Source organism: Dufourea novaeangliae, unplaced genomic scaffold (assembly GCF_001272555.1).
Source record: "Dufourea novaeangliae isolate 0120121106 unplaced genomic scaffold, ASM127255v1 scaffold53, whole genome shotgun sequence".
NCBI lineage: Eukaryota > Metazoa > Arthropoda > Insecta > Hymenoptera > Halictidae > Dufourea > Dufourea novaeangliae.
The window spans coordinates 48,658-120,746 of NW_015373925.1; the positions used below are offsets into that span (position 1 = coordinate 48,658).

The following is a 72,089-nucleotide window of genomic DNA, read 5'->3' on the forward strand; positions in this document are numbered from 1 at the left end:
CACGTTACTAATTATTATTTATGTAACGGATGTTAACGGTTAATTATTTTACATATCTATGGATCATCGAGGGATTAGATTTTGTGACGTGTAATCAATACTCGTGACGTAACCATGTTACGAAGTTTCGTTGATTAGAAAGAAACTTGACTGAAATACTCCATTTATGTAAAAGTGCGATAGTATTTGTCATACGTAATTTTTTCAACACCGATTGAAGCAATATTTGTATATGAAGACATTATTGGGTCGTTTGAGTTCTTAAAGTGTCTTGAGCAATGAAACATGACTATATTAACAAGAATTTTAGTGACGTGAAAGCAACTCTACAGAAATACTGTGAAATTATGAAAATGAATTAATATTTAGTCTTAGGAAAATTTGATCGAACGATCTTTGTATAGTAAAAAATAAAGAAATAAGTAAGGGTCATTGACCTCACTATGGTGTTGGTGGTTTTTTCCATTCAAGGTGGTTCTCTCAACTTTTAATTTTAAGAAAAATGTAAGGAAATTTAATCAGAAGTTGCAGTAGTGTAACATAACTAAAAGTGCCTGAGGGTTTCTTGAAGCTTTCATTTAATAAGTACTAATTCCACAAGAGTATTTTACTTGTGGTGCTTTTAGATATGTACGCGTGCAATCGAATAGGACTTATCTAACGTGCCTGCTCATTTGATTCTGTTTCTACATTATTCTGTCAACGCAAATACAATGTTCATATGAAGAAACTCGAATCATATGAAAAGAATTTATTCCACATTTTCGATTTATTTCTACATGTAGAATAACTTCCTGTCTGGTTTCGCTTATGTATGCGGTATGGTGACCAAAATATAAATATGGAAACACTTATTCGTAAATTGAACTGATTACATCGTTATAGATTAGGTTTCAATATCTTTGTGTTATTATATGATTTGAAAGTACAGTACTCATAGATTGCGACTTCGAACTGTAAGCTTTACGAACTACTATTTTTCTAAACTTTATTTTCAATATATAATTACATATAGATATGCTATCCCGGTGGGTGAGTTTAATAGGAACAAAAAAATGTCTTATAGTACCTATACTATGTCTGATTTGCGTCAACCTATAAGTAAGAAAGCCTTACAGTTGGAATATATGTATACTTTTAGAACAGGGTGTAGTTTACACATATTGGCGAGAATAATACATTCAGTAAGTCGTTGGCTTATACATATTTTTGATTTGAACTTCCTTATCATCCCTCAGATTATTGAAATGTATATTTGAAACACCCTGTATAAACAGTACTCATTGTGAATAATCGGTTAAATAGGGAACTAATGCACAAATTCGCAGTTTTATACTAAAGTATAATGAAACAATAAACACATATTTAATTGAAATTAATATTCAGTTAGTCCACCTGTCTCGCTGATTACCGCAATATCAGTATACAGGAACTTGTCGAGTAACAATTAAATAAATGAAACTGAACACAAATATTCACATTACATTATTGTTTACAATATATACGATGATTCTACATTTACGTAATACAAATATTTTTAGAGTCTTCATAGTGATATAAAACGAGCTGAATAGTTCACGAGAATTTTTTTATTTCCACTAACGGTAAAAAAATTACCACTTTTCCGATTTGTTTTATTTTTATTATTTTTTAACATCAACTTAAAACATCAGTACATATATGTTTAATATATATTCGGTTAGAGAATTAAGAGCTCTATAAAACCCAATATACGTATTAAGGATTCAAATTAATGTTAAGAAATAATAGAAATATAAAGAATCAGGAAAGTGTTAACTTTTTTGTCCGCTATTGTATCTGTCGAAATCTTAGGGGTTCCATATTATGTGCAGTTATCCTAAACAATTCTGTTTTTTGGTCATTTTTTCCAACAACAGTTCACTATTTACTTCTCATTGATAGAGAATTAAAAGCTGTACAGAACTCAGTATAGTAAGATTTTAAGTTAAGATTAAGAAATAATAGGAATATAAAGAATCAGAAAAGTTGTAACATTTTTTACCGCTACTTGTATATGCTTGCCAGTGCAGGTATACATATATGTATATAATTCTATCTGTTCGCGGCCATTTTGGTCCGTTGCTTGAACAGCGTGGACATAGTCGCCCGTTCGTATAATTCTTCCAGACATAAAATATTCAGAGAATTCGTGAATTCATTTGATAGTCAATACCTGTTTTTATCCTCCATACATTAAATAAGAAAAAAGGTAATCTTAGCTCGCGCCGTGCACAATTGCCACGAAGTCTTGAAAGTGAATTGAAAGTAACGAATAGTACCCTTGGTGGCCATTAAATGTTCGTTACAATATTTAAACCAGAGGCAATACTTCACTTGTAAATGCATCAAGCTTCGTAGACGACAATTTCCTTGGACTCGCCTGGGTCGAGGACTATTTGGTTACCAGAGCAATTTTCTTGCTCCGTGGGAGTAATTTCACTAACTTAATAGCTGGCATCGCTCTGACTTGCTCTTAGTATAATGGAATTCAATTTCAACGAAACTGGCGGGTGAAAAATTTACGCTGTATGGTGAATAAAGTGTTCGTGTTGGTCATTAATTTTTAGTCGGTTCGATACTTGTAGAATATATTGATTATAAAATATGCGTATTCATAATCATTAGAATAAACATACGGAGTTTCATTCATTAAAACGATATCTTACATGAGCCACCAAGTACTTTCTTCCCTACTGAGAAATTCTCATTTATTGCCTGTGGTTTCGATTATACACAATTGCTGTGCTCATCTTTGAAAAAGTGGATACCAATCCAACATCCTTTGTAAACCCTATGACATTCGACACAAAGATATTTCACTTTTTATATGAAATTAGTTTTAGACCCGGTTTCAGGCAAACATCAGCAAGTTATAGCTCTTTATGAGTTTTGTAGGTTGTGGGGGTTGCAAGGTTCTTTCCAGAACACTTCCGGTAATGCTTTCGTCAAACTTTAGGAATTATGGAGTGTCTGAAGTGTGTTTATAAAAATACGGTACACTTTTACAGCGTGGATTATACATGCAAAATTAAGACGAAAATTAAGATGACGAAATTGCGTTCGGAGCTTCCTTTTCGAGTTATTAATTGTTGAACATACACATAAAATATGTGTAAAATACGTCTGACACGGCGAGTTATTCTACTCGAGAGACGCGTGCTTTAATTGTTTAACGAGTTCGTTTCATGCATTTGATTTTATTTCATTCATAAGTTTAACTAGGGCAGATGTTCCAATTACTATCACCAGCAGTTCGTAGCGTAACTTCATGTAATCATTTTACATGTTGTTTAACCTAAAAATCGTCTCAGCGTGGGATATAATATTATTTAACATCTCTTTTAAAATTTTTAAAAGTTTCATACAATAAATATGAAGAATTAATTAATAATTAATTAAAATCTGCGAGCAATCCTAGTGTCCCTGTAACTGCCACCTCAAGAATTTAAGTATATAATTCTTATATTACTATAACAATTAATTTTGTATAATAGTAAAAATACGGTTTTTTCTTTAATATGATTTCGCCATCACTTCTTACTTACGTAGTCGCGTTTTTGACGCTCAAACTGCACTTTCATTTTTCAAAACTAATTTGTAAATATCAGGTATGTACCTTGTATGTTACAAGTACATGTATTTCTTTGTTTTTATGTAAATCAGAGTTGCAATTTATTAATATCATTTTTTGTACACAATTCTTTATACGGTACGTTTGATTAAGTAAAATAAATAAAGTGAAAGTATAAGGAACACGGGCAGTAATTAAGAATTACCGTAGGTCACCGATCGATCCTGTGTATCAGCTCAGAATCGACTGTTGTAAGTAGTACACCTACGAGCAAACTCGGCTTCCACTAAGGGAAAAAATGAGGTAGATGAAGGGCCTCCTACGATTAAGTTTTGGGAGTTACTGAAATTTGTGCCAAATTAACATTCGGTTTAATACTTATTTCGGTCCTTGAAATAAATTTACTAAGTGGTAAGAGACTTCTACGCCACTTCTTCCCCTAGCGGAAGCCGAGTTTGCTCATAAGGGTACATACAACTCATCACTCACGCCAAACGTATTTCACGTCTATTCCGCCCCTATTTTCAACAAACAATAACTCGGAAACAAAGCCTCGAACGCAATTTCATCATTCTTGATTTTCATCTTAATTTAGCATGTTGAATCAAGCCTGTGAAAGTGTCCCACATTTTTATTGACACCCGGTATATCAGGGTGGATCAAAAGAAAGCAACTGAGATTCCCAAGACGTTGTTCAAGTGAGTCTGAAACCATACGGGTCATCAAAGTAACCCCCGACTTGAGGTTCTTGTAATAGGACCAATCGAAAGTTCTATCCATCAGGAGGGCTTCTTACTTCTTAAATAAATACAGGTTTCCGAATCAGTGACCCGTACCTTCTTTGCAGTCAGTATTTTAAATGGTGCCTTCAAAACAATTAATTTAACTTTGGTACACCGTTTAGATCAGTTTGAGCTAAAATTAAACGTTCATTTTTAAGGATGCCTTTTTTAATAGAATTTTAGAGCAACCATGAACGTAACTATTAATTTAATCCTCGATGGGTATGGCAATATTCACTTATATTTTCTGCTATAAATTATTTCTGCTTCGTATCTTTTTAATAATTTGGGACGAACATTTTAGAAATAATATAATATAATAATGTAGCGACAGAGAACGTCTTAAGATTAATATTTATACACTATATTAAAATCTACTTGTGTTTACAAATTCGGTACAATTTAATTTCGAGTGTATAGCAGTAACACTTACCTGAGCAATCCAGGACCATTAACCCTTAACTGCAGACCACTTCTCTCAGAAACGAATTTGAATTTCTCTTTCACTATTACCATCTAGTGCAGAATTTTACAAGATCTAGACGTTTGAGTATCTTTGAATAGAAGTGGTAACAAAAAATAACATTCAGTTTGTCATTAAAACTTTTACAAAGTTCGATGTTGTCGGATTATTAATCTCTGAGACGAGTGGTCTGTAGTCACGGGTTAAATAGAAAATGTTATACATACATATGCGGAACCTTCGATTTTACTAGGTTCATTGGTACCGTGTAAATGAAAAACGTGTAAGTCGAGACTACATATTTATAGAAAATAAAGGACACATAAATATATGACGCGATATTTCTATCCTGGATTGAAGAAAATGCAAAATATAGGTATGCGTATTGAAATTTTGTTGCAGTTTTCCGATTGTGTTAAACAGAATCTAGGCGAATTGAATTACTGAATTTTGTTACTTTTTCGTGAATGATCGCTTCAGTCAGGGCAGACAATCAAGATGAAGGACAGTTTCGTTTTATCTTAAATTATTCTGTCATTTAAAGTTCATCAACAGAGTCAATGTTTTTAAAACAGATGAACCGTGTGCTTTTTGAGGATGAATTGTGGAACAAGTATAAGAGATGTGAATCTAATCTTTATTACAATTAGATAGTAATACCTTATTATACTAATGAAAACAATATCGTTTTTAATACAATACACACACATTAGAAGTTGTGGGTAGCCCAGCAGTTAAGGAAATGTGTAATTATCGCAAATCCAAATTTCACTTTATATTATCACTTCTATTAGTATTTTTTATCGACATAAAATTTTGGTACACATAATACAAGATATTTCTTTTTTTACTAAAAACAGGTCGACAAAATTGTATGACTGTACAATGAAAATTGAACTGAAAAACCAGCCCTTGGACCAATGTTGAAAACATCGTTTCTAGAAAAACAAAACTAAATATTCCATTTGTTTTTATACATTATTCAGTAATAGATTTTTTTACTTCATGTACCGATCCGTGAAGTGTACAAAAATATTTCAAAAATACACAAAAAACACATTTATTTCTAACTATTACCGCGTTGCAGAGATGGGCAAACTCATCATCTAGATAAAAAGTTTCGAATAAGGAATAAAAGATAACAAAAAGTACTTCGTCATTTGTAATCGTGTAAACGTGAAAATTTCAATTTTTATAATAAAATAATACATCTTTACGAATGCGTCGACATTTGTCGAATAATTATTCAATCTCATTCACTGTTTAACGCTCAGGACGACACCTTTACTGTACTGTATACTGCTACTTTTCACTGTGTATTATTCGAATAAAATTCTGCCCAACTCTACCGCGTGGGACTTACTCAAGGATCAAAAATGAAGAAAGTAGCTTCAAGTAATGACCAGTTCTAAACGCACGAAGATAAACATTTTTTATAATCTATTCTAGTATCTAATGAATAAATCATTTAATTTCTAATATCCCCGGTCAGTTTCGTAGAAATTATATTCGTTTATTTGTTGCGATACAAATAATGCGAAATGCGATTTTAAACGTGTCGCGTGATGTCATGTGAAATCGTTTCCCGATAAAAAGCCTCGTCACCAGAACTTCCGAGAAATGCTTCGTAACGCGAGAATCCTGGCGCACTGAGAACGACCGCGACCAAAACGATTTTATACATATGTATGTACGTACAAGCCCGAATGCACAATATGACGACAGAGGTGGGCAACAGGACGAAGGAAGAAATCATTTCCACCGGGACAGATCACGGTTATGGTATTTGTCAGTGGGTGACTAGTACGTCAATTAATCCTTTCAGGGGCACATTTTTCTGTCTAACAAAATATTAAAATCTTAGGTCATCTACGGCTTTTTGGAATCGTTGTTCACGATTTTGTTGTCCGAATTACAACATTCAAAATGGCGGATCCAATATGGCAACTAATTTGGTCTAAATCCACGATTTTTTTATTAATTTGCACAAAACTGCATACAGACTCCTCTCGATTATCGTCTGGCTTGTTTTACGGTATTATTGTTCATACGTTATCCCCACTACTGGGGTTATGATGTGTTGCCCTTCCACATTTGTTGCCGAGGCTCGGGCTTCGGACAAAAAACGATATTACGGGGGTCTTAAGCATTTCTCCCTATAAGATTATTGTCCCGGCGCGAACCCGAGTTCGGGACGATAATCGAGAGGGGTCTGTATATGTGTTTTTTGGGGTCCCTGATTACGATTTTCATGTTAGACTTATAAATTGTAAAATGACAGGTCCAATATGACATCTGTAAAATTATACTTTTTAGAGATTTTGATTATTCTTTAAAAGGAAAAAAGAATATGAGACATAAAACATGCCACAAGCTCTCAGGCTCAGGTGTATGCAAATACATTGTACGTATGTGTAAATAATAGATATATATTTATGCAAATAATAAATAATAAATGAATTAATCTAAAAAAGTTCAATTTACGAACAGTAAAAAGTTTATTTCGGAAAAACTAGCGTGCAGAAAATTCTTAAAAAAATATATTATATTTTTCGATATATAGAACATGCATACAAGTTTCATAGTCTAGCACTTCGCATTTAAGAATAGCTGAATTTAATCTGAAAGAATGAGTTTTCCTCAAAAATAAATAAAATAACGTAATTATTCATAAAACTTGCATAGCCTGGATCCACATGAGGGTTCTCTCTGCAGACTCACTCTCCGAACCCTACATCCTTTGCAACCAGTCACATAATGCCTGGAATAATTTCGCTAATTCAACAGTATTTTTGTCTATCTATAACAGTTTATATTTACATCATCCGTGCCATGTCCGTCACCGTTTGTGGCCCGACAAAGCTCGATCAGACGGAACGGACACACGGCACGTTTCTGTGTAAACGGGGTGTAGAAAGGCAATAATTTAGTTTAAATAGGTTTACAGTAAATCCTCGATGAGTGTTCGAAGGCTCCTCAGCATTGACAAGAAGAGGTTCCCAAGTGTAACGCTGACTTAATGAGGTTTAGCACAGTGATTGAGTTTGGAATTCTGAAGCCAATGATATTCGTTTCAGCCGCATATGGCTATTAGTTTATGTATTATTTAATGTTTAATGTCGAGGAGCCTTCGAACACTCATCGAGGATTTACTGTATATTCCATAAAAGGTAGTATTACCGGTAAAAATATTAAACAAAATTTTTTAAAGGGAAGTAAATACTTCCATAGCCACTACTAAATAGGTTGTTACCACTTCTCATATCATAATCACTTTCAATTAAATCAAGACTTGGCATTGTACCTTTCGTTATTTTAAACATTTATCTCAAAAAACAAAAGGAAGTTTTAATTTTTATATAACTGAATCAAATAAAGTCACGATTGATACGAACACAACCGCTCACAATGAATTTAACAGTTGCACTAACAAGCAGCAGCGTGTTGGCGTCTCTCCGTATTTTTGGCACAACACAAGAGAAGTGCCACCGCGTTTCTCCGCACTCGAACGGTTAAAGTTCGGTGAGGTTTCGGGAGAACTTACGCAAATTGTCGGGACGCTGGCCGTTTGTGATTACGTTCGTGTCGTGGTTACGCGTACGGGGCACGCATAAATCCTGTCGGAACGAGGCGCGTGAACGCTTGTACGTTTACGGTCACGCACACTCGCGGAGAAAGAAGCGGGGGGATCGAACTCCAAGGATAACTGGTGCCGATGCCCGTACGGTTGATAGCCGAGGAGAGAGATCCGGATTTCTACGGGGTGTCTGAAAATTATGGGTACAGGTGTATGTACTTTCTCTTCCCGCGGCCTCAGGATCGGGATAATTTCTGAAGTCGTAATCAGAAATGTAAGGAGTAGGTTTTTCCCAAATATTACTTTGTTAGACGAAGTTCCTCAAGTACACCAACGAATGGCTGTTTTTTTTTAAACTAATAATTGTTTTGACACTTTGTTTAGTTAAAATATGTTTTAAAATTATGGACACAAGTGGACTTTCTCCTCTTGTATCCTCAGGATTGAGACGATTTCTGAAATTGGAACCAGAAATTTAAGGAGTATCATTCCTCGAAAACGGAATCTAAATATCACTTACATGAAGTTCCTCAGGTATACCGATGAATAATTTGCTATTTCTTAAAAAAGAAACAAATGGTGTGATATTTTTAAAGAGCAATTTTGAACGAGTTTGTATAGATTCTTGATTCCGTTAGAAAGTAATACGGAATTTGTTAAGTACCATGAATAATTCATTGGTATTATATATATCTGATATGTTGAAGCAAAATTATTTGTGCTCGAGAATAAACGGACTGGTGATTATAGTTTATTTGAATCGAAAAGTTTCAGATTTAAGTTGAAAATTCACACCTTGAAGATTGGAAATTGTCCTCTAACGCTTTGGCTGCCACTTTAACACGTCACCCATATGGGTGACACATACATTCCGAAGAGGCTGGATTATTTGAATACCGTTACAGAATTTTAGCGTAAAATTAATACCGCAGTATAATTTAAAACAAGACCAACAGCTTGTATTAAGTAAACGTATATATTTTCGACGATTCATGACTTAAAAAACGAAATAAAGTGTGTCTGATTACGTACGGCGTTTTTCACTGTGACAGTGAACGTGATAAAGAGGAAAATATAAATGTCATGTAGGAATATAGTTAGAAGCAGAATTATTTATGGTTGAGAGTGAAAAAAAGCTATCATCGGGTTATTTTAACTCGTAGTAAACATATAGTGGGTGATTGAATTATTAAAGCCACAAAACGAAAAATATGTTTTATTTTTTGTGTTTGTGTAGAAATGAATTCGCAATGTCAAGGTCTCTGCACTAAACATTTTTAATTAACAATTGTCCACTAAACATACACAAAAAAAATTAAACTTAGCTAACATATGTAATTATAAAAAATACAGTTAAAATCGTGAAATCCTCCATTTATGCAGGTGTCTCTATTAATTTGATCACCCGAAGGATACTTTAAAGGACTGTTCCGTATTGAATCTTTGCACTTAACATTTTTTTTTGTAAATATTTAATTCTATGATAATATGGTGTCAGAGGGTCGAATTTTTAATTACTAGACTGAGGATATTTATGAATTTGTAACCGATTTAAAAATATCATATACTGTATAATGAAATGATAATTTCAACAGGAATGAATAAAGTTTACATTTTACTTTCATTCGAACAAATTTTGTAACAGATCCGACAAATTTTCGTTGGACACTGATTTTTGTAAAACAAAACTATCCGTTGAATATTGACAAACAACTCCTTAACAAAAAGAGTACAGAATGTATGGAGATACGTAGCTTAAAACAAAATTTCCTATAGTCGAGTACAAAGATACACTTAATAACTAAACCTATCGAATATATTACTTGTACTGCCTCTAGTATGAAATACTCGATATCGGGCCCAAAATCAAGCTCATCAACAAAACATTTAATGAAATTTGCAAAAATCTAGTTGAATTAACCCAAAATAGGGAATGTGAGTTGTGGACAACCGGAATTTACATTTTTCCGGACTTTCCTCTGAATTTTTATTTTCATTGCAAGAAGTGTGAAACATGGGACTTAACGAAGAATTGTATAATCTAGTAGAGACTTTGATGAGAACCCCAGACTTTTTTCAGATGTTTCAGCAGAATAAAACAGTAAAAAAAAATTATATATGGACATAAACGACTCAATTTGCCTACAGTACACACATGAAAACACATATTTGTTAAGATTCAAATGTAATTTATATAAAAGTGATAAATTAAATGATTTCAGTTCAACGCGTTCACTGTCGCTTTGCTCGTACGAGGTATATTGCCTTGGACTACCATTGCACGCTTGGACGATGTCCTCGTCCCTTTTATTTAACCTTTTTCAACGAAAATGACATTACTGAATTACTTGTAAATTAAGGCAACAACATACATTCTAAATAAAAAAGAATTCCCAATGTGTGACGCCTGCAACACCAGAAACACCATAGATCATTTTATTTTTTACTGGAACCGATTTTAATCGGATAGACGACACTTTAATATTCACCCATCATTCCTAAAGGACAGTTTGAATAATACGAAGAAGATAATACATTTACTAACTTTTTTAAAGCAAACAAAACTTTACCAAAAATATAGTATCGTAGTTTAAATGCAATCATAGTCGCTAATAACCCTGGTGTTAGAGGTTGATGCGTCTATAAAAAATAAATAAACAAAAAACATCTGACAAAAAGAAAGTGTCATTCGATTTACGGTTATTATTAGACTGTGGATGTTTATGCATATATAAAATCTTTTAGGTTGATTTTTCGAAACTGAACTTCAGGACAACTTTGTTTACCTTGTTGTGGGTACTAGTAGGTTCGAAATAGTAAGTGAACCGGAATAAACTTTCTGAAATTTGTTATTATACTGATTTTTTAGACGATCGAATATTCTGTAAACGTATAGAAAACGAAGAGCATCACGTGAGTCGAAATACATCTGAATGGCCTGGCTGAGTTTTCACCGGCGCATCATGGCGGGAAACAAGGGAACATTTGACGTTGTCTGAAACGGCAGCGGGGTCTGGCGCGTTGCAACAAATACATATCTGACTGTGTGTGCACGAGTGCTCAATCCTTTCACCGGGACAGGTGTTGCACGTAGGTAGACGCAGGTAGTACGCGTCACGATGCGCGGCGTTGTGTTCGCGGGACAATAACGAGAACGCCTCGTTGCGTTCGCGTTGGCGACCGCGATTCAGCTCCGTTTCACTGGAACGTACACAACGTGGTTCAACTTCATGACTTCTGTAGCGAAAAATCGGGATATACCACTGATCTGTATACATATATGGATACGGGATGGTGGCTTCTAAGCATGGGTTGCTGTATTTTGAAGGTACGCCTTCTTTGAGAATAAACCACCTTCGCCGCCTACATAAATTAACGGTAACTAATGCTTTCCATTCACATGTATGATTCCTCGTATAATTTTTAGAGTAATACAAAGTATGTACTTATTTGTTCCATATAAAGAACATAAGGCGTAAACAGGCGTGAACGATAAATCAGTCAGAAATTTAGATGAGATAAGTACTGATATTATATAGTATACTATAATATATGTATACATACTATGCGTGTAGATAAGTATATTAAAGAAAAAATAAATTTGTAGTACACATATTATAGATTATAGATGATTTATTGATTAGTACAGTTTACAAACAACATGTATATTTTTAACGCATGCGCATGAATAGATATACATGGGAATAGAAAGCGTTAGTTACCGTTAATCTATGTAGGTGGCGAAGGTGGTTTATTCTCAAAGATGGCGTACCTTCACAATGCAGCAACCCAATATACCCCATCACGTATTCATAGAGATATACAGATCAGTGGGATATACTCACAAGTCGTCGTTGGCCTCTCGAGCCTGGATCCAGTAGATGTCCCAATTACTGCCACCTTAACCATTTAACTCCCGGTGTAGCACTGTTACAACGCTAATTTTAAAAGTGCGTCATGTTTTGTCGCCGGTTAATATATCATTTTTGTCAACAAGGATCCATAGTTCCACTGACATTAGAGTTGATTTTAATGTTTTCGATTGTGACATTCAAGTATTCCCTTTAAAAAATAAAAGAAAAACAAAAAATAGAAGGAGTAGGTCAGTTTGATATCGATATTTTCGAATTAGAAGTAACTAGATACAACATGTATATTAGTATCATCAGAATTTTGAAATAACGATTTAAGGGTCTGGGCGTTAACGGGTTAACATTGTAGCGCAAGGTCATTTAATCATTTTACGTGTTGTTTAATCTAAATATCTTCTCTCAGTTTGGAACGTAATATTATTTAAAATTTCTTTTATTTAAAAAAAATAGTATTATACATTAAATATGAAGAATGAATTAATGATTAATTACAATCTACGAGTAATCCCATTGTCTCTGTAACTGTTACCTAAAAATTGAAGTACATAATTTTTATATTACTTTCACAATTCATTTTGTACAATATGTAGTACAATTATGGTTCTTCTTATAGTATAATTTGGCCAACACTTCCTTCTTACGTAGTCGCGTTTTTGTCGCTCAAATTGCACTTTCATTTTTCAACATTAATTTTTAAATATCAGATACATACAAGTATGTATATGTATTTCTTTGTTTTTATGTAAATCCGACTCATAGTTTAATAATAACAGTTTTTGTGCACAATTCTTTATACGTTACGTTTTTATTATCCTTGCAGTTCTCCTCACTTATTCTTCACGTTTGTAGCCCTTTGAATAAAATAATTTCAAACTTCGAAATAATTTGTTCTTAAGAAATAGGAAACACAGTAATATCTCGACGAGTGCGACGTGCTCGTGTTCGTTTCGGAGCATTTATGGCAAGGCGGAAAGGTTTTCAGCCGTTCATAAATTTGTTTTTTACCCAAAGCCGAGCCTCTGCTTAACTTCTGTTTACTCTGTTTTGATTGATTTCAGAGTGGAACCCCCCCCCCCCCCCCAGTGGTGGGAATAACGCCGTTGTTTGTATCGCATTCATCGAAGAATCTCTGTACACAGAAAGTAGACGTAAAATTTAAGTACGTTGGATACTAAAAACAAGGGTTTAAGAACACAATACTTATTGAAATTTTATCTTCATTTTGGGTCAAATAGATCCTAGAAGAACAGCAGGGTTGTGTAATATAAATAAAGTGGCAGTATTAGGGACATTGGCAGTAATTGGGACATTTATCATATAGCGTTTTTAAAATGCCTTTTGTGATTTTCGTTATCGATTTTATGAACGACGTTTTTGTTATTTCATCGTTGAAAAGTATTTCTTTTTAAATACAGAAGTATCGTGATAGTTTTAACCCTTTCACTGCTGTTGGCCTCTATAGGCGTTTTAAAAATTTGCTCGTGGCGAGCAGTTTAGTGGCTGTAGGTGTCCAATAAGGTTCACTCGTCAGGTACTGTTGGCCGGGACTTAAACCGGTATGATTTTGATACCGGTCTTATGCCATCAAAGCTATACCGAAACCGATATACATATTATCAGAAACCGAAATAAATACCGGTATTTTTTCGGTTTCTATAAGGGTAGGGCTTATATAGGGTTATATAGGGCGAAGGTACAACCGAAAATACTGGTATAATACCGGTATAATACCGGTATTTTACATTTCAGTAGAAGTCTCTGACTGTTGGTGCTATGTCCTCGACAACGATTACTACAATGTGTTTATTGTTTGTATGATTTGCAAGAGCATAGTGTCGCGACCACCGTCACCGTGTAGTTTGACATTTTCTGCAATCATTATCGGTGACGAGCAATTTTTTTTTAAAGCGACGATGTGACGTCTGTTATGCACGTTTTACGTTGGAATCTGCCGTAGCGAAAGGGTTAATAATAAGTCCAGGTCATAAGTTTTCAATAATTTCTGAGTACGAATATATGGATGCAGTTTCTTTACACATTCCTTTGATCTGAGGAAAACAGACTTTTTCGTTATACTTCTTTATTTTTTCCACAGGTTTTTTAGGCATTAAGGAGAATACTTTCATTTCCTTTTAGACTCAAGCTCGTTTGAATATTATTCCATCGAGCCGTTTCCCATCATTTCGTATTACATTATACTGGCGCTCTGATAAATGAGAAGTGAAAAGTACAGAATATTAGAACTATTAACCCTTGTGTGGGCAACCAAAATATTCACAACTATTGAGCAATCGGTATACCCTTATTCTGACAGATTAGATAAACATAGATAATTTTACTTTCATACTTTTCCGAAACTTTTATTTTTCCTTCCTATAATATACCAAGTGCTGTTTTAATCAAGAACATAAAAAATTGTTAAGGGAAACTTTGAAATAGATATCTGGTTACCCGGTTGCCTACACAAAGGTTAAACCAGAACTTTCTCCACTACCTGATAGAACAATGATTACAGTGAGATTAGCGTAACGACTTTATCCCGGATAAAATGGTTTCTACTACAACCGTTATCTTAACGAACATCGAAGTCGGCTAGATACTAGCTCTGAGAAACCGCAATAATACCCTTCCCGGTTAAGCGCATCTCGTTCATTCGGATCCTAACCGAAACGACAATATAAATGCCACAATCGTGTCCGAACGATTTCATGTGAGCTCGCTAAAGTCAGTAACAGAAAAGAACAAAGGAACCATTCCGTTGTCTCGTCAGAAGCTTAGTACGCCTGGAAAGTAATTGTGCTAATCACACGATTGAATGTACCCTCTTAGCTTGCGAGGAACAATGGTCGATCATAAGGAGACATTATTATCCACGCGTGAATGTAATTAGCGTAATTAGCAACGTGTGCTGTGGGAAATTCTTTACGCTGGAAAGTCTGGAATATGGGCCTGTTCGTTCGAGATACATATGCATATCCTCGGCTTGAAAACAAGCCCGATTCTACGGCTTGCCGCTCTCCACTTTAAAGCCTGATTAACACTAGTGGTCAAATGTATGGTCAGATCACGATCAGTCGGGATATATGATTTTACCAAGGCATATTTATACTCAGTGATCAGAAGCAATTAAATCTCGTCGCAGTCTCTTTCATTTTTGTTCGTTCACTCGAGGAAAGGAACAATGTCGTTTATCTAGCATGCTTTAATGAAAATCTCGTTAATTTTTGAAGAGGAGGATATTGCATTACGTCATGAAGCATTCTGGTCTTGTATCGTCATTTGGTTGACGACGATTGAAATTTTTATAAATTTTGTCGGATCTCTCAAAATGAGATTACACGTTTACTGTCATACCTCGAAAGTTACTTCGAAGGTTCTTCGCCATTTCGATCCATAATTTCATTTTGTGGGATGAGTGACAATCTGACAATTCTTTTTGTAACTGAAATCATACTGTTCACTGTAATTTCGCAGAAATTCTGTCAAATGTTCGTCATCCATGCTTCTTTTCGACTGTCAACCGTTGTCAGTAGAGGATCAAGTTATATGAAAATCATGATGATGATATGATCAAGTCAAAAAATTTAAAGCTTGATTCACACTATCAAATGAGAATCGGTTGATCGTGGAGTCGGTTCTGAACGATCCATAGTCGAAAAAAAGCAAAGATGACGAGCATTTGATAGAATCTGTGTGAAATTACAGTGAACTGTATGATTTCAGTCACAAAAAGAATTGTGGCTCATCCCACAAAATGAAATTGTGGATCGAATTGGGGAAGAAACTTCAAAAATATAAGTGAATCACTTATATTCATTGTATTAAACAATGATTATGAAATAGTATCAGGAAATAATATTATGTATTATTTCGAAAAATAGTAGGAAAACATTGAAAATTTAAGAATGTTTGTTACGGTAGAAAATAAAAAATTCTCCTTTCTGGCGATTGTGCAGCATCCGATGTATCCAGAACCGTCGTCCTTTTGCTCGTAATCCTCCTCATTCAAAATTAACGGGATTTTCATTAAAGCATGCTTGGGGACCGACATTATACCTTCCTCTAGTGAACGAACAAAAATGACCAAGACTGCGATGGGATTTGCTTGTTTCTGACCGTAGAATGTCAATATGTCTTGGTAAAATCCTCTAATTCTGGACTGATCGTGATCTGACAGTACCTTTAGGGCTGTTAGTGTGAATCAGGCTTTAACCCATTCAACCCATACGAACTTCGATTCCGGTTTTCGTTTCGCTAATTTCTCCAGGGATTTTCTCTGGTCCGGGGTGTGTTCGTAAATCGTGTAGTTTACGTACACGTTCCTCTGGTGGATATGTTGAGAGTCTCGTACGTCGGAACAGGTTGGGGAATATTGAATCGAGTATGTGTATACACAAAGAGGAGAACGGAGCATATAGCAAGGAGCGTGTAGCATACTCCGAAGCGTTGCCACGAGAAGAGAATCCAGTGTCTCCGGTCGACGAACCGATAGGGCCGGGATGAATGTGTATGTATACATACCGGCTTTCACCAGCGGCTTTCTAGGTCACGACACCTCGTCAGGGGCCAGAAGAGATCCATGCCTTCGATTGGCACGCAGCCTCAAAGGGATAGATGCCAGAGCTGGAGGAGGACCGTGGCAAAACGCCATTCCGTGTTCTTTAGACACTGCCGGTTTCCTTTTTTTTTTTTTCGATACTACTTCCACTCGTATACCAACAACGTCTATCAATCATTTGAAGAGCATCGTTTCCTTATGGGCATGAAATATGTATATGTGTCCGAGCGATGTTACGGAGACCAGAATGCTTCATTGTACGTACCGAAAGTTATGGAGGATATTTAGTTTGCGTTAGATTGGTGGGACATATACAGGCTTTGGTCTATCTTATTTATAATTTTATGACTGAAAGTTGGCAATACAAGTCGGTATGTTCATGATTCATTGATACGTGTTACTCTATTGTTTTCGAGACGCTGTTCGTTTGCCATAAAGAGACCCCCGTTGTTTATGTAAATTTATATGGTCAATGGGTTGGAGTGAAAGTGGACGGATGTACTTGCTTCCATACGGTTGAATTTGAAATTTTTATGTTGAATTTGCGATCAGTTTGGGGTCGAGACTTTAATTATACATGTGTTAACCTTTTCGGTACAGCGACACTAAAGCGCGAAGTTGTTCCCAATTGTCGAGGAGACATTATATGAAAATAGCATTTCGAAGATGACTTCTATACTCGTTCTTCAACCACAGCGAGTATTCTGTGGACCAGTTACATGTATACTTAATCGTTGTCCGTACCGATAAAGTTAAGGAGAATCGCTTGAATAAGAAAGTGAATTTCAATTCCAAACGGTTACTTCCAGTTAGTTAGGGTTTTTATTATAATAGTACCGTAATGTAGTGTGGCGGCACTACCTTCCTACATTCGCCACTAGCGATCCACCGAGTTGACACCTTTCCCACAACTACCTGAATCTTTCCTCGTTTGTATACAGGGTGAACCACGAATCGTGATCAGTAGAGATTACTCTGTTATTAACAGTCCGGTCGTGAATGATTTTATCAGGTATAGCATGGTTTCAAGAGAGTTTTAACGTGATTATAGCAAATTTGTTGTCAACTCTTTTTTTTCATGATTATTCAAAGTCACCATAAATTTTTTGCAAATATACCTATAATTTTTTTACGCCCATCTGTAAGAGGATTTCAAGACGAATTCGGTAAGTATCATAACATAACACGTGTTACCTTTTTTTTCATCTGGGTCGAGAAAAGATTAAAGAAATATTCGAACTGCAATATTACAAAGAGTATGGTATGCTACGCCATTGTACGCGTTCCGATGTTAAAGCTCTCTTGAAACCATGCTACACCTGATAAAAACATTTTCGATCGGACTGCTAATAACAGAGTAATCTCTACTGATCACGATTCGTGGTTCATCCTGTATGTATACGTACTTAATCGACCATCCCTGCGTCTAAGGCAGGGTCTGCTAGGTAGCCTTAACTACTGACGAGTCCACTAGCAGGCCCAGGATGAAACGCTCCTTCTCCTTTCGTTTTCACGCTTCCACTCATCACTGCTGCCAAAGTAGTATTTCCTTCTTATAATAAATCTTTGCCAATGTTTTTATAATACGTCGTAAGACCGGAATTTCTATAAAAGAAAAAAGCTACACTTCGATTTTAATAAGAGAAAAATATCATTCTCTTAGCCAATTAAGTTCAACCAAATTTCACCTTGCATATTGAGTGTATTAATTAGTAATTAACTATTTTCTTAAGAACAGAACAGCATAATTCAAGTTTCACATATTTCTTCGTTCCTTTTTGATAGAAATGGATGTAAAATGCACCTGTTTAAATTTATGACTATTAACAATATAAATACTTACGCATACAGTTGAATATTTAATATTTGGATTATTATCCCGCTACTAATTGTATTTAAACGATATTTAATGTTTCTACATGTAACACCGGACTTAGGCTGAAAAATACAAAAAGTCTTGGAAATCTTTGAGCCTTAAGGCCTGAACAACAACGATCAATAAACATTTCCGGTATTTTCTACCTAAAAAGCAAGCGCCTTTGTCTCAATTAGAAACTTGTACTCGAACAGCGAACATCACTTTTATCTTCTAGATAGAGTTAAAGTTTCGGACATCAATTTGTGTAGGGTAAATTGAGGGGTGACGCAACCCTTTTTGGATAAGAGCCAATATCTTTTCCGGTTTTGAACTAATTAATACGATCTTTTTTTATTACAATAACACAGTCATATATTACGAAAAGGTACAAACAATTCTAAACTTTTCTGATGCACGATCAACAAAAATATTAAAAAAATGACAGGTCGGCAAGGTGGCGTCTCTCCCAAATCTTGTAGGTGAGATGCAACACCCATTGGGTGCGATGTTGCATCATTAATTTAGCTTTCTTATATTTTCTTCTCTTATATTTTCTTTCCCACAGTTGTTGCATTATACGGCATACATTGTGCAAGACTCATGGAATCATTTTTGGTATGAGGAGTGTTTGATCCAATCAATTGTCATTTTAGTAGTAAAATAATTTTCTCAGCACTCTACGCAATATTATATCTATTATTTAATATTATAATTCGATCACTATAAGCCAGCCAGAGTACCTACCTATCACTTTATGTAGCGTCTCTCCTCATTTTGTGGGAGAGATGTAACATGTCCAAGAAACAAACTAAAAACATATAATATCAAAAACTTTGTGTCCATCAATTAATAAGAAACCATATTAAGCAATAAAATAGGTACTAACTTTGTTCTGTTTACGTTACGCTTGTAATAGGCATTATTGTCTCACAGAAATCTAAGTTAATTTTTTATTTTATTTGATCGTTGGCTAATTTTTTATGAAAATATTTTTTGTAGCTGAAAAAGAAGTGATTAACTTCTCAGGATTAACTACAGTTCCATAAGGCTCGTGTTAAAAAGTCATTTTGTAAAGTTTCTTTTTCAATAATTTCATAGTTGACCTTGCAATATTTTAGTAGCAATCGAAAGTTGAAGTTATTAAGAATGTTTTGTTAAATTTTCAACTAAATTTACAATTCTTAAAAATTTTCAGAAGCCACCTTAATGCTTCCTGCATACGACGTGTGCAGCGACAACCGAGGAAACACCCAGATAGCACATGACGCCTTGAAATGCCCATTTTACGGTTATTTTAGATCTAAGGTGCCTTTAAGCCATCTTCAAGGCGTTATTGGGCCTCATGTGCTATCTGGGCACTAAGTTGTTATCTTAGACACACAAATGGGGTTATAAAAAGACGCAACATTTGTATGTAATTATCTTTTTCCAATCGGAAGATACTACAAATGTGGCATCTTTCCCGATGTAGCCTCTTTCCTGAATTTACCTTAGAATCGTTGAAATTCAACAGTGAACATAAACAGCGAATTTGTTCAGGGAGTATGCGTTTCTTTATTTATTTAGAAACAGACATTGAATTTCGTAAAAAAATTACTGGATTACTCATTGTAGGGGAGAGGTGTTTAAAACGATCCCTCGGGGTGAAATGATTCTTGGCTGCTTTGTGGTTATTAGTGGTGCTATATCGTAATGTCATTCTACAATAGTTCTCCCCGCACGTCACTAGTTATTGCTCGAAGTGCCATGTGAATATCAGTGCTCTGTGTGTTGTCCACAAGAAAAATTTAGAATTACTGCAATTTATCTAAGATGAGGTCTTGTTCAATGTTGTGTAACTTTTGTCATAAATGGTTTAATGTGACAGCTGCTTCTTGCGCGGATTCAACCACAATTCAATAATAAGTTAATTAATATTTCGTTACCGCATGTATTAAGTTGATGTTATATTCAACCACTGAATGTGAGTTGGGTGTTTGGGCTCATATGATCCCTCCCTAGTAGGATAAAATGATCCCAGGAAACATTTTACCTATATGCTATATTATTGTTTTTTGTTTTAGTTACAACAATGCTCCGTCAGTATGAAAGAAAAACAACGCGTCAAAGCTGTTTTTATTTAAATAAAATGTAATAACTGAAATGTTTTTTAATGTTCGTCGTATTTACTATCAGTAGGTATAAAATGATCCCCGGGGATCAAAATGATCCTTAAGTATGCCTTCAAAGAAATGCGAATAAAAAATATAATTGATCACGTACCTAAATTTTATTTAAGCCAATGATAAGGAAAGATAGACTAACTTACAAAAACTACTTTACTTTTATTAAAATAATGCGCACTTTTATTTTTTATATAAATTATGCCTTAGAGGGATCGTTTTAGACACCTTTCCCCTAGTGTTGTGTGTGAGTGCCGAAAATTCCCAGAACGCGAACGCCAGGAATTCGCTGGCTGACAGGAAACTGTGGCAATGATCGTTGGTAATGATCTCGCGAAAAGAAGAAAAAATATCCATTAATTGTCGGATAAGTAGGCGAGGTCGTGTATCTGCATTCGCGGCGTTTTATCCGTGTGCCCAGGCACATTCTGTAATCGTTGCCGCGTGTTCGACCTTGAGCCGTGAAAGGGAATATGGCGGCGGAGAATGCATCTGCGGTTATTGTGTGTGCATGCAGACGGCTCGTGCATGTCAAAACGTAGGCAAGTCGATCGAGCGCTGCAATTTCCTGCTGTTACTGAGCCGTTCGAGTTCACGGCACTCCCCGAGTGTCGAACGGGTGATATTAAAAACACCCTTAGGGAGCAGAAAGCTTTTCACGGCGCGCTCGGAACACCCGTGTTAACCGCTGGAACGTACGCTTTGGGGTGGCCGGCGACCCCAAGAAATTTTAACCCGCAGACACCACACTTTAATGTGAATTTGTACCAGCGAAACATTGTTTCGTCTGTAACATTCTATCTGGCTAGCATAATGTTTTCGTTTAACCACGATAAAAATTTATTTCTCATTTTTGCAATTATTACTATTGAATTTCTGAGGAATCAAAAGCCTTGTTGCTATTCTCGATATTCAGGTTGTAGAATTAATGTGACATCTTAAAAAAATTCGAGCTTAAAATTTAACTAACTGTTATGTTTGTAAAATGAATGTACCACCTATGCAATTGAAAAAAAAAATGTAACCAAAAAATGTATCTAGTAAAATCATGTACAGTTATATAAATCTCATAGAGGTTTGGGTAAGCTTAAATAAAAAAAAATTTCTGAGGACATTTTACCGTAAAAAAGATATTATGAATTTGATTTCCTTTTATTCTCTTGGAGTTCTTAATCATCAAAAATTCAAAATCCCAATTCGCCATTACATAGTGTGGTGTTTACTTGTTACTCCGGGGTAGGATTAATCGTGTCCACGAAGGTATAAATAATACATTAGAATATTGAGATTCTGTTTAACCTTCTAATTTCTGCTATGGTTTATAAAGTATCAGAGAAAAAAGAATTTTGCATGCATTCTCGTTAGGTTTATAAGCATTAGGATTGCCGGCAACTCCACGGCGTCATTAACACAACGCAACTGTATCTTACAAGTCGGTTAAAAAGCACTTAAAAGCAAATCATGGATTATTTTTTTCAAAATTTCTGAACAGTTATTTTGAAAGTGTAAAACTGTTATAACATTACAATTTTGAAGAGTGAAAATGTTTTTTTTCAGTTATTCAAGCTTTTGTTAACTTTTTCCAGTCAAATTCGAGGAATGTGAACAATTCAATAGGTCTGTTGAAATCACGTATTTTTGAAAGTGCTCCATTTGAAGTGGTCAGTTGTTAAAAATTATATTTCATAAATTCATTTAAAATCTGTAACTTTACACGTACAAATATCCCTGAAACGCCACGATTACGTAAAAAATGATAGAGAATCATTAATTGAATCTTTTCATAATTATGAAATTAATAACTTAATTCGGAACGGAAATCGGAGACCCATACACTGGGACACGTTTTTATTTTTCTTTGGTATGAAAAATTCAGTTTTTTGATCGATTTCGAGATTTCTAATTCTCTTAAATTATGTACGAGCATTCAGTTAATTTAAATTGCAGAAGAAATAGTCATTGCTGTGTAAACGAATCGATTCTAGAATCTTTTATTTTATAATCAGGTTACTGGGTTCAGTAGTCGCGGAACGCATGTTTACTTAGATTTGGCCTTTCCTTCTGGGAACGTTGCAACAATAGGACGCAAAGGAATGGTGTTCAACCTACAATCAAATCGCATGACTAGCATGGTTCTTGCGAAGAAACGCAATTGAACGACGATTTTAAAGGGAACGTGGCTGCGAAGGCTTAGCTTCATCTCCTTGAAAATGTAATTTTATTCACTTATGGTAGGAATGTACAACGAATGTTGTACTGTGAACGAACGTTCTATGAAAAACCGAGAATAAAAAGTATTTTAAATTCTGAAACTAATTTTGCTCGTTTTGTATTGATTACAGAAGAATTTTAATAATTCATTGGGTTACGATATAGAATTTACTAGACGATTTAATACATTGAATAATTTATTAGATCATCATCTTGTATAATCTATTTCAATTTAAGTTCTACTTCAGTTTATGCTTATACCTCCCGCACTGCAAATCAAATCTATTGTATTATGTTTATGTAGATATGTTCTGTTTAATACATAAAAAAGGTGGAATAATAGTAATACCATCATTGTTAATATGACATAAAAATTAACTGTCTGAACGTGTGAGACACGTTTCGTAAGCTTTGAAAATTTTCCGGATGCTTGGGAGCTTTTTCATCGCATGACTCGAGTCAGAAGGTGAGGCAAAAGAAAGTCATCAGTCTTGTCGAAGACATCGAACAAAGCAAGCCATGCGAGTCCGTTCAGTGACTCACTTAACTTTCCTTTCTTTTCCCTCTGCTTACTCATCCTACATCTCATATTTTCGAATTGTTTGACACTGAAATGACAAATACTCCAATTACTAATGGAATAAATATTTTTCAATACAGTTAAGAAAATAATGAAAATAAGTATCGAAAGAATATAATCATAAAATATTAAATTGGTTTGTTATACTTTCTTTCGTCCTCATCTGGAGTACGTTTCTATAATTTGGTCACCTTATCCTCAAAAATACCTGTGAGACTTCCTGAAAACGACCAGCATAAATTGAAGTCCATATATTGCACCTAAGATGGGACGTTCTTTATACATATAAATACAATTGAAGTTATTCGTATTTACTATGATTGTTCAATATGTTATCTGTCATGTATTTAAAAAAGTATTACTAATAGTGTCGTGAACTCTTCATAAATCTTAGGATTTATCCGCTCACACACACCTTTAAAAGCGCTGATGAGTTCAACATCTTTTTATACTACAATTAATAAATCCAATTACCATTATAGGGACTGAATTAATAGATCGTAATATGATAAAGCGAACAGACCATGAGATAAAAGTGAAGTAACTGTTTTAATTCTACCCATCTACTTCATTCTTCTCTTTTAAACAATTTTTCAAATAAGAATTGAGTAATAAGCAACTTGTCATGTGAATTATTGAAAAGTAATTACGAAAGTTTAAAAGGACATTCTAGCAAAAAATACGTATATTCCAATGAAAAAGAAATAGATTTTTCAATGAACGATCTTATACATTGAAGATGATATGATGAAATCGTACCTACTTCTAGGCGAGAAATAATTTTCGGTAGCACGTGTAGAAAACTTGAGTAAATATGTGATTTTACTATTCAGACTAAAGGCCGTCTGGTGTTCAATAGAGACGTTGTTGTTTGCTTATACTCTAAGATGCTTGTATTAATTTATGGTTTGCAGCTATATGTAGATATTACAATTTTTATATGCGGCAGTGGAGTCTTCATTCACGCAACTTTAACAAGCCATATCTCTTTTTTGGTTAATGTCATAAAGAAATGTTAGAGTGGACTACATATTCACGATCATATGTTTTTCGCAAGTGCGTCGACACACATTTTCGAAAAAATGTCTTTATTAAAGAAGATGCTCAAAAGGCCTTTCCAATACATTCTAAACATTTCGTACAATGCTTTTTAATCGTATTCAAAACCAAATTAAGTTCATTTCTGATTATTGCTTTGCAATTTACTCATTCACGTATCCTAATCCATTAATGCACCGGAGCAACATTTATTGTAGAAGTGCGTCAAATTCTGTCGCCGGTTAATATCTAACTTTTCTCTGCAAGAATCCGTAATTTCACTAATAGTAAAGTAGATCTCAGCCTTTTCGATTGGGAAATTCAAATATTCTCACCGAAAGTAAATAAAAAATACAAAAAATAAAACAATTAGGTCGGTTTAATATCGAGTTTTTCGACTTCCAAATAACAAAATACAACATATATATCAGTCTCATAATTTTGAAATAACGATTTAAAGGTCTGGGCGTTAAAGGGTTAAGTAACTACATTTTTTAAGTTTTCAAAATACCTTGCGAACTGATCATTTTTCGACAATGTTACATTAATATCTTTTTACATACAACAAGAGAATTCCATGTATGCAAAAAAAGGAACATTTCCGTTTAAAAAATAGTGCAACTGCAAAATGCATGAAAAAAATATGATCCCGAGTATCTAGTCCACTTTGAACCACTCATCTTCTTCCTCTAACATTTTCTTTTAATTGCAACCGCAAAAATGGATACGAGTTGTAACAGTTGCACGAATCACCCCCAACATTTTTTTGTATTTTGCTTCTCGATTTGCACCGATGCACGTTGATCAATTAAGAAACTAACAATAACGATATACAAAATCAATAATAGTAACGATATTTTTAGTTCGGTGGCGCGTAACAGCTGTGATGCAACAGCGTGCCACGACCACTTATCGAGACTCCTCGGAATGAGATTATCTCTTTCGGGGCGGAGATAAAACGTGTGCGAGCGGCGTCGCTCTCCACGTCGTTGAATTGAATCAGGATCACCTCGCGACAACAGACTGCGTGAACGTATTGTTAAGCCTATTACCACTCTAAGCAAATGCTCCGAGTAATCCGATTGCGTGAAGAGCTCGCTTACTTTCGCACGTTTTAACCATTAGCCGGTCTCTATGCGATCTCGACCTCTTCAAAAAAAAAAAAAAAAAAAAAAAAAAAAAAAAAAAAAAAAAGAAATAAAAAAGAAGAGGAATCATGCACGATCAGCACGATCCTATTATTTATTTTCATAGCGCCGTATCGTTTCACGATCGTCGTCGTCGTCGACGGTGGATACAGCTGCGTGTGCCTATTGTTCAGCGAGCGAACGAGCTCCCGTACGTTCTCCTCGAGGGAAACCGGAGCAGTTACAACGCGTGTACATTGTACATACGTGACAATATTTGCTTGGTCTTCGTAGATGCGGTTCGCTGAAACGCGCGTCAGATGGGATCGAATAACGCTGAGTGGTCTTGGGAACGTTTACAGGAGGATTGATGCTGTTTACAGCCGACGATTTCGTCGACGACGATTTCCGTCTTGTTGTGTACAGGCAATCGAAACGTGAAACGAGTCAGGGGCGGTCTTGTGCATGGTGGATCGTGGTGTAATCGCGGACTGAGAGAAAGACAGATAAAGAGTACACGAATACAGAATAGAAGATAACAAAAAATGTACTTTGCCATTTCGAATTGCCTTTGCGAATAGATTAAACGTGGAGATTACAATTTTTGTAATGAAAATAATATTTCTTTTTGAGTGAGTCGAGTGTTGGCAGACAATTGTTTAATTCTATTCACCGTTTAATCATTGACGACCACGTTATCCGAATATGGGGAATATGTATATTGCAAAGAGGACTGGATTATTTGAATATCGTTACAAAATTATTGAGTAAAATTAATACCGCAATGTCATTTAAAACAAGATGAACAGCTTCTATTAAAGTAAACACATATTTTCGACGGTTTGTGAATTAAAAAACGAATAAAGTGTGTCTGGATACGCACGACCTTTTCCACTGACTCTGGCGTTCATCAGATTTACATACATATCGTAGGTGAAAAAGACCCACAGCAGATTCCACAGTATAAAACAAATTTTTGTATTCACAAATTAGCACTATTATAAAAATATAAATAACGCCAGTATGAAATCTTACTAACTACATTTTCTACACGTATAAATTGTATGTTATTTATATATCGGATTTTTACAGTTGACACAAATTTTATCGCATTTTCTGTCTTTCTTGGTTGGTCACACAAAGCAACGTTTTTTTGTCTGAATTTGATCGATATATCTTCTTTTCTGGTACATCGATAAATTTTCGAATATCTTCCACAACAATAATTAATATTTAACACGGTTTTAATTTTTCACATTTTAACATGTTAATTACTATTTCTCGATATATTAATCTCCTTTCCATATGGAAGGTAAGGGCAAAAAACTTGGAATGTCACAAAACAACCTTTATTAGGAAAAGTACGTTATAACAATTTAATTCACAAATAATAAAGAAGGTTTAATGTGTTTTATCGTTCATAAAATGAAATTTAGACCTTAATTGGGCATCATAAAATGAACGATCAATGAAATAATTATTATTTTATAGTAATTTTAATTTCTTCTAAACTTTTCCACTAAGTTTCTTCTAAGTCTTCATGTTATTATTAAAAGAAAGGAAAACCACAATTTCACGACATTAATAGTCAAATACTTTGTTTCTTACCTACTTATTATACATACATGAGGCAACGTTTCATAAAATTGCTTAGCTTGAAAATGAAAAATTTTTTTCAGGACTATGAGGTCTTCATATTTTGCATGTGAAATAATTAACATTTCTTTACATGCTTTATTCGGAAGTTCGAATTTCTCTTTTTTTCTATTACTGCTTTTTTTTTTTTTACGGTAACAGGTTTGCTCAACCAATAACCATTGTAGGTCATTCGATAAAAAATAAACGCAGGTTTATCACGTAACATTTGCAATTCGTAATATTTTCACTTGTTGAATAGGAAATAAGCATATCTTTACAAACTTTTTCGCAGGAAAGATGTCCATTCTTTTATTTAGTTCTTTTTTGTTTTTAGTACACAGTGGACATTCCCTGTTTTCAAACAATACATCAAACCTTTAACTATATTTTATGAAGAGTTTAAATTTTATAATCTTTATGATTTGATAAATGCACATTCCTCGTTTCTTCCCCTTACCCTACATATGTGGCTGCGTAGGCAACTCTTTCAAAAATAGTCTGCTTCGGTCACTTCTCTCTTTCTTATAATCAAAATTTTTGTTCATAAATATAATAAAAACATTTAATGCAGCTACATCCATTATGTTACTCCAAATACTCATATACTCGTTGACAACGGTGCAGCTAACGCACGAAGTACTCTGTAACGCGGGCAGATCAAATGATAACTATTCTGGATATGTTCCGTCTACTTGGAATCTCATCATTATAAATTAAGTTAGAATATATCGAAGAATGTCATATAATAAACATTAGAGTCCATTGGATGTGTAAACCGAATTTGTACAGGACTAAGGGAAAGGTGTCTAAAACGTTCCCTCGGGGTAAAATGATTCCTGGCTGCCCTGTGGTTATTAATGGTGCTATATCGCAATGTCGTTCTACAATAGTTCTCCCCGTACGTCACTAGTCGTTGCTCGAAGTGCCATGTCAATATCAGTGCTCTGTGTGTTGTCTACAAGAAAACTTTACCAAAAATTATGGTATCGTAATTTGAATATAATTGTAGTCGCTAGTAACCTTGCTATTAGAGGTTAATGCGACTATAAAGAATAAATAAAAAAAAACAAAAATACATTTATAGATTTTATTGTAATATTGGAAACTAATAAATTTGTTGAAAATTTCCTGAAAGTATTCGTGGTAATAATATACATATTTGAGAGGTTACGATAACAAATTCAGAAATTACATAAGAAGTTGCATCTAGACATTTGTTTGGTGAATTTATTGTATTTCGCGTGTTAATTGTTATCGTGAATAAATAAACCCGATATTTCGTTATTATTACGTACTATTTTTAGTGCTCACATTATTTCTTGGAGTTTATATTATATATTTACAATTAATTTTGATTGTCACAACAAAATCTGTTTCGTCTTTGTTAACTTATATTTGTTTTCGTTAGCATGTCGGAGCTTTTAAATTTACTTATGACCATAACTGTACATTCATGATTAGGATATAGTAAAACGGACAGAAAATTTTAAACGAACGGAAACTCCACTTTTGTCGTAAGTCTTAAACATTCTTCGATATTATCAACGGTTTCGAAGATATTCGGGGGGATCGATTTTAATGGCTCACCCTGTATATGGACACCATGAAAAGGTATCTGTTATTTGTTTGAATGCTAAATAAATTCAAGTAAAAGTTAAATAGATTGTCGTATCGTATAATGTCATGTAAGATAAAATCAAGTTAGTGACTGAATTATGCATTGTACAGATAATGTCAGATAATTGATACTTCTATACAGTACGTGATACGTAAAAAAGATTATTCAGTGTTCACGCGTAGGTGCCTTATCCTTTGAGTGTCGTTCCTGATAGTACAAGGAAGGTTATTAAAGAGTAAACTGTTACTAGAGAGCAAATTTCGAGAGTGAAACGTAAGTACACAGGTGGCATTCGTATATGCTAATCAACAGGCGACAGTAAATGTTGGTATTAATTCAAATTTGTACAAAACGTTAATGTACACATACAGTAGTCGGAGCTTATATGTTCCTCATTGAGTGTCTCTTTAACTGAGAATGGTGCACATTTTTATCAAGCTATATTAGCACGTTTATTTTATCGTATTTCGCACATTTATGCAAGTATATAAGCTTCTGCAATTTAGTCGTCATTAAATCGCAGGTTTTATGTGTCTAAAAAAATCACAAGTACGCGGAACACCACGAAACAAAAAAGATTAAACCTAGAAAGTAAGACTAATTAAAATTTTATTTTACTTTTAATTTGACACACCTGTTAACCAATGAAATTAATTTTTCCTCGATACGAATTATCGTGTAACAGCAACAGCCTAATAAAATTGAACTTTCCATAAACATCCGTACTCCAGCTATCATTAATTTTCGAAACTCTGTTGTACGTAACAAGAAATACTTTGCTGTCGTATTATGGAAATCTGTAAAATCATTTTGATAATTTATGACAGGCAAATAAAAAATATTGTAGATCGCTTTGATCAACCATATGACTTCGTGCTCCTTAAGAGTTCTGGTCCCAGAGATGAATATATTTATTTTCGATCATGGATTTACGATTGCACGCCTGCGATATATAATATTTCCGAAGTAAACAAAGGGGGGAGGGTTAAACTGTTAATCAGTTTCGATTTAAATTTCTTCGGAGCGGTTCGTAATTTAAAGGATTTATCGTTCTCGAAGGATGGCCAGAAATCGCAGTGATGCTTATTCCGTTCAGTGGGGCGAATAAAATACCGCGATGAAAAGGTCGGATTAAAATGAATGCTCCCTTGGGAATCGGTCCTCCCCATATGTGATACGCATACACTCGGGAACGAAATATGTATTTATGGGGCGTCCACCGTGCTGTGGAAATGTTGAGATGATCTCGTTGATATTCCTTATCTGGCTCAATGGGGACCGTGTAAGCCTAGGTTCACGTGTTTCCGTATATTAAGGGTGAGATAGGCCCGTTCTCTTATCTTTTACGGCGACGGTGTTTCGCTTCTGCGACCATTATCTTCAGGAAATTTTATGATGTTAATGTGAACGGATCACCGCCGTCATTACTGGTGCATTTCCACGAAAATTGCACCACTTTAAAACAGAAATTCGTCATAAGTTCTACGTCTCTTAAACCTTTCCTTTCCACTGCTGGCATATGGCTATGTATTCTAAATCACGAAATAAAATATTAGTATAATATACTTCTTCATATCTGTGAGTATACATATGTATAATACTTTATTCTGGTCTTGTATAGATAGAATGACAGAAATTGTTATATGCTCGTAAAAGCTTATCATTATTATCCTTTGTTTCTTTCATTTACTGGAACTCAAGTGTTCAGTATTGTTAGCAATACAGTAAGATCTTAGAAAACTCTAATTTGTTTTGAATAATTCAAGAATGTCCACTAATAAAAGGCAACAAAAATGCGTTTGATTACGTATAGTAACTTTGTAGTATTAATTATTATTATACATAACTGAGATATACTTAAGTACAAGATGTTGCCAAATGGCAATGAATGAGAATTGGCACTGAATGCCTTCAAAATGTTAAAAATTGTCTTGGAATTATTTATATCACGCAATACAGATAAAACTACAAAAATAAATATTTTTTCGTAATTGATAAATGATTTGGGAATGAAAGGGTTAACACGTTCAGTGCGAAGTCGATATACATATAGACAGTCAAAAAAGTGTCCATACCCACTTTAAAACGGTACTACTTTTTTTAAATTGGACATAAAATTGGATTACACCTTCGTTAAAATTTTTTTTTATTTATTATTTCGTCAACCTGTGTTTGGAGACCTTTTTGACTGACTATATTTTTCGTGGAGAATGTGCTTTTGAGTGACGAAGTTCACACGTATATCGAGTGTATAATATAAAAAAAAATATAAAGTATATCATACTTTTTGAATAAATTAATAATTTATGTATTAAATTGTGAATTTACGACAGTTTCAAAATAAAACTAAGCAAACAAAATTGAAAAGTTTACCTCGCTAGGATTGGAATTGTCGTAATTCGAGATTACTTTTTGGCCAATCCAATAGATAGACCTAAAAGTAGCAAGATTAATAATGACAACAACCAAAATAATAATTTTCGCGTGATTCTCGTGAGAACACCCGGTATAATCGAATATTTAATGCACGTGAGAACAGCTAGTGCGCCCCTAGAAAGGTGTCGCGTTAGCGCACGGATAGGTGATCGGCCGATTATTGCAAACAACTTGTAATCATCAATAATAGAGATTGAATGAAAAAAGAAGAAAAGAAGGCAGAGGGACCAGGAGGGGTTTTCTCAACGGGTCCTCGGTTCTTGATCCGTCTGGTCGGTTCTTAGGGGCTCGCGCTGCGATTTAGGAGGGTAGACGGCCGCGCTAGGGGAGAAAGAGCTCGACCGGGAGGGTTCTGATATAAAAGATTCTTTGGGAACCGAGGCAAAGATTCGATCACAGGGCATTGTAAAAGACCTCGACTCGACGCTCGACTGTTGCCAGACACTGCCCTCCAGCCTGCTTTCCACCAGCTATTTTCTCAAGGCCGACTGTTAAACGACTCATCGGGGAAACCTGAACGCGGAGACCGTTCCTCCTTGTCCTCTGGGAATATTCGCAGGTTTCTCGTACACACGAGGGGGACATTTAACGGGCGAAGAGAATCGAGGATCGTCGGAAGATGATAGTGGCGCGACGTAATGTCTTTGTTCTCGACGACCGACCGCCGTTTCGTGAAATTGTCACCAGGAGGCGACTCGTCTGCGGACCATCAAAAGTTTCGAGGATGCGTTCGGTGATGAGCTCGGAATCATATGAAATATTCCCTGGCAGAAAAGTTCGGTTGAAAAGATCGAACTTTAACCACTTTTGAGGCGAATAAATTTCTCTGATTGTACGATAAAAGTATACTTCCAGCTTGAGCGAGCAGAGAGACATGTTTCGTTAATCGTTTAACTCTAAATGACAACGGGGGCGTATTCCGTACGAAGTCTTCTGTTTATCTAAATTCTTTTGTCAGAAAAATGTTTTTTCTTTTCATCCTAATTATCTAGCATGAATAATAGTAAATTGTTAAATTAAAAGAGAACCAAAAAACCCGCTGCTGCCTTCTAAAATTACGAAGAAAGGGAATGGCGTGTGCAGCACGCCGCCCGTGTCTTAGGGCAACTATTCACGGTCCGTGTCCTTGAGGATTAATCGAGCGAATGTGAAATTGCGACCTTCGTATGTGGCTTTCTTCACCTTCGATAACTAGACATTATGTTTCACTCAATTTATGGAGAATGCGTATTTAGATCGAAATAAAATTAAAATTTCAACAAATTATGCTGATTTCTATTTTTATTTCAACAAAAACTTAACTTCTACTTCCTTGTGTCCGAGTTACTAAACGTTACTGTATAGATCATTCGTAGGAAAATGGCGCACGTTGCAAGTCGTGAATTTCTTTGAACGAATAATTAAAAACAGATTCGGATGATTTATGTTGCATCATTAAAGTTATTGCAGTCATTTAAATTTCATTGGATAAGGTAATAATTCATTCTTGTTTGTGTTTTTTTTGCAGAAGCGAGAGAGGTCACCTGGGAAAAGAATGGACCGACTTCGGCGGAGCTTCCGTGACAGCTTCCGGCGGCGGAAAGATCCCCATGTCCCGGAATCGAGTAAACCCCATCAATGGCAAGCAGACGAGACGGCTGTTCGCTCGGCTACTTGCGCCTTCCATGTTAAGGTATCGTCTTACACATTAACCCTTTCGTTACGGCAGCGTGAACCGAGTTGCAATTATGCAGTAAGGCAATGTTTCCTGGCCGGAATCACGGATACGCCTCTTTAGTTACTTTTCAATCGTTGCATTGGAGATATAATTTTTCATAAAGAAAAACAGAACAGGATTCATATAAAAACAATGTTTATCTAAAATTATAGTTTATCGTCGTTTAAAAACTTGTATTTAATGACTTACGGATGACGGATAAGAGACGTCATTGGTATTCACGGATCACTTAACAGGTGACGGCGTTAGGGGCGAAAGGGTTAATACAGTTAAGCTGCGTCTACACTATGTAGCAAAACAGTGTTATATAACTTTGCTATACAACATGTTTTGATAACTTGTTACAAGATTATTTGGACAAGTCTGTAACATGTTCGTATAACATTTCGCATCTCATTATTAATAATGGCGTAACACTTGATGGATAACATATAACTTGCTATATAACACGAAAAATGTTATGCAACAGCATGTTGTATAACTTTTTTTTTTATGTTTCTCTAACATGTTTTATAAGTTCACATATAACGTGTTATTCTATATAGTGTAGACGCAGCTTAACGCCTCGAACAGTGACTCACAATTTTGGACCATTGATGATCTTTGAGATTGGCCGACCAACTAATATAATATTCCACATCTAGATATCAACATACAGCATACAGATTACGAGATGTACCAGGTTTAGCAAATTCAATGTCGAGGTCGGGTCACGGGATGTCTTCTTAGTATCAATAAAATAAATAGATATATAAAGGCTATAGTAGCGACAGGTGAATTTAAACACAGACGTTTTTCTTTTTGTTTGTTGTTATGACGATGATGCAAAACTTTTGCCGTGTGGAGTGTTTACTATTACCTGGACGCTAGCTTTTATAAAAATTACACAGAGATACTTACATATTGAACAATATAAAATAAGTTTCATCTAACACAATTCTGTCATACTTGATTTTCGTCTTACAGTTTGGCACTTAGAATCCATCCTGTGTGAAAGTGTTATACTTTTTATTAACTTTTATTTAATTTTAATTTAACACTTTTTAATCATTTTTATTAACACCCTGTATATTTAGCTGGATTAGTTTTCGTATGTTGCATTTACGAGCATAAATTGTAATCTGAAATATGAGTTTCAGGAGAACATCGTACTGTGTCTATCCATTCTAGGATCCTAGACGGCTTTAATGGAGCGTCAGTATTCTGAATTTCTCGATTATGTATATCCTGAAGTAGACGGTATATTTAATAAAAAAGAAAACAATTTGTTCAACGAAATCGCGTAGAAAATATATCGAAGTGTGGTGGGTCTATGAAAAGAATAATTTGGCAAGACAGATATACTATAGCAAATGGTGTTTGTTCAAAAACATTCCGTTCAGTATTGTAGGTAAAACGTTACAGTGGTTATGAATGTAGATAGAAATGGCGTTTGCAGGGCGGTGAAGGTCGCGAGCAGGGGTTCGTAAACAATGTATTAGAGAAATTTGACAAAATGGTTGTACCAGCAACAAAATGGTACCATATTCCTCTACTACTCAAATGTTTCGAGCGTCTCTCGAGTCTTCGAAGCACATTCTGTGAAAAGAATATTAACAATATGACCATAATTTGCATTCGTAATGCTAGACACCTGACTAATTCCTTTCAAATATCTAATCCTTTTATAGGCGAATGGTTGTTCGTTTGATTCTTTTTTTATGAGTCGATAGCTTTCTCTACATTACGTGTATGCATTTCGCTATATGATTTTTATATCATGTTGATTGTAAATCTTTTTATGCCTTGCATTAATTAGGTATTTATTATATAAAGATGCCTCTACTTGTGAATTTTTCATATTCTATTTTATGTATATATTTAAATATTGCAGAAAGGAATCTAAAGTATCTATATAGTTGATTAGTTTTCACTATGCATGACACTCGTATTCATTTGTTCTATTACTTTATGTGAAATATACTGTATCTCCTGGGTTTCTAATTTGAAATGAAAACACTATGTTGATATAGATATGATTCGAGAAACTTTGTCATTTATTGTATTTCAGCAGCTATCATATCAGCGACTAGGACTTATTTTCTAAGAGTGATAGATATAAATATCTCAATATTTAACGTCTTTAAGAAGTAATAATACATGGCAGGCGGCATGAAAAAAAGTACAACTATAAACGCGCAAAAACACTGAACAAAATTGATATTTTATTAAACGTAAATAGGCGTACACGCATTATTTAATACACGTATTTATTAAACGTAAATACGCGGGCAAGCATTAGTTATTTAAAGAATGAAGAGGGTGCTCCAAACTTTTGAGTGATGCTGTATATTGTCACTATTGATTTTATTAACGGCTCGGGACCCATTGTAAGCATACAACTAATGAACAATATATACTTGATACGAAATTATGTAATAAAAGGGATCTGACAATGCACGGAGAAGCACTAACACGTTGTTCACAACGGTGGTCATCGATGACGAGTGTTAAATTACACGACAAAACATTCAATTTCTAATAATAACATTTATAACTTCCTACATATCCATAAACAAAGAGCGGACAATTAAACGGAGATAAATGTGTATTCTTAATAAGAGAAACTGATATACATATACTACATGTGTCAAAAGTTTGGAAGCAGTTAAATAAAATCTTAAAAAATCAAGTTATAGATTCTGTATTACAATCATAGCTTATTCATTGTAAAGGCTTATATTACATGTATTATATATTATTATGTTATATACAAAACCAACTTAAAGACAACAGAAAAACATCCTTATCTAATTTGTGTCTCATAAAAATCATCATATTTATTTTTAATAACTTTCGAAACAATTTTAGGCATACTATTTATTAATTTCTTAAAATATTCTTTCAAATATGCTTTAAAAGTGACTGAATATATGTTGACTGCACTTCGATATATTCTGTAAGTGATTTCGTCGAACAAATTGTTTTTTTATGGTACGAACCATCTATTTTAAGATGTCCATGCATCGAAAAGCTATGGGTAGGTATTGAAGCTCCATTAAAGCCGTCTAGAATTTTTTGTTTAAAATTTCTTTGCAAACATTTGGGGTGTACGATTCTAGAATGGACTAAATAAAGATATGATACGACGTGTTCATGAAACTCATATTCCAGATTAGAATTTATGCTTTTAAATGAAACGTCCGAATACTTTTGTTCGGCTAAATACAGGATGTTCCAAAAAAGAATCCAAAACTCCAGGAGCTTCTAGTACTCACTGAGAGGAGTAAAAACGTCTTATCAGCATAAGTCCTAAAATCAAACATTTCGGTGCAAAATTAACTTTTATGTTTACGAGCGTTCGATATCGTGAGTTTCTTTACGACATATTGAATCCAAACAGAAAAATTGGTGGAGAAGTAGAGTAAAGTAGCCGAATATGAGACCCATTTGTTTAAGTACGTATAATTCTCGATTAAAAATATTTTTATTGAAATACGATACACGTTTTAAATGTAAGGTGTGTACACTTTTACAACATATTAGAAATTTTAACAAAACAGATAGAGTTCCGTCATAATAAAATAAAAATGAAAAGTATGCAAAAACATGAATTCAAAAGCTGGTCGCCTAACATGAGACCCGAGTTTCATCTTGTCAAAAATTATTTTTTCTGTCTTTTTTCACACATTGGCCATATAAAATTAATTGCGTCTGCACTTCAGTCTTCAATGGGCCCACCGGTAACATTTGATACACTGAACCCATTGTTTACCATGTACATCTGAAGAATAAAGTCCTGTACAAAACTAGCATTCTGCATCATAATTTTCTTTGTCATTACTTTCATCGTTCAGACAAATCTCTTCTTCACACTCATCGGTTGTTTAACTGTCACTACTACTATCACTGTCAAAACTATCACTGTTTACGCGGTTCCTTGTAGTGCATTCTTTTAAATTGTTTGCGACGTTCAAAACTTCTCCGTAACGGAGATAGGCTGAGGTCTCATATTAGGCTACTTTACCCCACTTACATTAATTTAAAGCACTGATGGGTAACTGCGCCCGCTCGGGCACGCTGCCCCTATAGGCAAGTGGTGGGCAGCCGCGGGCAGGACACATCACGACATATTTATGAGTGAAGCGAGTGATAGATACGCGCTCTCTCTCTCTCACACATTTCCACCACCACTGCTATATGCTCGCACGCTGCACGTCGTTGCCCGCCAGTGAATTTGTCGGGAACTGAGTTGCCGATCACTGGTTTGAAGTTTTATGACAATTGGTAATACGAGCTAAGAGAAGAATATTTGAAAATGTTTGACGATGTATGATCCGCAGATATGAGTTTTGTAGTGAAATAGAAGGGAAGGCATGCCGAACATCTGTAACAAATGTGAAAATAATCTTTTGTATTTTTTATCGGTGAGATTGATTTTTGGACCTATGTTGATTAGACATTTTTTACTCCACTCGGTGAGTCGTATAGTAGTGCTATAAGCATCTAAAGTTTTAAACCCTTTTTTTTTTAACACCCTGTATAGATAAAACTTACGTCATCTTTTGTAATATGTAGGTATCTCTGTGTGCCTTCTATGAAACATAGCGTCGGCCTTATAAAATGAACATTCCGCAGGTCAGAACTTTTGTAACGCCGTCATAACAACGAACAAAAAGAAAAACGTCTGTACAGGGATATAATAAATAAGTATAACGCACTGGTACTGTACACTGAGTGTAAACTCTGCTTCCGTTAGGAGAAAAAGTGGCGTAGGAGCAGGGCCTCCTACCATTTAGTATCGGGAATCACTGAAACTTATATCAAATTAACATTCGATTTAACCGTTATTTCAGTACTTGAAATAAATTTACCAAGTGTGGGAGGCCCTTCCCGTAAGCCAGTTTTTCCCCTAGCGGAAACCAAGCTTTTACACCCACGAGCAAACTCGCTTTCCGCTAGGGGAAAAAGTGACGTAGAAGAATGGTCTCCAACCACTTAGTAAATTTATTTCAAGTACTGAAATAAATGTTATGATGCATGTTAATTTGCCATAAATTTCAGAAACTTCCGAAATCGAATGGTAGAAGGCCCTATCCCTATGTCACTTTTTACCCTAGCGGAAGCAGAGTTTGCTCGAGGGTGTACGTCAGTGTACATGTTATATTTCGTGTTGTGTTCAATATTTCCTTGTAACTTCGTAATAAAACATTTACAGCTGAACTGCATACGACATACCAGTTTCTTTTTACATATTTTCACTCGTAGAATACACTCCTGCAATTTGTCGGGTCAAAACTGGAATCATTCTGTACACTATAATATAATATAAGAAAAATTACAATGTATAAGTTTCAATAATAAATTAAAGGTCAACGTAAATTTCGAGAAAACACGCGTCTTTGTAATTTCAGTGATTGTAAACTAAAAGAATCACTCGTCTCGATGGGTTTGGTCAGTTTTAGCGTAAAAATATTTTTCCTTTGAAAAAAATTCTTGGTCCCAATCGATGTGAACCGAAATCGATGTTTCCGTTGCAGTACCTGGGATGTGTCGAGGTGTTCGAGTCAAGGGGCATGCAGGTGTGCGAGGAAGCATTGAAAGTACTTAGAGTAAGTTAACAGCTACGTGAATAAAGAAAGAACCTTGTACGTTTTCACGTGGAAGGCTTGCGATTTAATCTTCTTTCCCCATTAATAAATCGACAGAACTCGAGACGGCGGCCCGTTCGCGCAGTGCTACACGTGTCCGGGGACGGTTTGAGGGTGGTCGAGGACGAGACGAAAGGGCTGATCGTCGATCAGACGATAGAGAAGGTTTCGTTTTGTGCGCCGGACCGAAACCACGAGAAAGGATTCAGTTACATTTGCAGAGACGGTACGACCAGACGGTGGATGTGCCACGGTTTCTTGGCGCTGAAAGAGTCGGTGGGTAGAAAAGCTTTTTATTATTGATGAGAAGCTTCAGAGGGTACGCAGTTTCACGCGAACATTTTTCCTCGTCGACTGCTTCAGGGAGAACGTTTGAGTCACGCGGTGGGCTGCGCCTTCGCCGCCTGTTTGGAAAGAAAGCAGAGAAGGGACAAGGAATGCGGCGTCACGATGACATTTGATTCGAAGACCTCAACCTTCACAAGAAGTGGCAGTTTCAGGCAACCGAGTCTTACCGAACGACTGCAAGATTCGCGTGAAAGGGCTGTCGGTTAGTATTAGTTAATAGGAGCTGAATAATTAATTCTACGACAATGAGCTTCGTTAACCTTTCGTTGGTAATGGTGACTATGGTCACCAAACCTCGAGCGCTGACTGTATAAAGTGCTTTGCTCAGAAGAAGTTCAGCTAAAGGGCACAGGGGCAAATGGCACTTTGTTTGCACTGCCTGAAGTCGTTCATCGCGCTGACCAATAAAGAAAATATATGTGCTCAATATCCTACGGTTGAATTAAAGACGGGGTGGGCTTAGAGAGATATAACCAATCGAACTAGCATACTCTTCACTGGACTTCTTCTGAGTAACGCACTTTACTACAGGTGACTGTAATCACCCACCTCTGAGCGGTTCTTGTAGCTTATAGGCATAGGTGACCATAGCCAACCGTCAAACTTTCGCGTTAGTTAGGAATTACCGTATCTGTTACCGCAGATGTTATACTGTTTGCGGAAAAGTGTAGTCTTGTGACTCAACTGTTCCGTACAGTGGCAGTATACTGGCGGCCAACTCCACCGTAACGAAAAGATTAAGAGAGTTTCGGTTTTGATGGGTTTGCAAAAATCGAAAAATCTTTTTCCCATAGTTCGCTGTCAAAAATGATTTGTGCGAAGAAGAAGATGAGGGTTTACTGTATGGAGTTGGAACTTAGATTACAACTTTAACTTCGTTTTTCTGAGAATCTTATTTTTCGACCTGGCGGTGTGGATAACTGGAAAAGTCATGAATGCATTCACTTGAAATATGGTATACACCTGTCAAAGAAGTGTCTCTGTAGCATCAACTATGATAGTAATTGTAGCCTCATTACTTTTTCTTTGGTGTTCGAAAAAATGTCCGATTTTTATCAATTTTAAATGACGCCGTTTCCATAACTATTAAGAGTTTTCAATTTCCATGGTTTGCTCTGTGAAGGGCCATGTATAGTATATACGATGTCTCATAACTACACTTCAATTTTTGTTTCGTATCTTCTTTAGGAGGAGTAATCTACAGCATCACCAAACTACAGCATTTCTGAATTCTTGTGTGGATTTGCAGTTACATATATTTTTGAATTGATGTTTGTTTTGCAATACTAAAATATGAATTTTATCTCAAAACATTGCTTAATTGACCCCAGAAACTCCTATTAATATATTTCTTACCAGTTCTGTAAAAAAAGACTCTAAGAAGGATCTACATTTAAATATTCAGTCAGAGTAACCTCCTTCGGGGTGTCCATGCCTCCGGGAGGTTCAAAATATTGATTTTTTATTTGCTTATTTACCTGCATATAGAATGAAGAATATTCTGTATAAGTTTTATGAGAAAATTCCGAAAATCAATGAGGTTAAAGTTGAAATTGTAAGAGTGTACTATGGCAAACAATAGGGCAAGAGAAACATTACACGCGTTTTATTCGAAATACACATTTTGGAGACTGTCTGCACGATAACCCTGTATCATATTTTTTCACGAAATTTGGCGTCTCGTATACATATAGCCGGTAAATTATCTTTGGCTTACGAGCTGTTCTTTTGATTTTCTATTTTATAGATGTGTATTCATTAATAAAGGGGAAAATTTCTACATAAAATGTCATTTTTTCTCGTTTAGAATGGCGTAATTCAGTTTAAACATCAATTCAAATTTAAAAATCGGCCCTCGATAAGTCATGGCTGATATAATAAACTTTAATTCTCCATCCATTCTCAAATCAAACTACTACTATGACACCCAATACATATAATTTCTTTATATACAACTTCGACATTTTTTTAAATAATCTACAATGTATCCCCTTTTTAATAAAAATAAAAGTAATTTCATCGAGTAGCTTTTCCGGTATGAATTCTTGAAAAGCGTCCTGTTCTTCACTGGTGCAAAGATATGGCGTGTAAGAGATGAATTACACCAACGGCAGCTGAATGTAAAAAAATACATCATTTTTGTGCAGTGTCTAACAGCCCGGAGTAAACATGTTTCAGAATATGCGATGCCATGTTTTATGATACCATTTCTGTTATCATTATTTATTTCTTTATAGGGCAAACTCCCCATTGATGTACAATCGCATTCAGGATAGTATTTAAGAATAGAAACACGATGTAGGTACAGTGTATACATGACTCAAACGCATAAATAATGAAAGTAAATTAAACTTTAAACAGCTTACGTCCCAAAGCAGTCCCAAGAGTTATCCACAGTTTACATCCATAATTTCGTAAGTTCAGATATGCAAATGAAACGGTATTAAGTTTGACTGTTGGGTCTTTGCAGATGTGCCACCGGTGAAGCAAGTCTACAACCCCTTCGCCATCGAGAGACCTCACGCGACCCCGTCGATGCTCGAACGGCAAGGTTCCTTCCGTGGTTTCACGCAACTGAATCAAGCGTCTCCGTTCAAGAGGCAGCTCAGTTTGCGTGTGAACGATCTTCCTAGCAACCTTGAACGCACACGTAGTCACAGTCTCGAGCCGACGGATTTATCGCGAATGCCGTCTAACATGTCCCACATCGTACCCCTGAAGCCACCGGGTAAGCATTCGTCAAATCGTATCGTTTCGAGATCATTGGAATACCTACACTATCGACTAAAAGTTTGGAATCACTACTTGAATTAAAGAGGAACATTATTTTCTTACGAAAATATGAACGTCTTTAAAGTGACTAAGAAAACTTTATTTGCTAAAAAATTAAAAAGCAACATATTTTACATTTTGTATGATTGTTTGCGAAGACATAGGTATTCTTTGTTATATTGCTTTTCGTCGAAGAAACCACCCCTAGTTTTAATAGTTCTCTGAGCTGTTCTAGGCATTAGGAACTAATATGGTACCACTGGACTATCATTGGATAAACAAAAGAATCGTGTGTTCCTGCATATTGCGAAAACAGAATGTCTCTTCGTGTAGTAGGAAAGATCAGGCCAAGTGTGGCCTCAATTTGGGATTATGACTTGTACAGGGTGTTCCAAAAAGATGGGACAATCCGTAACAAGCATATTCCTCATGCAAATACAAATCGAAAAGTGTTTTACCGTTTTGTAAGCTGAAGTTCCATTTTCGAGATATTAGCAGTTAAATGAACTCACACGTACGTGCAGACGCAGTCAAGAAGCGCAGGACCCAAGTCGCTGACCTCTGTTTCTTGACTATGCTGCGCGTACGTGTGGCTCACCGCTCAGCTGATTGGAGTTCGTTTAAGTGCTAATATTTCGAAAACGGAACTTTAGATTACAAAACAGTAATGGAGTTTTCGATTTGAATTTGCATGAGGAATATGCATATTGAGGATTGTCCTATTTTTTGGGACATCCTGTATAAAAGTACATACTTTGGATATAAGAAAATGTTGAAATCTTTTGAGATAGGATGCACTCTTGTTACCATGTGGTATATTAACAATGGGTCTGTACAAAATTCACCAGGAAATTCGATTTTATTAGAAATCAGCAAATGATTCCGAACTTTTGGCCGGTAGTGTATGTCACTTCACCGCTACCGTGGGCGACACCGAAATAATCTGCTTCTTCGTTTTTACAACAGAATTCGAAGGATATGACGAAGGTCATTATTTCCCTATTCTGTTAAATATCCGTGTTGCCTGACCCTCCTTCAATGTTCTTGGATCGTGCTCGTTTTATGTTCCGAATTACGCTTTGCGACGAGAAAACATCGAGAATTTAGATTTGTTATTCATGACTCAACGGAGAAACTTAGAAGATAATTACAAGAAGCTTGAAGAGTTCATTCTCAGTTTTAATAATTTCTCGTTGCATCGTGTTCACCTGAACAGGTGTATAAAATTAACCACACTTGGGTTGGAGTTCAATCAACGACTACTTACGTGGGCCGTATGCGTTTATTCAATTTTTCAATAATTAATCGAGGCAAATCTTCAATGAAATAATGTAATGAAATGTTTATTATTTTTGTGATTACAGCAGTATAAAAACACAATTTTACTATTTAGAATTGACCGTTTACACAATCGTTACAAAAAAATTATTTAAATAAATTGAAGGAAATGCAAAATAAAAAAGAGTATTATTTAAGTAACAATAAACTTCGTTATTTCTACTGTTAACTAAATTTATAGAATTGCCAATTTATAAAGTATATTGCTGCGCAATATGTATATTACCTTCAAAATCATGGTTCCTACAGGTCACAAAAATCACGATTACTACTATTTCTTTTGCGCGAAATTATTCTAAGGTGATTTAGTTACAAGTAAAATAATCCTATATTTCAATGGCAACTGATAATAATAACAGGAAATACGTTGAACCGTTATCAAAGTGAAAAAGTCAGACCACGAGTGAGACACGTGCAATTCACTTTAAGCCCAAACGTAGTTATTAGGTGTATACGAAAGTAATGGCCGATACATTTAGGTTGGTAGCATGCATGCGTTTTCAACTGAATTTATAGAACCAGCGCAAATGTAAGAAGAACTGGTCGACTATTTAGAAGTTACACAAGTAACAGTTTGTACACGAATACAAGAAATGGGAAAAATTCGGAAAGAGGGAAAGTGGATGCCGCACTGCTGCATGACAATGCCAGACCATATATTGCTTGTCATACTGGACAGACAATATTGGCACTTGGATGAGAAATACTACCGCATCTGGCCTATTCCCCTGATATTTCACCGTCGAATTTTCATTTATTTAGAACATTGCAACATAACCTTTCTGAAAAAAAGTTTCGAAAGAAGGAAAAAGTATCCAAAAATGGATGCATAATTTGATCAACAGAAAAAACGAATCATTTTATCGTCACGAAATTCAACTTCTGCCAAAAACATGGCAGAAGATTATTGAAGGAAATTATTTTCGATTAACGACGTAAAAACGATCATTATTTTGGTATCCACCTAATATCACGTGTGAGAGACGTTATTCTAACCCAAGTGCTTAAAGGTATAGAAGGAACAGCAAGAGAAGGATAATGTTCATTACGATAACGTAGTTACATAGTTTTTTCATGTAGTTTTACAATATACTCCTGTTTCAAGAGATTCCAGAGCGTCTCTGCAAGGTACTGTTGCTTCCTTCAGAGTTTTTGTTTAGAGGCCTCCCACATATACAGTTTTTTCACGTTAGATATCTCCTATACGCGTTCACGTGACCGTGAAGCATGTAGTTCGTAGTGTCGAGCACCAGTTCAAAGCACAATATTTAGTTGGTAATTAAGTTAATGTTCGTAACCTGTCGGTGTGTCACGGGACTGATAAGGAAATTTCGCAATTCGTTCCCACAGTCAGCCCAATACCTGAGATATCACCCAGTGGCCAGGACAGCGTTTCAGCAATGTGTCAGCAGATTTCACGAGGTCTCTCGCTTTTGTCGAGTAACGACGACTTTGGGCCGCTACCTACTCAGAGCACCACAAGCTCCGTTGCGAAACAGCTTTTCATCAGCACTAGTACCAGTAACAATCCGTCAGGTGCGTATCATTGAGTCTTCAAAAAGACCATTCAAATAACCGTGAAAATTGTCACAGATTTTTCGAATTATAATTCAAAAACAAAGTTGGTATCACAGTTGGAAACTTCGATTGTAGAAGCTCTTGTATGCTACCGCTGAGAATGGTTGGGATCATTGATCGCATTCGTAACGCTTAAAAGAACATAATGTAATCTAGTTCAGTGTACCATTTTCTCAGCAACACCATATTTCTGTGGTTTTACAGGGTAATTCGTTATAAATGAAGAACTGTGTTGTGTTCCTTTGGATTGTTAAGATAAAAATTGTACAGGGTGGTCCGTTTAAGTAAGGCCACCTAAATATCTCTGCAGGTTATTGTGATGCAGAAAATATTTCTTACGTAATGTGCATCATTTCAAGGTCATATTATTATACATATCTGAATGTATTTGTCGATCAACTACACGATGCGATAAAAAAAAGTAGTTATGTGTCAAAAAACACCGATGACCTTGATAACTCCGGAAAAAATGACCTTGGGAAAAAATATTCTTGCCAGATATTGGTCCATTGACACCATGCACATTACGTAACAAATATTTTTTGCATCTCAAGAACTTGAAGAGATATTTGGGTGGCCTTACTTAAACGGACGACCTTGTATTCGCGGAATTTGGACCACAATTAGTATATATTTAAATGCAAGAACAATCTATTACTACTACGATGTGAAAAAGTATAAAGTTCTATTTAATAAAGTACGAATGATCTTTACAGCATCGAAAGAAAAAAAAGATGTTACGGTGTACGTTCTGTTACGTTGCATTTTGTTTATAATCATACATTATGATTAATACACATTTTATTGGAACAGCAGAAACTATCAAGACACAGTTTTCTTTCTGGAAAAGTCAGCTATTTGGTTTATGTATTTTTCCTTAAAAAGACCCAGTTTGACTACTTGTGCCGGTAAGCGATCCCAATCTCTCGAGCGGTACATCCAGTCTGCACGAAACAATAATATCAATTTCAATAATATTCCGTAAAAAGAGGTCGTGCTAATCTTAAACTGTTGCACCTTGGTTGGTCATTAATAGATCGCAGATTTTTATGCGAAATTACTACTTATAAAGAAATTATTAGAGACAGAAACAAAAGAAAGAATTTCTTTCATTCAATAAGTATCTTATTGGGACAAGAATAAGACAGAAAACACGTTGCATCTGACGAATGTTACGTCTTTCATTCCACTTAAGAGCGCCCTACAAGCCTGTACATAACCATAAATGCATGAAATCCGCAGTCTAATCATTAGGTACTCCGCAATAATTAATCAGCCAATATAAATTAACACAATAAGAAATGATGGAACGACAGAAAACACAAAAAAGACTGATAATTAAACATTCCTACAGTGACGAACAGTAACTCCCTGGACGAGATCAAGTTACAAAACGGGTCAAGTTTAAACAATAATAACAACAACAACAACAACGATGACGAGAAGAATGGGGATCTTGGTACATTGAACCACGTCGGGTCCACCTGGCAAGAATCATCTCCGTCGCCGGTTCTGGCCTCAAACCACAGGCTCACGCCAATTCTGAATAAAACCTCGAACATCAGTCCCATTCTTCCAAGAACAAGCACAGGAACGCCCATCGTGATGAGCACCCCGGCGCCGTCCAGCACCGTCGGTGTGTTCGGCACACCGCCGTCGGCGAGTCCAGCGTTCAGCACAGCGTCCACATCCTCTTTAGGGAACCAATCAACGCCGGCCGTGAACAGATCACCGATACCGGCGATCACCCCGAAGACAACGTCTCCGAGCAACAGCGTCACTTCTGCCTCTCCGGCCCTGTCCGGCAGGCTGGCTAACGAAGTTAGCCAAATTAATCAGTCACCGGTGGGAAACGCGGCTTCCACAACTGCGGTAAGTGCAAGCCAGCTACTACCAAATGTTTAGTCTAAGGCCTACTGTCCACTAAGGCGTCTCGTTATAGACGCTTCATAGACATTTGACGCTTGCAGGACGGTTCCATGTAGCGACCCATGTAAAACAATGGACGTGTGTCCACATACGCTTCAGCGTCGCATTTTCGTCGCTGCATGCGTTCGGCATGAAGCACGTAGTCAACGATGTCTGCCGCTAGGCGTATAGAAGGATGCAAAATTTTCATTTGTATTTGAGTGTGAAATATGTCGGCCGTGAAATTCGTACAGATTGTTGAAAAGTTACCAATAAAATATTAAAAAAATTGGAAAATTACCCATGTTCGTACATGGCTAACACAACATCGCATTTTAGTGTCTTGTTTTTGGATTAACGGAGCTACCAAACGCACTAAATTCCTGCACGTATTTTTATTCGTTCTATAGAAAGAATGAAATACATGATTATTTATGTTCTATTCTATGTGAGGATGTAACCAATATCTTTTCCGATTTTTACGCCGTCGAATATAATTACAATATAATTACAATATATCTTTGCGAATGAGGAAAATTAAGCTTTCTGTACGCTTCCTGTATGCTTCCAATACGTTCGAATAGACAGAAACTCAAGCGTAGCGTAATCGTCATGTTGTATGCTATGCTGATGTGTCTATGACGAAACGCCTTAGTGGACAGTAGGCCTGAATGTCCCGAGAGCACGACGAGAAAAACATCTAACCCTTTCGGTAGGGACAACGAATATATAAGGGGAGTTGAGGCATTTTGATGCAACGGGGCACAATACAACATCAATACCTAGATTCTCAATATCCTTAAAACATTTAAAGTTCAAAACATGACCACAGGATAACATATAAGCGATCTCATCTTGTGGTCATGTTTTGAACTTTTGAATGTTTATGGATATGGAGATACTAGGTATTGATGTTCCCTTGTGCCCTGTTGCATCAAAATGCCTAACTCCCCCTATGTCTACAAGTTGTCCACAAGTTGAACAAATATACTAGTCGACTTCGGAATAGTTGGTGTCGCCGAATGCTTTTTGCGTTGCTAGGATAAACAAACGTGAATATATGATTATTAATTTTAAGCACCGTTATAGACCCACTTCCTGATCACTTAGGCCAGTGCTGTCCAACCTGGCTTTTTAGAATCAACAGCTGTCCCCACCCATCGTCCGCCATTACTGTCGAGTAACAGAGACAATAGTCTGAGTTTTTTTGTTTCTACGGAGATACACGGCACGAATGAAAAATTGGATGGGAAAGCAGGCGTGTGAGTAGCCTTTCCCGAGAGCAAAGTTGGACAGCACTAACTTAGGCTGTTGTTACAGTGGTACCGGCATTGGTCGTCAGATTGTTTTCGTCAGACGTCAGATGATTTCATTGGTCACTGAGACCACGTAGTGCTTACCAAAAGGTTGAATTGAGCCGACATCGGGTGTCGGGCGAATCGTCCGATATCGGTGCCACTGTGTCCACAGCCTTATTGAGTAACTATCGCTGTTTTTTAACATATTAGTAGAAAAATTAACCAAATCCAAAATAATTGTTGTTGTTCGAATAAATCTATGTTTTATCTTTAATTTGGTATTAACAAAATTACAGAAATAGTTATACTAAATTTTATAGTAAGAAGTGTATACGGAGCAATTTCTGATCACCTGAATCATATGTCTGTATTTCACTCCGAGCTATCGAATTTTATATATAGATTTTAAAACAGTTAACAATTATTCAGTAATTTTTTGGAAAATAACCTTTATTATAATGAATAACGTCGCACTCTGGTTTCGCCGCACCGAAAAGGTTAATCGATAAACGACGAAGCCTCGATGATGCTGTAAAGTTGTCAAGGTTACAAAAGTAGAGGGTTGAGAGGCTGATGTGGCGCCAGAGCTCGAGAAGCAACTGCAATTCAAGAGAAATAGAGTAAATCTGGGACAATTGGTCCACTTTAAAGGGAATAGATGTTGAGAAATGTTACCGGTATTATTTATCGCATCACAGTAAAAGTGATATTTTTAAAATTTTATGCTGATTCGGAAAAAGTGGTTAGTTTCCTTTAAAAGAATATTTGTTGAAATAATTAAGATTAATATGTCATGAAGAATAAGTCAAGCAAGAACAGAATAGAAAACGATAAAAAACTTAATTAAACTAAATTAATTAGTGATCAAATTTTTTTTGTTCTTCTTTATACGTATCATAAGGACCTTAAGCTACATTTTTATTCAAGTTCACAAATGTCTTTAAAATCATTTCTAAAATTATCCTGTCAAGTTTGGCATACAATCGTGGTCGTTACACCTTCAATTGAAGGAACGATTTGGATTATATAGTACGCGTTACGTATATTTTCTGAAATGCAGCAACTCGGGCATCTCACCTCAGATTTACCCTGATAAGACAAAAATAAATATTTTCTTTGTTTCCGTTCATTCTCTGTATTACCATTTTAAATACTTTTTACTTATGATGTACCTACACCAATTCATTTCTCTTTTCTCTTTGGTGTCATTTTCGTTATTTTGAAGCATTTTGCTTTTTCTTCTCGTAAAATTGTCTATCGATCAACTGTGTTGTTGTCTAAGTGTTTTTGTTTTTAATTAAAATTGCGAGTGTGATATAACCCTGTTTTAAATGGTTTCGATTGTACTTTTATATAATTTAAAGATGGTAGTAAGAAGGGCAAGGGGTTCCAAAATTATATTTATTTTGTATTTATTATGCATTCAATTAAAATCTGTGAAAAATATACCACTCGACCCAGTTGTAAACAAAACATCGTAAAATCCATTTACAGCACATGTCACATGAAGACCTACTTTTGAAAAATGAATTATATTTACAATCTGTACTTATTATTCATTAATATTTAATATGTTTGCATCTGTTGAGCTAGTATGATTATTTAGTATTCATCTATGCTAATTTGACGGTATTAATAATGTTGGAGTGATTTTCATATTTTTGTTCACTACACGGTAAATTTGGCTGGAAACCCAGTCACACATGTATATGTACGCTCTGTAGAATATCTAAATTAGGAGATAATGTTACTCATGAACGAACTTCAATATTCTTATCGCAAAACCATTCATTGACTACACTTGTTGAGTATGTTATGGAAAAATTCAGTTCTGTTGACCTGTATCACATTCAATTTTACTGACGCGTTGCTAATTATATTTTTGAATATCTTCCAGAATCTTGTTTCGTTTTTATAATTACTGAAATTAATTACTGAAATATAAATCGCGCCCTATCAGTCGTCCTTTTTCTTTAAAAAAATCAAGAGTATAACATCTATCGTGTTCAACGAAATGAAACTTTTCTTTTTCATCCAAAAAAATTACAGTATACCACTAATCCAATTAAACTGTACGTATTATGGACATTAATATAGTTTTATCTGGGGCAATTCAAGTAAACAGTATCGTACATTTAAGATCATCGTTTGTGGCATCATTGATCCACTTACATCCTCATCTAAAAGTATTAGGACACTTACGGAAAAGTAAGTAAACCTAAGAAATCATTGGGAAATAGTTAAAACTTTTAACAATCATTATCTGGTTGGGATCCTTGGACTATAAAGAATTATATATTCAACGTAACTATAAAAATCTCACCAATTATGTGTAATAATATTAAATTTCTTTCTCGTTTATACATCTGCCGTTAATTTCTCGATAGTAGGATTAATCAATTTTTATATTTGTTTTATAAGTTTGTGTATTACTGTATTCTTCTAGTCGTCATTTGGTTCCATGCGTGCTGTAAATGTGTTTTTTTATTTCCACAGGTCAGATTCAGATTATGAATATACATTTCGGATTTTCCAATCTAATTTATTCCAAGTTTGTGCAATGAAGCTTAGATTAGGGATTAACACATAATATTTAATTCATCAGTTTCTAATAACTCTTGCAAATCGTTAATGATATAAATAGCAAATACATGTACCTTAATGTATAATTTTGTAACAGGATGTCATAAAATTAGTAAATTATATTAAATTAATCTGGATCAACTATCACGTTTTATATGAGACCGCATCAACAGGTGTCCTAATACATATGAACGGGGGTGTATGTATAGTATGTATCTAGCAAACTTTCATGTGATCCTACATCTATGGACAACTCCATACATATTTCCTACCAAATTAAAGAACGAGCCACACCGTTGCCATGAAAAGAAGACACGTGACTCGTGTTGTACCCATCCGTCTCTATAAATTAACACCTTGTCGACGGATGACATATGTTATCGAAGTGATTAACACCATCGGTTCGACGCAGAATTGGGTCAAATGAATATCAGTGTTTCTAAAAAATCTCGTTTGTAAGTTATCGGTGCAACGGTTTCGTCGATAAGGCATTAAAACATTACCAACCGACTCCTATTTAACCCTCTGTTGTCACATTGGGTTAGGTTGACACAAAATTTGAATGTGAAGTAAAATACCTTTGAAACATCATTGAAAATGGCACTACTGGCGCCGTGTAATAGTAATTTGAAGTATCCGAAATAACTTTCTTTCAGAATTTTGTTTTTTTTTAAAGAATTTTTTATACATGATTAACCTTTTAATGTTAACACTTTGCTGGCGGAAGGGTTATACTCAAGATTGTACGCTCAGAGGGTGCTGTATTTACAGCACGCACAAAACTACGATAAAAATATTTACAAACTATTATTTAATTTTTATTTGTCAAACTTTGCATTTAGGGAAAGCAAGTTTTCCCTACTTTTTACTATTCGAGTTCTCATTTAAGAAATACGTACTACTACGTCACCTGCTATTAGCTTTTGGATTGAAAAGACGTACTAGTATGTCATCCGACATCCAAGTGTTAATTTTTAACCATGAAAATATAATCTAGTGTTCAAACTTCATCTCAAAATTGCTTGCGACATAATTTAACAAATAGCTTTTAAACAACAGCTGATTGAATATTGGTTGGGATCAAATTGATCCAGTGCGACAACGATGTTTGAAGAAGGAGGTGTGACAATACAGGGTTAATAGGTTTAGTAAATCCAACGATCAACAGCCAAGCAAATATTATTAAACAGTTCAATCACAGTAATAAATTACAATTTATGAAAAGCAGCATTAAGCAGATTTAAGAGTAGATTAACAGGCTTCTAATTTATAAGCACTGCAATTTAAAAGTCTGTTACTAAACTACCGAGCAGTAAAATGTTAAGAGTCAACAGAACGCGTGTTTTAATATGTTAAATATACGACCTGATAAGTTTTCTGTTTTTCTACCACCGAGTGAATTTACATTCAAGGAACGTATGTTATCCTTAGACCCTTTAAACAAGATCGTTCACTATGGTCCATCGTTTCAGGTCCAACCAGTCTCGACGACATCTGCATTACCGAAACCGGAACAATGGCTGGGCAGCATAACCGGCACGGTGCCGTCGTCAGTGCAATCCCCTTCGCAAGTAGGGCAAACGAGTCCCCGACGAGCGCCGCCGTTGCATGCGAGGGCGCTATCGCTTGGATCAGCCGCGATGGGTCAGCAACCGCCGTCCAGGAGCGGCGGTCCCACCGATCCTTTCGACGCCGAGTGGGCGGAAATCGCGGCTAGGAATCTCCGACAGTCGAGCACCACGAATCCCTTCATAATGCCGAACGCGACGCAGGCGTTCCAGGTGCAATTATAGCGTCAGGAGTTCATCAACAGCGTCGCCAAGTACTTCCGTTCGAGCAGATCGTAGTGTAATAATCGAAAAGCGCGCGTGCGTGCGTCCGTTCGTTCGTTCGTTCGGGCGTATCGATCTATCTCGCGTATTACATCGACCTCTCGCGTGACCAGGAATATTATATGTGCGAGAGTTGTATATCATCATTCGGATCGCGATGGATTCCTTGGTTGTCGAATCCCGGATCCGGGTGATATGGTCGTGTCGAGACGAAGGAAGGACGCGTCGCATCTCGTTGAGATGTCCAGTAGCAATGAAGATGCCGAATTAGCACAAAAAAAAAAAGAACAAACAAACACGTACCCCTGTAAACATCCTTTAGACGAGTAGATTTACGCACAGAAGCATCAATTGACCTCGGATTTCAATGTAAAATCCGCGAAGCGAATTTAGAAAAAGAGTGAATTTGGAGGGAGGGACCATGCTCCGTTGGTCAACGTTATACGGACACGACGACGCACGACGACAATGTTCGGTCGAATCGGTGAACGGTTTTAAAGTTATCCGTAACGCTCTGGTATAACATAACCTTAAATGTCTGTCACGAGATACATACATACGTATAAACGAGGTGTACAATAATCTCTGCTAGTTTAGGCGCTGTCAAAACGGTTACTATCCCGTCGTTCTGCATGATGAAGAAAAATTAAACACACACGCGCACCCAAAGGATTATGCTGCACCACAGTGTTTCGTCGAACATATGAAAAAATCCACAAAAATGACAAAAACATGAAAAAAAAAATATTGAAGTAAAAGTAAGAGACGTAAGTAGTTTAGTTTCCGGCTACGTGGCGAGATATTTTCTTTTTATCGTTTTTTTTTTTTCGATCGGCAACAGCCGTGACGAAGGGGCCGTGAATGAGAATATTCTGTCGATCTTCCTAGAGTATTAGGAATTGATGAGACGGAGGGAGGGATAGCTAGAGATTCGGACATATAGTTAGCGACGCTGATGAGCTCGCCTAGATGGGGTCGCGGAAGGACTGTGATAGACATCGAGTCGTGGCTAGTACTTAAAACATGGCATCGGGAATTGAACGGCTGTTGTGTGGGACGTTTTGTTTCGGATGGACCACGCCTAGAAAACAGGAGGCGTTTAACTGTAACGGTAACGATTCTATTGTTTCCTAGCTGACAGAATAACGACACTATACCTACCCAAGTTACTTAAGCAAATTAGATATCAAAGTTTTTAGAGCCAGTACCGTTCCACGCTATTGTTGTCTAGTATCGAAACTGCGAGTCAGAGACGCGTTTTATCGCCGAGACACAATCGACGCGTAGGCGAGCATTTCGCTGAACGATTCGATTCCGCGCAACTAGGACACAAAAGAAAAAGACGAAAGGTGCTTCCGCTGAGGATTAGATGATATTCACGAGAGTCGTTTCGCGAGACTTAATCGAGAGAGAAAGAGAGAGCAACGATGTACGTGGAATCGCGTTCTTGCGTGTATTTGTTCGAAGGAATATATGGAGGTTCTGAGAACCCTCGAGAACTACAAGAGGCCCTAAAAAATATGCTTGAACAAGAGACCGTGTACGCGATCCGCGCTATGTACCTCTCGAAGACTATGCGACACTTGCCTAGAATAGGAGCTTTGGATACTCTGAAATCTTGCGAGATGATCGAAATGTATGATTCGATGAATCAACGTACGAAACTTCTTGGTTTATTTCAGTATTGCTGCCGAAGAATAAAGCTTCTTGCAGTTTTATTTCCTACGTGATTCACGTCGAGCCCATTACCTGTATTTACGGAACTTGATGTTCGAGCGATCTGCTTGTCTCCCTGACCAAAATGCATATCAGATAAAATATTATACGTCTCCGTAGCACTTTGCGATCAAGGGCGCTGTTTGTGCTCTGTGTCTTAAATATTACCAGGATCTGTTCCACTGTTGTGTGCCTCGAGTACCTCACTACATTCCTTCCATCAAGTACAAACTATGTTACTGATTGTTATAGCATATATATATCACTTGTTAAAATCCCTACGAATGAGAGCAGTTCGACGTGTCTCACGGTCTTGCTTTCATTCGAGGATAGCGGGGCTTCTACGGTGTGTGGAGTTCGATGAAAGAATGTTTTCTCGGAGGTCACTTTCATTCTATGGGACTCGAACGAATGCAGGGACTCGAGTCTACCATCAGGGATCTATCACGTCCCGCGTAGCACTCGACCAGGGATTAATGTCGCGTCAAAAAGCTTTTGTCGTTCAGTTAGGCGGCTGCACTTCTGAGTTTCTTGAAACGAATCGGCGCGGTTGAGCTCCTACTGTGTGCTTCTCAGAAGGTCGGGTGAGTTTTGCAAGTGGTCCAAGGAGTTTTTGGGGAACTTTTGGGAAAAAGGGTATCGTTCGATCGGAACACATCCATTTTAGTTTAATACACGTGGAACATGCCAGAATGAACGCATACGTGTATTTACAATCCACTTTGCTCATGTTCTTTGATATTACGCCAACGGTCAGTTTGTAAACACGTTTATACTGTCTACGGTGCACTGAATATTTCCGTTCGATTACTGCCAGACAATGGATTGCATTCCTTTGTGTTCATTATGTCCATACGTATTTGTTTACGGTCGCTCGGTTTTGTTCCTTCAAGTGTAGACGCGACTTAATGAGGGAATTCTTGTACAGGAAGCAACGCAGTACGTGGAACCCATTTCATGTATGGATTCGATAATCAGAAACAGTTTAAAATGATCTACATGGAACATAATGTCTGTGTGGTATTTGTCCATTACAAGCCTTATCGTTTGTAACAAATTTAAATGGAATCGGCTATTTTATCGTGAAAAGTTTTCGATAACACGTGGCGACTCTGATTCAGAGCAACGTGTCTCTTGTACATATAGCTCGATACATTCTCTACCATATCCGACCCAAGTCGGATAACAAACTTAAAAACTAAAATACAGAACGCCGTATTCGACATTTGCTTCGAGGACCGTTATTAAATGTAAATTTTAGTGATAACCAATTACAGGTAACTTATTCAACTTCACAGAACAGAATATTAACATGTTAAGTGCCGAGTTGATTTTGATGATCTTTCTGTTTACGCCACACAATGCGATAATTGTTTTAAAATGTTCGAAAATTTTGCAATAAATGTTCTGGAGGAGATGCAAAAAGCTCTGGTATGGAGAGCGCTAGATATATGACCCCCACTTAATTTTGATAAAATAAGGTATCGTTCCTCATATTTCATATCGATTCGTCTGACTGTATCGATCACCGATGATCGACACGGCACTTAACATGTTACCCAATAACAGGCTGACAGTGAATTAAATTGCAAATCAACTTGAATCATCCATGAGACTAGCCGGCACCGATTATGTCAAACTCCAAAGCTCCTGGTACAACGAATATCGTTTAACCTTTGACTGGTTACGTGCCTTAGAATTACATGATCGGCCATATTATTATTACTATTATTATTATTATTATTATTATTATTATTATTATTAATACGTTAAAAAAAACATAATATATTAATTTTATTTTTAAACTCTGCAAACAAAAAAGAACATAAACAAGGGTTTATTTAGGTTAATTAGAAAAAAGGAGCACTTTCTAATGAATAGAAATTAGAATCATCTCAGTTCTTATAGTTTAATAACATAAATTCAATTATATGAAAACACAACCTTCGCACGATTGAGATAACAATGTTATGAACGTTTAAAGCTGGCTGGGATCTTAAGCCCCAAGTGACCAGTCGAAGGTTAAATCACCTTATTTCACCGTGTCTACACGGAACATTTTCTCGTGAATTAGGTTCTACAGATTTTGTTCACGTTCCATGAAAATTACGTCGCAACATCGCATTTATTCCAATCACATCGAGTTCAACGATGGATCAATAAGATCGATGAAACGAGTGTCAGCGTGCGGTAAGGGTTAATTTCGGAGGGGTCGGTGTCGACAGTACCAAGACAGAACGATTTCGTCGTGGAGATAGGGAAGAGGGTACGTGTTCGATCGTCGTTTCGACGACTCGTGTGTGTGTGCATTGTACATAACTTAGTTATTTAAATTGTAATGCAAGAATCGGAGGGAGCTAGAATAAATTACGGGGAGAGAAATAGAGAAGGATGGTGAGAAAGGAAGAGACGAACGAATGTACGAGAGTGTGCGAGCGCGAAGTTACCCGCCGGAGTCGACGGTATTCGTTAACGCAAAAGGGAGGGGTGAAAAATGGGTGTTGTTCGTTGCCGAGGTTTTATTTTTTAAGTTCTGCATTATAAGTTGTAAATAGTTCGGTAGACCTTTACTCAGCACAAAAAGGAAACGTTTGCTTCTACGTTCGACGATGCTCACTACTTCGTGGGGGATCTGTTGTTCGATGGAGAGAGAGAATAGGAGGGGGATCGACAAACATCACGCAGGAATATCGCGGACAGATCGCCTATTCGTTGTGATAACGACATAACTAAAAAATTATGATATTAGGGAAACCGTGTTTGAATGTTTCGATCGCTACAATTTTGAACGAACATCATATTAATGTAACTGTCCTGACGTGGTACGTTTTGGAAACTCACTCATAGGATTTAACTGGCAAAAAGAACAGACAACGACCCTTTCTTTTTACGGTAGTAACTAAAAAACTGCAAATTTTGAGTTATGTCATTGTTGCAGCAAATTAGCGACATGTCACGTCGTTCTCGATCGTTCGGCGAGACTGCACTCGATCGGTTTCGAGTCACACCTGTCTGTCCCGTAAACCAAAACGAAATACCGTCGTGATGGGACATTCTGTCGAAGCAGCAGAAAACCGCGATTTGTCATTTACCGCGCGGAAACCGTGAAGAACTTTTAGTTGATCAATGTGTACTTAAAGCATTAACGAACGTATTATTTGGCCGACTGTGTCTGGGATTATTCGGGCGAGGCGTGAGTAAAGAGCAGGCTGAAAATGAAAGAATCTCGGGGGACGACACAATACGTCCTCTCGAATCGGTACAGCTTCCGTTCAACGCTACGCCATTTTAGCCATTAGATTGGGGTCACACGAGCGTTGAAATGACGGACGTTGCGACGGATGTCAATTTTGACGTAAGTACGTTACAATAAATGTTTGCAGTCACACGAGCGTTGGGTATTGTCCTCCGTAACTTTCTCACATCAATACATGGTAGGTATCCATACGAACAAGTTCGATGATATGCCGAATGTTCGACAAACGTCTTAAGGTGTGTATCCATTTGTTGCGTATCATCGTTACGTATCAATGGGGACAGGCAAGCGTTGCATCGCTGCATATGAAAATGTATCGTATGGTGATCGATACAATGATACGTTACGTAACGGTGATACGATACGAGGATACGCAACAAATTGATACGCGCCTGTAACGATCGCCAATGTTACTAATGTTATACATGCACGTAAAGTTTGACGGACGTAGGTCGTGTAACTGATTTCATGCGAAATAATGTAAATGTAACGCTACGACGGACTTTGCAACGCGCGTCGCAGCGTCCGTCGTTTCAACGCTCGTGCGATCTCAACCTTACAGGCCATATGCAAAGGACGCCTTTATGGTGGAGGTTCTTGTGGGCATCTGTGATTAACACATTGTTGACCGGGGAATTTATGCAGAAACTAACGTCTGTGACCAGCTGTTTTTCATATAAATCAAATATGGCAATAATATTGCGGTTTCTAATGTATAAAAGATCAGGGAAGAAATCATAGTAGTAATAATAGACATAGTCATAAATTCTATAATGAACACTTTATCAATTTTCAGCTCTAACAACTTCACATGGTGATTGTAACTGTATTGTAAGCTGGGGTAACTTTGTCCCAAGGTTAGAAAATAATTATTTTCGATTTTGCAGCTGTTTTGCAGGTGTTTTTGCGTGAAACACATTTTCACGTAACTATCAACTTAATTTAACAATTTTCAGAGCTGCAAAATCGAAAATGATAATTTTCTGATTTTCGGATAAAGTAACCCCTGACTGTGAGTCAAAGTTACCCACATTTACAGTATCTCTCCCTAAACACGTCAGCTTTGCAAATTGTTAAATTACATTGACTTTTACGTGAAAAGATATTGGGTGTAAAAATATCCGCAAAAGTGCTGCAAAATATGATTATTTTCTGTCTTTGGAACAAAGTAACCCCTGATTGCATCAAAGTTATCCCAACTCACGGCACGTCCGCAGTCAACAACATTTGGACAACAAAAGACATATTGATACGTCCCCGGTTGACAATGTGTTAATATTGTGTCCTCCTGCGCCTCCGTGAGTTTTGACCCCGGCGTTGGTCGGCCAAAGTATAACTTGTTTTACATTCTTCTTTGGTGTACTAATGGATGTCGTGGACAACGCGAAGCCTCGCTCTCTTATTAAGAACTCAGAGAAAGAGTAGCCGAGAGGTGGGAGGAAGGGGGGAGGGGACAAGCGCATAAAATACACGGTACAGTGATTCGTTATTATAACACTATCGCCTAAGTACTTACTGTTTTTCTTCTTTCGTCTTTTTTTTATACATTCTTTTTTTTTATATCGATGTACTTTAATTGTTTGTTCAGGTTCACATTTGGTTAGGATCGAAATCAAAGGAAAGAATGGAAATAGAGAGAAAGAGAGGGAGAGAGAGAGAGAGAGAGAGAGAAAGACAGAGAGAGAGAGTGTGTGAGAGGCATATTTTGATTGGTTTCCGTTTCACGTGGAGCTCAAAATAATCAAAAGGATCAGTCGGTTTCGAGATGGGGAGAAAATTTCAGTTCCAACGTGAGCAGGATTGGTGTCCGTGAAAGAGACATTCCAGTGTCTCGATCGAACGAAGGAGACCACAGAGCATTTTTGTAGGGGGGTGGGGGGTCGCTTCATCCACTTGGATGTTACATGCAGGGACACTGGAATAGGGAGATGAGAGGAGGGGTGCACCGCGTGCCAAAATTGAAACGTTGCGACGTTGCGACCGCCGTTGCTCGCGAGTTTCGACAATGTACATCGTGCACGCTTCCGTGATTATGTTGTACATAGTGTCGCCGATCGATTCCTGGATCAATGTACGACTGCGTGTATATTACATGAAAGTATCCTTGTTCGTTTTACAATGTATCTGCCTCTGTAAAGATACGATTTATTATAATATCTGTTGTGATTACCAAACTGTTTTCCTCGTTTTTTCTGCCTTTCCCTGTTTGTGATAATTCGCGTCCGATACAAAGTTTCGTTTTGTAATCGTATCCTTTCTTTTTGTACAAATTAAAAATTAATTTTACGTGAATTATGTTTATATAAAGAAGGATAATGGTAGTACGGTACAATCGGGTGAGGAATGTTTCTTCGTGGAAGAATAAGTTGATAGATTGGAATAAAGTTTTCGCCAATTCGGTTATTTGATTGGTTGCTCGTGCCACGAGACAGAATTAAAACTGCATTGTCGATTTATTTCTTCATGAGAAATCATCGAACCGATCCTGTTATACTACAAATTTGTTCTCATTTAATATGTTATACATCTTTTTTGGTTCGACTAAATACATTTTTTTAATTCGAGTTTCTACTCTGCCCTGATTTAATTCAAAGACTGGTACTGTAATAACTAGGGCACAGTCGTGTAGTATCGACCACTCTACATTTTTTTACATATTAATTTATAAACGTTAATTTCATTAATATCTTTTAATGAGATAGGTATTTAGAGCATGTAACGTTAAATTGTCGTGTTCCGTTACGAAACGCTTAGTTCTTAAAAAATAAATAATTGAGCCATATTTAAAAAGTTACGAACAATATGTTTATATATGTCAATGAAAGTATGATTTATTGTAAGCTATTTTAATTTTGTAAAACCCAACTATAACAGAGAATGGAAGTAACAACATCTTCCTGATACAATTCTAATTGTAAGTGATCATTTGTTTCTCATTACTCTAATGTAATATGAAAATCGGAAAAGAATTATTTATACATATTTCTAAATGCATTACAGTAGTATATTTTCTTCAACTCCACACCATAAATTCCTATTCTGTTCCGTTAAATATACAGTTTATCATTCATGACTTATGTCTATCTTCCGTTTGATAATAATAATCGTTAAGACTTTCGAAACAATATTACAGCGGCAAATAGACTATAATTTATTATGTAGGACAAAGTATCGAAATATCAACTAATCAAAATATAAATAATCTTGTTTTGAACTGCATTCACATCTCAGGTGAATTATTATTAACGTCATGTCAATTTATACCCGAACTCTCCTCGTGCATGGAATCAAAACCAAAGACGCATTTATAATTCAACCAAAAAAATTCATGACAAATTTCTCCCACGAAAATTCAATTGACGACATAATTATCGTGATTCAAGTTAACAGTTATCAGTATTAAATAAATCAATACGATCTGATCTCTCTTTTACAATGTATACATAAGCAAATTCACATTATTCCCGATAACCTAAAATTAATAACCTCCCTCAAACTCCATTCGATCCTCCAACAAATTTTTTAGTACAAAAACGTAATCAACTAACCTGAAAACTTTGGTTGAAATTAAACAAAACAAAAGAAAAGTAAGAAGGAACCGGAGAAATGGCATTTTCAGAGACTTTTGCAGATGCATTGGCCAAATACCCGCCAAGCGTGCCTTCTCGTTGTTCCTCGCGAGTCACTTGCGATCCAGGATGCCCGAAGTGTTTGAATATCCGGCCGCCTGCTACCGGCACTTCCTCCGTTCGCTATCAGCTCACCTATACATGCGACAGGTAGACTAATCATAGCCAAACATCGAGAAAAAAAGAGAATATTTACACGTTGTTTGTAACAGTGCGACGTATGCACCGTGTTATTATCCACGCCCGATAAATTGTCCTCCTCCCGAATGTCCACCGGTGAAAAAAGTTGATTGTTGTCTGAAGTGGATCGATTGTTGTGGCAGACCTGTACCAGAATGTTTCTATTAATGTGGTAAATATTTTTATTTCCATTACGGAATAATTACAGTAAATTCTCGATGAGTATTCGACGGCTTCTCGGTACTGACAAGGAGAGGTGCCCAGGTGTAACGCTAACTTTTTAATGAAGTTTATCATAGCGACAGAGCTTGGAATTCTGAAGCCAATGGTATTTGTTTTAGTCGCATATGGCCATTAGTTTATGAAATATTTAATGTTCAGTGCCGGGGAGCTTTCGAACACTCATCAAAGATTTACTGTACTTTTGGTAAAATTCGGCACCGAATGAGCCACAGATTTAACCCATTAGGACACAATGTTGCGTTAACGCAACATTCACTGGTAATATTTTTTTCAAGGAATCTACATTATTGAATTCTGTTTTTCATGTTGCAGGTATGAAAGAGGATTTCAAAGATTTGCTTAATACTTTTTTTCGTTAATATTCCTTTTTTCTCTTAGTCCTACGACATTTTGAAATTTGAAGAAAGTGACGTATTTATAGCACTGTGAAAATCAATTATTTCTTAAATCATGGAAATCTTTTGGTATATCTTTCTCGTATAGTGGGTTTTTATAATATGGTGTACTAGTATCATAATATATTTTATATTTCAGCAAAATAATATATAAGTTATTTTATTTACATTTTTCATTACAAAAAATGGTCATAGTTTCATAAATGCGACATTTTGTTACACAGAAAGTATCGATCCAAGCATTTTTGGATAACATTTATATTCTTTCCCATACACTTTAATTAGTAATAAATAATTATGTATGTAAAAATCGCCTTATTCCATTATTTGGAACTTAATGGGTTAATGATGTAGCTTTATTTTTTTGCAGAAAATGTTAATAACCTTGAAATCTTGGAAAAAATGAAGTGAAATACAAAGTGAGCGCTGCGCAATGCTCGCGTCCAGGTGGTGACTATGAATTCGCTCATTAAATCATAGAACTCTGAAACATTTTATTAAACATTTTTTAAATAATTATTTCAGGAAAAATTTATAGCGTTGATATTTGTTGTACAATTTCAGGAATTCTTATTTTTCTTCAATAAAGTTCCAACTTGCAGATTTTGAGTTAGAGAATACTCATTTATAACGATTTTGTTTTCATACGAGTCATTTCAATTGAAATTATGTTCATCATCTGGACATGTGGAAAAAATACATTTACACAAATTACATATTTTCGTAGTGTTTTTAAGAAATATATCTTTTTTAAAAGAACTTATCGGTTTTTCCAACTTTTCAATAAACATCCTTTGCCATTTATGATATGCTTAACAGTACTCCATTACTTGAGACAAGTAGTTCTATAAAAAATTCAGTATGTCTTTTTCCGGAGAATTCCAAACCTTTTCTGTTGCTATGAAGAAACTTTTAATACATGTAATACATAATTAACAAGAACAAAATTATTAATAAAAACTGTGATAACGATTCCCAGTGTTTTCTGTTCAGTGACACGTAAGCAACGAACGGAGAGATGTTGAGTTTTCTTCTTATAATTAATAAGAACACCGTACAAGTGGGAACATGAGATGTTCATGTCTATGAATCCGTGAAATTTGAAAAACACATGAAATCTATTCGATTCAATGTGAATTTAAAGGTATATTCATTGCATAACTTCAGTATAATGAAATTGGTAAATTTTACGTGACGTTTTCAGGATTATTCTTTCAGGCAATGATTCACGGAGAAAGTTGCTTTTGTTCCCGTTATACAATTTGCCATCGTGTCGAATGCGCGTAAAGTTGTATTAGAGGAATGTTTTGTTGCCCTTCAGAGGAGATAAGACGGAATAGAATCATACCACCGCCATGTTGCTACGGTCCTAAACCTGGCCCGTATTTTTGGCCAAAATGCGGCTGTCCGCCTCCACAGGAATGTCCACCTCCAAAGTGTCGCTGTCGTTCTCCGTGTCCGCCTCTGGTACGTGTTTCATTTATTAAATTCAATTACTTATTTCATGCATTATTTAACTTATAAATCCACGTTCTTGTGAATATTTATGACATCATTGAGAAAGATACTGGTAGCAGGTAATTTTCTAGAAATAATCAACTAGGAATATATTTGAAGTATTTTTGAAATAAAGTAAATCATTGTCTAGCTTGATAAACAGAATTTTCATCTTTATTATCTTTCTTGGATAAAAATAAACAAATAACAGAGTCGCTCATTCGTGGTGTCAATAACCATAATTTTCATAGTCTAAACGTTTCAATTAAATTTCTTTCTCTACTTTACATTCGGCACAATCGACGAGCTATTTCGATTTTTGTATCTACCAAAGAAAGTGTTGTGTTTAAATATTATTTAAATCTTCACCGAACTATTTCAGTGACTTCACAAACTAAAATGAAAGAAAATATTCAGTGGTCACAAATGATAAAACAAATTTGTATTCGTATTAAATAATTACCAATATAATATGTATATTTTAAAAAATCCACTTACATGGTGTAAATCAGAAATGCAGTTTCTTCATCGAGAAATTCATTAAGGTTCCCAATAAAGTATGGAGTTTATTAAGATTTATGTAATGTAATTATTTTTTTCAAACAAAATGGCGGTGGTGATTGTCTTCTAATGTTGCAGCTTTTGAACGAACCCTCTCCATGGCTTGCAGTAGAAATCTCGTATGCTCTGACGTAGGACAAAAAACCGAAAATTTTTTGTGACATTTAATACTGAAGTACATATTATGTACTACATAGGTATTTGTCAAAGTATTGATTTTTTTTTTTTAAATAATGGATATTTGAAGATAGTTTACCAGTTCCAGCTGATAAATTTTTTCTAAAATTGTCTGCATCGAAAAAAGTTTCGACCGCAGTCTCGTCATAACCGTAAAAGTTACAGTTTACTGTCACGTGAAACCGTACCTTTAGTGCCGAGAAAACAGTCGCGACGAAAAGTCACTCATAGGTACTAAATATCGACGTGCGTTACGAAAAGTAGCATGTTTCATTTGTCTTACGAAGACCAGCATATTTCAATCTATCCCGAAAATAAGCACGTTTCATCGTTTCCCACGATCACTAGCATGTTTGACATTCACTACGATAACAAGCATGTTTGACATTCACTACGATAACAAGCATGTTTCACAGTTCGCCACGAACAGTAGCGTATTTCGAACACTGCGGCGAAAAGTAGCACGTTGCATATGTCCTACGAAGGCTAGCACATTTTTTTTTTATTAACCCTTTGAATCCGGAGAATTTTGAACAAAATATACGGAACATGCATATACGTCGTCCAAATTCAAAGGATGAAAAACGTTTATTTCATTAAAAAGAAATGTTTACCTTTTTATTTTTGCAGTAGAATGCTAGGTAACCTATTTAATGTGATGGTTTTCGTAGCTAGAATTGAAACGTGCTACTTTTTGCGACTAGAAGCAAACCGTGCTACTTTTCGCGATAGACTCCCGTAAATGTGCTAGTTTTCGTAGCGAAAAAGCACAACATCCTAGTCTTCGTCGCAATAAGTGAAACACGCTACTTTTCGAGACCACAATCGAAACGTGCTGCTTTTCGTGGTCAGAAAGTCCGAAGTGCTAGTCTTCGTAAGACAAATGAATCGTGCTAATTTTCGTAACGCACGTCGATATGTAGTGCGTGGAACAAGTGAATATCACTTGCGTCCAGGATTACCCCGTGTCCGTACTTCCCTCGTCGTCCCCTATTAATGAAAACCATTGTTGTAGAGATGCAGGCTGCCACCAGAACCACCTCCCCGACCACCCACCATCTGTATCCCAGGTCCTTGTCCGTCGCCTCCTCCACCAGTGCCGAAACCATGCCCACCTTCTCCTAAAATAAAACCGCCACCCTCCTGTGTACAATTTTGTATTCGTAACGTGTGTGGATACTGCACTTACGCTCCTTGCTACTTTTCCGAACAGCCAAGGTGTCCTTGTTCGGATTGCTGTTAACCCTTGAACGCAATTATATTTCGTGAAACTATTCCTGTAGCTGGTCTATTATAACTCTCGATGAATTGTTGTCAGTATCTGTGTCTTCTATTATTACTAGACTGCGGATTTTATGCATTTATAGACGTCAGAGCTCTGTGAAATACAGTAAAAAAAAAAACTATCGTCGGATACAACGAGTTTTTTGTTTTATTCTTAACTCAATAAGATACTTAAGAGAAGAAAGAAATTCCTACTTTTGTTCTTGTCTATAAAAGTTACTTTATAAAATTTTATTTTACATACAAATCCGTCGTCTAATTATTACACACTTCCGTAGACAAGAGCTTCCCTTGACACTTTGACTGCCACGTCACCCCAAATATAGATGACACGTACACTGCAAAGAGGTGCGATTATTTAACACTAAAACTACCGACGAAAAACGCATATTTGCTTCGATCGGTGGATAAACGTGAAAAACTTTTGAAAATTTAGAAATTTAGGAATTGACTAATTTTTTCACTTTTATATCGTAATAAAGAGTAGAAAAGATCTGAGAAAATGTATTGTTATAACATTTTAATCGTCGTTGTAAGAGTGTATTGACAAGTCATTTTGATGACTTGCTTGGTAGTTCTAGTGTTAAGTACTGTTACCAAATTTTTACGTACAATTAATATCACCGTTTAATTTAAAACAAAATCAATAGCTTTTATTAACTAAATGCATATATCTTCGGCGATTTATGACTTAAAAAATGAAATAAAATGTGTCCGGATATCTACGACCTTTTTCACCGTGGCAGTCAACGTGTTAAGGGGCTACACCCTGACGATTACGCAAAAATCAACACTTTTTTTCTCTTAATTTTTTTACAGTTCCAATTGTATAAAATATTGTGTCAAAGTCGTGCTTCGAAATTCGAACAATTGGCGAAGTTGCAGCTATGGTTACGGGGATGGGTCGTGACATGCAAAATGGGGTCACGGACCGAATGAAACGGAGATATTATAACGTCCAGGGAATTTTCTGTTGGTTAGAAGAAAAAATGATTTTCTCGAATATAATTTAAATTATCTATATCGTATATAGTATACGATAAAGTATGATTATGGGTTAGAATAAGTCGATGATTGTGGCCGGGTAACTGACCTATGAATTGGATGTGAATAGTAAGTGTTTGGGATCGAGTGTTATTAGGAATTTATATAGTTTTTAATTTTTTAAATATTGGAGAATAGAGCTGGGAAGGTACATTTATATGCTCCGAACATATGAAGCTTTTCTTTTAGTTATTACCCATGAAAAAAAATTCCCAATCTTGACCTATTTATTGACGTCTCCGAATGGTGTACTCTATTAATATCGTACAATATTGATCAGAGGTCATAAAATAGCTGGTAGCATTTATAACGTATGCAAGTTTTATGAGAATCTTTATATGTAGTCTGAGAGTTTAAGCTTCTACTCTTAGAAATGTATAAAATGTTATATTCGCTGTCTGGGAATCCAGAGTGTAATCCAAGTAAAACTCTGTACTATACATAAAATGTGAATGGTTTATGAGTACTATCATTACGTGGTTCAAAATTCTCAAGTCTTTAATATTAGATGTTCGTTATATTCGTCGTTTGAAAGTCCAAATGTATCGTGGAAACAATAGAACATGAATATTCCCAGACGCACAGATATTCAATCCAAATTTTTTGAATCTGTAGGGAGTCGTGGATACATGGGTGAGATGCATATCCTTCAAACGATTAAATATATACGTCGCCAAGGGAAAAATAAAATTTAATTTCAGGCACTCACGTTTCTTTTATGTATGTTTGTGCGCTGGTACAATTGCAAAATGTTATTGTGATTTGTCGTTAAATGAAGCTATACAATTTTCTACATACATAAATCTATGCTTTAGATTATTTTGCGTATAAAAGTATTAGGATCACGTTGTCAAAAAGTAAATAGTTTACCATATATTTTATGTTTATTACAAAATGATACCTTTGACCATTCTCCTATCCGTGTGTTCCTGTTCACACTTCCTAATAACTTTTGTATTTAAGAAACTTCTATTTCCCTTTTTTATTTAAGAAATATCTGGTAAATTTACCTTTATCCAATTCTTTCATACGCAAAATTAGAAATGGATTGGAACCTAATTTGTAAATTCTCGAAACTCGAATCCGAAATTTTGTAAGATTTTGAAACACTCGAAACTTCAAGCGCTGATTTTGTTTTGTAAGAAGAATATTTTGTTTTAAAAACTGAAGTCTTAACAACATTTTTGTATAAATGTTTATTGACCGTAGTTAAACAGAACAATATATTCAGTTATCCTTTTTTTAGCATTATCATTCTATAGTTTAGCAGTTCCTACTTTTCACTACCACCAAATAATACTACAATAAGTAATTGAAAAATAAAATTTGGAAAAATTGAGTCAAACTTTTACGAATCACATGTTCTTGAGTCTTGACCTGCACTTCTACGATCACGATCGATCGCCAATCTGCTTTTATTTTATATCCTTAGAAACAAACACAGATCATTGAGCATTTACGAAGCATCTCGCAACAAATATTCGAGATTTATTTATCAATTTTATATTTTTTCTTACCTAGGTTTCGAGAATTGCGAAGTGCAAAGTTTCGAATTCTCAAAATTTGAAATTTGTTTGGGTTTCGAGGGGTTTTGAGGTTTCAACGTTTCGATAAACACATGCCTACGCACAATAATCTGAAGAATCGATTTGTATAAAAATATTGCACCGTTTAACGATAAAAAAATACAAGTAAATTTTACATTTATATCAATGCACGTATAAAAGCTATACAAAAATATAGGTTTAGAATCATTTAACATTTGGCAACAACTATTAAAATAATTTTAAAGATCAAGCTTTAGCCAATAACTAAAAAAAAAGAGACTTTGTTATAGGTTTTATTAAATGGGAAAGAATATCGATACCTCGTTGTATATTATTCTACATATAAATATATGAAGCCATGGTATAATAACGTGAAATTCTTTAAAATATTTCTTCGCCAATTGAGAATGACAATCCAGAAATCGGATGGATAGTTATATTTTCTTTGAAACGTGCACGAGACAGCGTTACCATTGTTCACCATTATAATAAGCAATACATTCAGGGCGGTTGTAACGACGATGTCGACGAACACCGAGGACTGCAGATTACGTAACAGTCGCTGACTCGGTTTGCTGCCTTTTGTGGCCGGATTATTGCAGGCTATATCCTTGTAGAGCTGGCTCGTTGTTCGTCGAATCGTTCGAGTCACTGAAAATACGGGGCAATAAAGTCTTTCCCCGTTATCACGACAGCGTTGTGATTAAAAACCCGCCTTTATCGTTTATTCTGTCGGGTATGGTACATTCGATCAGAATACCCCTTCGCCTCTCGCTTTATTAGGTTGGTGTACACGAAAAATTTTCTTGTTCGACAAGGAAACTGTAAAATCATTGAATTCTAAGCGCAACTTATGCATTTTATTTTCTGTTTACTGATAACGGTTTAGTAAATACGATGAATATTGAATTAAATTAGTTTTTTGAAATTACATACAAATTTTTTAGTCAATCAATGGGTTAAGTTAACGTTTACCTCCGGTCAAAATGTTGGGAAAAATCGATTTTTCTTATTGTGTATTTTCATCGTATAACATCTCAAGAATGCTATTTTAAAGTTTCAGTCAAAAATTCGCAGAAGTATAGATTCTAAAAGCATGTAAATTACCCTAAAGCGCTGACTGCATACATCACTCGAAAGATTGCATCTAGAAGAATAAGGAGTGGTAAATCCAGTATATGAAAACTTGACTTCTGATGAACTTTTACCACGTTGCATAGAAACAAATATTTAAAATTATAACGAAATTTTCAATAAATATAGATATATGACAGCTCGTTTCGAAATCCATATTTTATCGAAGAAACGTTCTTAAAATTTCGGTCTGGGTTTCGGCATGTGTGCTTAACTAAGGATGCAAGCCTGTATTAATAATTATGGATTTATTGGGCATTAATATACGTAACGCTGAAAATTTTGTCATCAAGAGACATTTAAAGCGCATCGCGGAAGTCAACCGTGATAGAAAATTACACAACCGCGTACACAAACGCGTCAAAAGAAGTTAAAGTTGTTTGAAAACAAGAAAATGTGTGTTGGAACAGGAATATGAAGTCACGGAAAGGTAAAAAGCTTTAACATTACTCTCTATACATATGATTAACTCCAGAACAGAAACAAAAAATTAAATGCGTTTTTTTCGAAACGCGATTTTTTCACACGGGCGCCACGACAAGAAGTTTTATTATAGACCGATTTCAAAAATTCTTGCACCATTTGATTCATAATTCACTTCGCCGTCGCGTTACTTATGGAGATTAACTTTGGATTACTCTTTTTTTTTTTATTATGGACAAATCTATGCATGAAAGTATCCGTTTTTTGCAACTTTCAGTTTAAACATTTGTCAAAGAACGCCACGCCGGTTTGTTGTTTTTTGGATCAAGGATAAAAACACTTTCGATCGGACTGCTAACAGAGTAATCTCTACTGATCACGATTGGTGGTTCACCCTGTATATTTTAAGAATATTCTAGGCTTAAGACAATCCTGTCATGACTTCTGATCACGCCTGTCACGACTTCCAATTTCTATAGTAGTACAAACGTGATATATATTTGTCGCAAAGATTGACACAATTTAAATAATAAAATATTTTGTTATTCTTCAAGTATCTAGTATTAAGGATCAAAACGGTTTTTTACCGTACGTTGTTCCACTGCCTTTTGTAAATTCATGAAAGTCACGTACTTTCTGAGCGTTTTAATCGGAGGGTAGCCTCAATTCCTAATAAACGAATTTACGATCTTAACGATAAATCGGCAAGTAATCGAAACTTTTGATGTCTAGAGGGAATAATTAACCCTTTGCACTTTAAGGTCACCTCAGACATGACAATACTATTGTGCAAAGAGTGTAAACTGGGAAAACAATTATAGTGCAGAGGGTTAAGTATCGTTTACATTGTATCGTCTCGTTGTAAAATTCATACGAGACGCCTCAATACACAACCCCTTTGAATTCTTCGTTCAATTTTCCACGAACAATACCCATCAATCTACGTACACGAAGAGCCATGTCTGGCTGTACCCTCATGTTTTGTATCTCGTTAGGTCCATCTTGCCTGCTCGCTTGATATTATACAGGATTACATTATTCATGCTTTCCTGTATCCGAACGGTCTTTCTTCGACGAGGAGCTGCACGACTATGGAAGGAACAATCGGGACGAGGGACAAAAAAAAAAAGAACTCGACGCTTTCGACGATTTAACGAAGCAATTGATCGGTCTGAGTTTTCTGTTTCGTGTGTTAAAAAGAGTTGGAAAGGACAAGATAGTATGTAATAATGGAAAAACAAGTTCGTTCCTATCGGCTGGCGATGAACCGAATTCGGTAATTTCTTTTCTTTGTTCCGTTTCTTTTTCTCTAACCGGGCTAATGACTCGCCATCTTGGCTGTCTGGCTGCTATAGAACTGCCACCATGTTCTTGTAATTTTTCTTATTTAGTTTTCTATACACTACAACTCAAAATTGTCTGCACACTTTCTTACTTTTGATAGAGTATAATTTAAATCACAGATGGAAGATCTAGCAATGATATTGTTTTCTTCTTGTTATTGTAGCTATGTACCTAGAGGAGGATATAGATACGATAAATCTGGTTTTTTGTACGATCCTTTCAACTAATATGTAACAATATAATTCAAGCCCATAAGTGTGTGTATCTTAAAATGTTCTTCATTTTTAAGTTGTTCTTCTAAGTTTTGGGTCAGTTAAAGGCGTGTTTTCTGTACTTTAACTGAAGTTAATTAATGCACAATTAAAATACTAATAGAGGGATAACCGTGATTAATTAAACCAGTGATATCTAAAAGCGGCAGGTACATCGAAAAGTCGTGAAATTACTTTCGTGACATTATTGATGAGTTTGTTAAATACATAATTTGAATTTATGAACTGCACACATTGTAGAGAGGTTATACAAATAGTTTTAATGTTTAATTTACACATTTTTGTGTCATTTGCATGTTGCTATTAGAAATGTAAGAAGTGTCCGGATACTTTTGAGTAGCGGTAGGTGTAGATAACATTTAACAAATATACAAACACTCGCTGTTAAGTTCGGTGTTGCTGAGTCCCGTTTCGTATTTTTTTCTATAATTTCGATTGCGCAGATACTTAACGATACTTTGTATTAAAGGTATTTAATAACTCTTTGCATTAAAATTTGTTTATGTTAGTTCTTTTGGATATACTACATTCAATATTTTTTTACCAGAGAGTAGTAATATATGTAAATTGTCTATCCTTTGCCCCACCTAAGCTACCAACCCCACTACATATTACACTGCTGAGCCAGTAGTGGGATATCAACGTTTCAGTGACCTGCCCTACGACGATGGAGATATCGGGATTAATTGATATTTTTGTTCGTCGATAATCATCCTGAAACGTTATATTAATCAAACAAAACCTGTTATATAATATGTCCTTTACAAAATTATAAGAAACATATGTATAAAAATTCGATCAAAATCGGTACAGTAGGTTTCAAGATTACCGCAACATACACACAAACAATCCTACGTCGTTATACATATAC

The 72,089-nt window shown here is 35.8% G+C and overlaps 1 protein-coding gene across 1 annotated transcript; it reads left to right on the forward strand.

Annotated features, from left to right (window-relative positions):
* Nucleotides 1–33,034: 33,034 nt before the first annotated feature.
* On the forward strand, nt 33,035–53,744 carry LOC107195045 (protein numb). Its single transcript, XM_015584808.1, has 8 exons — nt 33,035–33,184; nt 38,749–38,820; nt 38,917–39,135; nt 39,223–39,409; nt 41,678–41,935; nt 44,668–44,853; nt 46,250–46,767; nt 52,157–53,744. Exons 1-8 carry the CDS (start codon nt 33,047–33,049, stop codon nt 52,475–52,477), a joined length of 1,899 nt encoding a protein of 632 aa, XP_015440294.1. The 5' UTR covers nt 33,035–33,046; the 3' UTR covers nt 52,478–53,744.
* Nucleotides 53,745–72,089: the final 18,345 nt, after the last annotated feature.

What these genes read in the sequence shown, in the direction of transcription:
- LOC107195045 (XM_015584808.1), top strand. Translation starts at nt 33,047, where the DNA reads ATGGACCGACTTCGGCGGAGCTTCCGTGACAGCTTCCGGCGGCGGAAA. An exon ending in AAGCATTGAAAGTACTTAGA is followed by an intron (nt 38,821 to 38,916) that starts GTAAGTTAACAG and finishes ATAAATCGACAG; the next exon opens with AACTCGAGACGGCGGCCCGT. An exon ending in TCTTGGCGCTGAAAGAGTCG is followed by an intron (nt 39,136 to 39,222) that starts GTGGGTAGAAAA and finishes CGACTGCTTCAG; the next exon opens with GGAGAACGTTTGAGTCACGC.